Source organism: Vicia villosa, linkage group LG3, assembly GCF_029867415.1.
Source record: "Vicia villosa cultivar HV-30 ecotype Madison, WI linkage group LG3, Vvil1.0, whole genome shotgun sequence".
Lineage (NCBI taxonomy): Eukaryota > Viridiplantae > Streptophyta > Magnoliopsida > Fabales > Fabaceae > Vicia > Vicia villosa.
In genome coordinates, this window is record NC_081182.1 from 27,902,737 (window position 1) to 27,961,563 (window position 58,827).

The 58,827-nt window shown below is 32.7% G+C and overlaps 3 protein-coding genes and 1 pseudogene across 6 annotated transcripts in view; 2 read left to right on the forward strand and 2 right to left on the reverse strand.

Moving 5' to 3' along the window:
• The window catches only part of LOC131660792 (branched-chain-amino-acid aminotransferase 2, chloroplastic-like), a 49,331-nt gene extending 23,207 nt beyond the window's left edge, over positions 1–26,124 (forward strand). Inside the window, exons 1-10 of one of the 3 annotated variants that reach the window (XM_058930112.1) lie at positions 21,993–22,282; positions 22,379–22,401; positions 22,483–22,657; positions 24,400–24,576; positions 24,644–24,775; positions 24,863–24,961; positions 25,119–25,235; positions 25,348–25,443; positions 25,532–25,644; positions 25,842–26,122. In XM_058930112.1, coding sequence (XP_058786095.1) covers positions 22,208–22,282; positions 22,379–22,401; positions 22,483–22,657; positions 24,400–24,576; positions 24,644–24,775; positions 24,863–24,961; positions 25,119–25,235; positions 25,348–25,443; positions 25,532–25,644; positions 25,842–25,956 — 1,122 coding nt within the window. In that variant the 5' untranslated portion in view covers positions 21,993–22,207 and the 3' untranslated portion in view covers positions 25,957–26,122. Of the gene's footprint in view, positions 1–21,989; positions 22,283–22,378; positions 22,402–22,482; positions 22,658–24,399; positions 24,577–24,643; positions 24,776–24,862; positions 24,962–25,118; positions 25,236–25,347; positions 25,444–25,531; positions 25,645–25,841 lie in introns of those variants that run through there. The other 2 variants (XM_058930114.1, XM_058930113.1) reach the window with 2 other exon arrangements.
• Positions 5,516–8,380, forward strand: LOC131660790 (branched-chain-amino-acid aminotransferase 2, chloroplastic-like). The gene is made up of 9 exons (XM_058930107.1): positions 5,516–5,712; positions 5,809–5,861; positions 6,048–6,222; positions 6,808–6,984; positions 7,067–7,198; positions 7,289–7,387; positions 7,497–7,709; positions 7,796–7,908; positions 8,109–8,380. Exons 1-9 carry the CDS (start codon positions 5,635–5,637, stop codon positions 8,221–8,223), a joined length of 1,155 nt encoding a protein of 384 aa, XP_058786090.1. The 5' UTR covers positions 5,516–5,634; the 3' UTR covers positions 8,224–8,380.
• An 8,518-nt stretch (positions 26,125–34,642) lies between the features above and the next one.
• LOC131655258 (CSC1-like protein RXW8) lies at positions 34,643–39,965 on the reverse strand. Of its 2 annotated transcripts, XM_058925153.1 has the most exons (12): positions 39,749–39,965; positions 39,253–39,617; positions 38,187–38,333; positions 37,958–38,021; positions 37,646–37,855; positions 37,021–37,200; positions 36,449–36,747; positions 36,023–36,299; positions 35,619–35,897; positions 35,269–35,502; positions 35,008–35,185; positions 34,643–34,912 (listed from the first exon to the last, which is right to left on the reverse strand). In XM_058925153.1, exons 2-12 carry the CDS (start codon positions 39,531–39,533, stop codon positions 34,866–34,868), a joined length of 2,196 nt encoding a protein of 731 aa, XP_058781136.1. In that variant the 5' UTR covers positions 39,534–39,617; positions 39,749–39,965; the 3' UTR covers positions 34,643–34,865. The 2 variants fall into 2 exon arrangements, with proteins under 2 accessions (XP_058781136.1, XP_058781137.1); XM_058925154.1 differs by lacking the exon at positions 37,021–37,200.
• Positions 39,966–50,256: 10,291 nt separating this feature from the next.
• Positions 50,257–53,180, reverse strand: LOC131655259 (1-aminocyclopropane-1-carboxylate synthase 3-like; annotated as a pseudogene).
• Positions 53,181–58,827: the final 5,647 nt, after the last annotated feature.

Sequence of the window (58,827 nt, forward strand, 5' to 3'; positions counted from 1 at the left end):
ATCCAAAGCTTTATTAATTTCTTATTGCTGATTAAATTAAAGGAAAATGTTTGGATTCTATCCATATGGAAGAGAACTAAGAAAATTTGGCATGAAGAAAAACTAGATCATTAACTTCATAACAATAAAATAAAATAGGCAATGTAAATTAATGTTATTGGAATAAATAATTTTAAATATTAGTATGAAGGTTTTGAAAATTAGTTTCACTTTTGATTTATAATATTAATCTAATTCTTGTAAAACAAAAATTTACTTTCTTTTTTTTTTCCATAATCTTTAATTTATTCAATCATAATCATATAATATTAAAAGTTATATAGAAATAGAAGATAGATAGAGAAAAAATTACGTTGTTATTCTTTTTTCATAACAATTTATAATATAAGAAAATTAATGATTATGAAAAAGTCCAAAATATTTTTATTTGATTTTTTGCCACTATATTAAAATTGTGGTTTCTTGGTCTTTCTACCATAAAGTTCTTAATTTTATTATTAAAATAATACAACTCTTATATTTTATCAAACTTATCAAATCTCTCTCTATTCTCTATTTTTTTCTCTTTCATCACTTTCTCACTTCTTTTTTCAAAAAAAAAAGCTATCAATCTATAATATAAAAAAAATAATGGTTGTGAAAAAGTCCAAAATACCTTTATTTGATTTTTTGCCACCACATTAAAATTGTGGTTTTTTGGTCTTTGTACCATAAAGTTCTTAATTTTATTATTAAAATAATACAACTCTTATATTTTATCAAACTTATCAAATCTCTCTCTATTCTCTATTTTTTTTCTCTTTCATCATTTTCTCACTTCTTTCTTCCAAAAAAAAAACTATCAATCTATAGTATTAGAAAATTAATGGTTGTGGAAAAGTTCAAAATACTCATATTTGATTTTTTGTCACCACATTAAAATTGTGGTTTTTTGGTCTTTGTACCTTAAAGTTCTTAACTTTATTATTAAAATAATACAACTCTTATATTTTATCAAACTTATCAAATCTCTCTTTATTCTCTATTTTTTTCTCTTTCATCACTTTCTCACTTCTTTCTTCCAAAAAAAATATATATTATTGATATATATTTTTTTATATACGAAAAATGGTATTTATGATCGAAATATTTTTTAGCCAAAAATGATATACGGGAAAAATTTATTCAAAAAATCAATTATTGATCTAAATATTTTTATATACGAAAATTTAATATTGATCTAAATATTTTTGTAAATGATGCCTAAATAAAAATAATATTTATATACGGAAAAAATCTATTATTTACGAAAAATGGTATTTATGATCCAAGTATTTTTTATTCAAAAATGATATAGGGAAAAAAAATCTATTATTGATCTAAATATTTTTATATACGGAATTTACTATTGATCCAAATATTTTTGTAAATGATACCTAAACAAAAATGAAGTTTGTATACAAGAAAAAATCTATTATTAATCTAAATATTTTTATATACAAGAAATGATATTCATGATCAAATATTTTTGATCCAAAAATGGTATATGGTAAAAAATCTATTATTGATCTAAATATTTTTTTATACGAAAAATTTAATATTGATCGAAATATTTTTGTTAATGATACCCAAATAAAAATAATATTTGTATTATTGTTTACGAAAAATGTTATTTATGATCCAAATATTTTTTATTCAATAATGATATATGGGAATAAATCTACTATTGATGTAAATATTTTTATATACGAAATTTACTATTGAACCAAATATTTTTGTAAATGATACCTAAACAAAAATGAAGTCTGTATACGGAAAAAAATATCTATTATTGACCTAATATATTTATATACGAGAAATTGTATTTATGATTGCCATACCCCAAAATTTGCCCACCTCATTTCATCTTCAATGACTCAAGGCTCAAGGGTTTACTCAAGGCATTCTCCTAAGAAAATGGATAAGTCAAAGTCTCCAATGGATTCCATATGGCTCATTATGTTCCAAAATATCTCCATGTTAAAAGTCAAGCTTCAACTCCAAGGATTTCTCATTCAATGGCTCAGATGAACCACAGTCGACTAGTTTGACTTAAAAGTCAACTATGGTCAAAGTACAGTCAAAACTCCTGATTTTTTGGTTAACAATAATATTATGAAGTATCATTCATCATTTGATCAAAGGTTGATCATGATTCATCAAGGAAAAGCTTCAAAATCAACAAAGAGCATAGTTACTAAATTAGGGTTTTGGTCTAAAAGGTCAACTATACTTTGACCAGGCATAACTTTCACATGGAACATCAGAAATTTCTCACTTAAAGCCTATTTAGAAGGAAATTGGATTCTCTACAACTTTGTCTCTCCACATAGCACAATTCTATGAGCACAATTCTCACTTAAGCTTGAACTCAAATTCAATCTTTTACGTATCATACACATAATTTGATTGTATATTTATGTTTGCCATGATGCTATTGATGATTTCAGATAAGTTAATTGTGGTTTGATTGCTTGTGTGAGGGATTGCCATTGTTAGGGTTTAGAGCTTCCAAATTGGGGCTTTAGGGTTTAGGCAAAAATTAGACAAAATCAGGGGCTCCATCGTGTTTAGGGGACCACCACGCATCGATTCATGGTTTTACTTTTGATTTGTATTGCTTGTGTAGAGTTTTGTGGGTTCACAAGTGCTATAGTGACGGATAAAACCGTCGCTATAAGTTGTTGCTACGAACTTTGGGCTGTATGTATAGCCCTGGTTTGAATATGGGGTTCAGCGAAGGAGAAAGGTGCGTGTCTCCATATGATTGGTCAGTTTGAATTCACGCGCGTGTTTTCCAAGTATGCATTGTTTTTCATATATTATCATACAGTTGCGTTTAATTTGCAAATTGGGCAAGTCGTTCAGATGGCAAACGCGTCTTCTTGCAACCAAAGGGTCCAGGGTTCGATCCCTGGCCCTTGCCATATCATTTTTTACCAAGTCTTGCTTCATAATTCCATGCGTATCAATTGGTTACGATGATTAGCATACTTTTTTATCAATTCGTTATTATTTTTAATCAAATTTATTGATTACGAGGAGTAACGATAATTAATAATTTAATTTTAAAATATATTTATTTGCTACTAGTGATAATCGAATCTATCGATTAGAATTATTAGCAATCCTTCATTAAATCTGTTAATTATGGTGATCAAACCTATTGATCATTGCGATTAATAGAGCATATTTAAATCAGTGTTGTACGCTATATTTAAAACACCTTTTCATCTTCAAACTACGGATTTTCAAAACTACGATAAGGTAACTCAAAATACCTTCATACACTCATATCAATTCTAAGGCGTACAACCCTTCCCCGAACTACGTTGACTCTGATCCTCCCTAAGGAGGTACGTAGGCACTTGGCAACAAGGCGAGTCCCCTTCCCCAAAATCTCACTTTTCACCCTATTCATTTCCTTAGCTATAAACCCTAAACCTTAACATCTTTAGCCACAAACCTTTGCCTTAAACTTAAAACCTTAGGAAAGGGTTAAGGGTGCCTAACACCTTCCCTTGACCCGAATATAATAACTTACCCCAAATCTCTTAACTGCGTAGGGTTTCCTATTCGCCCTGGTAGAATATGTGGCAACTCTAAATCTTAATTTTTAGGGCAGGTTGCTACAATGATCAAATATTTTTGATCAAAAAATGGTATACAGGAAAAAATATATTATTGATCTAAATATTTAAATATACGAAAATTTAATATTGATCTAAATATTTTTGTAAATGATACCTGAATAAAAATAATATTTGTATACGGAAAAAAAACTATTATTTACGAAAAATGGTATTTATGACCCAATTTTTTTTATTTGAAAATGGTATATGGGAAAAAATTTATTATTGATCTAAATATTTTTATATACGAAATTTACTATTGATTCAAATATTTTTGTAAATGATACCTAAACAAAAATGAAGTCGGTATACGGAAAAAAATCTATTATTGATTTAAATATTTTTATATACGAGAAATGGTATTTATGATTAAATATTTTTAATCCAAAAATGGTATACGGGAAAAAATTTATTATTGATCTAAATATTTTTATATATGAAATAATCAATTATTTATCTAAATTTTTTTCTTCTTTTTTAACATTTTTATTTAAAATAAATGATGTAGTCAAATTCGCGTAACCGAACAGAACTCGTGCGTATGCACGGGTTTGTTGCTAGTTTTTTTTTTTTAAATTACATACATTAACTTAGAAGACACAACATTGTTAGGTATTATTAGTCTTTGGATTCTATGTAAAACACCAACTACCTCTAGTGCTAGGAAATAAAAAATGTTTAAGTCAAATATGAAAACATATTAACTTTTTTAGGGTTAATACCTCTTATGCCCTTTTCCATTTTGGTGAAATTTGAAAAATGCCAATATAAAAAATATTTGGATTCCATCCATGACTTTTGAAGATTCCTCTGTATTGTAAGATAAAATGTGTCACTCTATATACATTCTTTTGTTCATGATCAATGTGAAACTTAATATTTTCCTAATACACCTACCTCATCACTTCTAACACTATTAAACTTAATGCATAAATATAAACGGTCAATACCATGTGACCCGATTGATAAACTTTAATATAATATAAAATAAAAAATTGACATAATTCATCTTTCTAAAAGTGAGAGGTGTTACTCTATATAAAAAAAAATTATATTATCAGTCAACAATTAATGTGAGATTTGAGGTTTTTCAATAAAACCCAAAAAAATAAAATTATGTCATTTTTCAAACTCAACAAACTTCACATAAGCATCTAAGCATCTAATATCTGTGATCCACGCACATCACTCTCTCACTACTAGAACAAACATAATCAAAATTCCCTTAAACACACCCACTCATTACTCTAAAAAGACTTTATACATTAATTTCTAATGTTTATTATTATGTTTAGTAAAATAATAGATACGGTAAAAAATCCTCAAAATCTATTATTACTAATGTTTTGTAATATAATAATGCCATATTTTCCATATTGAATAATCTAAAAAGCACCAATAAATTTGAGAAACGCAAGTCAGGATAATATTTTTTTAATTTAAAAAAGGATGTGGATTGACGTGGATTAGGTAATGTTTCATTTAGGATAGAGACAACCAACTATGATCAAGATCAGATTCTATCATTTTCGTCTATCTCATAGGCGACACATTCTCATTTTTAAATCAAACATCCTTATCTTCTACTATTATTGTTATATTTTTAGAAAAAAATGAAATTATTTAACAAATAGAATTACAAAAATCATTTAATATATATCTTAAAATCAAAAAGATTATCCTAATATATTTTTAATTACCATGTGTTAGGTACACGTTTTGAACAAATCTGAATATATTTCAAATATTCAACTATTTTGGAGTATTACCATAATGGGTAAGTATTCAATATTCATGGATTTCACATGATGACGTGTCGCAAAAAAAACATCTGTTGTATAAAATGGCTACGTAGTTTGCTATCAAAATGCATATTGCATAGTTGGCATTGTCTTCTTATCATTGTTATCTCTTTCTCAATATTCATTGTTTTGTGTGCATCCTCACTTTCAAAGCACACAATATTCACATTGGATCCACCAAAATGATTCATAGAACTCTCAATTTTCCAAGTTTAAGAAAATTGCTTCTTCAACGTGGTTATTATCTCTCTTCTTCCAAGGTGATTGATCAATGTCTTTTTGTTCTTTTTCATGTTTTAGTTATATCATTTTAACATGCATATGAATGAAATCATGTTTTTTTCTCCATAATATAGATAGGAGCTTACAATGGGTATACATCTCAGCCCTCACCTCTTCCAATTCCAAGGTAACTCAATATTAATATTGCTCATACACAACCCTGAACACCAGAGTTTGAATTCTGATGATACTGTCCAAGCTAATAATATCGGTTTCTATCAATTGAACTAGGATTTACGGACATCTTATAGTTTTTTGTAAGGATCAATAATGTCGATAAATTAACTCATTGTTCTTGTTGAATTTTTTTTAGTGATGAAGAAGAGTATGCTAATGTGGATTGGGACAGTCTTGGATTTGGATTGATGCCAACTGATTTCATGTATGTAACAAAATGTGATGCTGGCCAAAGTTTTGGAGATGGGCAGCTCAATCGGTATGGAAACATTGAACTTAGTCCATCAGCAGGGGTTCTAAATTATGGCCAGGTATGTATGGTGGTCACAACTTTTTACTAGTATTTTAATTTTATTTTTGTTATCTTTTATAAAGTTGCAAATATCATCTTGTATGCTACTACAGCTGTAGATGAATACAAATATAAGTCAATTTAATATAAAACTCCAAACAAAAGATAAAGATAATGAAATTCTTCATAAGGGAAAATTACAAAACTTTCGTTTTGTCAATGATCAACATGTGTACACATGATGAATACATAAATTACGTGATGCATACTAAAATTATTACTGAAAAATGATAAAGAATGTTCTAATTAGAGCATTATTGATTGAAAAACAAATATAAAATGTTTTTGTTGGGTTGAAAAACAATAATGTACTAGTAAAATGTTTCAGTATCTAATTCAACTAGAGTATTAAATTTTTCACATATATTAAAAAAAATTTGTTATATGAAAATGAGAAATTACAGAAATTTTTATAAAATTGTTCTTTATTAATTATACGTGGAAGATAAATTTATATAATTGAAAGAAGAGAGAATAATAAATATTTAAATATATAAGATAAAGTGAAGTTTATAAAAAATTTATTTGTTTTATATGCAAACAGGGATTATTCGAAGGCACAAAAGCATACAGAACAGAAAATGGGAAGCTGCTGCTATTCCGTCCAGAAGAAAATGCAATTCGTATGAAGATGGGCGCAGAAAGAATGTGCATGATACCCCCTTCCATTGATCAATTTGTTGATGCTTTGAAACAAACTGTGCTAGCAAATAAGCGTTGGGTAAGTAAGACTATAAGAGTATATCCCTCAAAAGTATGCTACATTAGTTTGAACTTTTTCCCTAATGATTGAAACCAAACAGGTTCCTCCATCGGGCAAAGGATCATTGTACCTTAGGCCTCTGCTCTTAGGAAGTGGCCCTGTTCTTGGTTTGGCACCAGCACCTGAATACACATTCCTCATATATGCTTCCCCGGTTCGCAACTATTTCAAGGTCAGTGAAGCTTTATTTAAATTATTTTGTACATTACAATCGAAAGATTTGTTTACACTGATTGAAATGAATGGTTTATTAACTTCGCAGGAAGGTTCAGCACCTCTCAACTTATATGTAGAAGAAGATTTTGACCGCGCCTCTCGTCGTGGAACTGGAAGTGTTAAAACCATTTCCAATTATGCTCCTGTATGTTCTCTCTTATGTATAAAACATTGGTTAACGATTTTATCTGGTGTGTGTTTGAATCTGCGGTGAATTTAACAAAATCATAACACTACTTGTCTTTGTCATGTAGGTTTTGATGGCACAAAATAGAGCCAAGAGCCGAGGATTTTCGGATGTGTTATACCTTGATTCAGACAGCAAGAAAAATCTGGAGGAAGTCTCTTCTTGTAACATTTTTATTGCCAAGGGAAAAAAGATTTCAACACCTGCTATCAGTGGAACTATTCTTCCAGGAATCACCAGAAAAAGTGTCATTGAAATTGCTAGTGATTTGGGTTATCAGGTAAAATTACTGTTATATCATTGCGACAGCTACATACATGATTTTAAGACATCATGGACCGAAAACTTGCTTACACTGTTGCTTAGGTGGAAGAGCGCGTTGTTGCTGTCGAAGAATTGGCTGAGGCCGATGAAGTTTTCTGTACAGGAACTGCAGTTGGTGTTGCTCCTGTAGGGAGTATCACATACAGGAATACAAGGTAAAATAATGAAAAGCATGTAAATTTCACATACACAAGTTTTTTATACTCAGAACATATATATACTAACTAGATTTTTTATTTATACATTATCAATCTTAATTAATTATTATATAATTTTTTAGTTACTTTTATGGAAGAGGAGTAAGAATATCTTATGAGTCCAAATATTCATGAAATTGTTGTTCTTGCATATGCAGGATGGACTATAAAACAGGTTCTGGGTCCATTTGTGAAGAGTTGTGCAAAACCATTTTAGGAATACAAACTGGAAGTATTGAAGATAAGAAGGGATGGATCGTTGAATTTGATTAAGTGTGCACATAGATTAAATAATTTGTTTCTAACATTCTACCCCACGTGAAAAATATCAATATAACCTTGTTATTTATCTCTAAACATGTATAATGTTATGCAAAAGGTAAATAGCTTGGAAATAAAACTCTGAAATAAGTGTGGTTGTTCTTAGAAATTCTTTTTGGGCTACAATTGTAAATTTGTGAGTTTTGTTTTTACAAAATGGATTGATGTTATTAATGTGATGATTCAAACGAAGATGATTACGTCTGACAACATATAAATAATTACGGGTTTTGAACACTAATTTTACTTAGGGCAGAATAAATTATATATAGGTCCAACCTCTAGGGTCTATGATGGGTGATACTAGGTTGTTATCTTATAAATAGAAAAGTAAAGTCATGTTTTCCGTTAGACTTAAATCGCTTGTTTGAGGTTTCCCTATTGAGAACCTATACTAAAGCAAGTGATCAAACAAAGGAAGACTTTGTCTAATACTTCGATCAATTTGATTAATTAATTATAACGACTTCCACAAGTAAGTGATTTCTAATATCATATAATATTGATTCTAATTTTAACATGGGTTATCAGAGTTTATATTATATGATTTAGAACCGTTTTTAAGAGTTTTGCTTTCTTTTATGATTTTATAAGATGTGTATTTTTCGTATCACTGATACATAGAAAATCGAAACACCAAACATTATTATTATTTGTATAAAACCATGAGAACCTCGGGGTTCATTCTAAATTTAGGATTCACGATTTGAAGCCAAATTAATTAGGAATTTTATTGTCAAGGAATTCTATTTATCTTGGGAATACAGTTTAGGGCTAGAGTTCACACAAAAGCAGTATTAGGATTGCCCAACGCTTCACAACATAATAATTAATGGATAATTAAATACTTAGTTCATTAACTAAATTATATTTACCCAATACTAATGACTCATGAGGGAATAATTTACAAAAGCCATCACATGTTAACGGGTCTGATTAGGAATTTAATTATGTCGAAACTCATACCGGCATTCAGACCTAGTTCAGAACATGGGACAACCGTCCTGAGGTCGAAGATAGTATTCTAGTTGTTCATAATGTATACTCTTGGGCTAAAGAGAGCGAGAGCGCTAGATGGTCCGACTATAATTCTATTTTTTGCGTTGATTTTGCATTTACTTTTCTAATAAATTGAGTTATGATTCAACTAGCATGGATTCTTCAATTAGGTCACCATCTTATCTGATGTCTTCATCAGGAAATCTTTCATAATCATTCAATCTTACTAATTGAGTTATGACTCTTGCTGATCTCATTACTTCTTCAAGTTATGCAAACCCAATTTCTATTTCTTGGTTATCAACATGTATGATGTTTCTAATGTGGCTTGAACCTTCACATTATTGCGCTAGATATCTTGGAATTTTCAACCAATTCCATTATTTGCTCTCATAAGATTCCACATCTATACTAATCACCACCTTATTCTCATTTGGTGAGAATAACTTGTAGGCAGATGTGGAATGGTAATCTACCAAGATCATGGTTTGGTCTCTATCATTAAGCTTCCTTTTGAGTTTCTCAAGTACACGCCTATAGTATAGTGAGCCAAAAGCCTTGAAGTGTCCAAAAATTGGTTTCAATCTTGACTAAGCTTCACGAGGCATCTTGTTGTTCAACTTCTTTATTGGAGATCTATTGGTGATGTAGATTGCATTTGTGATAGTCTCACCTTAGAAATGGTTTCGAATTTGCTTTTCCTTGAGCATGTTTCTAGCCATGTTCACATTGCTCCTATTATTTCTATCAGCAACTCCATTGTGCTTATGTGTGTAAGAGCATCTCCAATGGAGGTTGCTTAATGTACATTATGAATCATAAGTTCTGGAACTTAGCATTTTTACCATTGGAGTAGATACATGTGGCGTTCCCGTTGCTTAAATTTTTGTGTAAGTTACATCATGAAGCAATCCAAAAAGTAGGTTGCTTAGCATTAAATAATATTAATCTTGATAATTGGTGGGGTCAAACATAAATTGATTGGACCACATATAGATTGCTTATTCAAATTGCCATTAGAGTGAAATTGGTTTAAATTGCTTAGATGTTGCTTAAATACAATGAGGCAATTGGTCCCATAAAAAATAGCTCAAGCAACCAAAAATAAGTTCTCCCACTGGAGATGCTCTAAGGTGCTATAATTTCATGCTCAATTTCTTATTTCTCACATAGCAAATTTAGTTGAGGTGTACTCACCACCACTATCAGTTCTCAACTTCTTGATGACACATTTAATTTGCTTTTCAACTAGCAGCTTAAATCTCTTGAATTTTATGAACACTTAAATTTTCTTCTCCAACAAGTAAACCTACATATACCTAGTAAAATCATCTATGAAGGTTAAAAAGTAGAAAGTATCAACTAGTAACTTTATTCCAAAGGAGTCACAAACATATGAGTTCATAATCTCTAATTTTTGTTGTGACTTCATTAGCTAGTCATGTTTAAATGATTTTCTTGATTTCAGTGCATCATTCCTCACATAGATGCTTTTGTGTTGTGATTTTGGGAAGTGCATACACCATCTTCTTCATGTGAACCAAGTAGAGACTCCTAAGATTGAGATGGTCATACCTCTGATGCCAAATTCAATTTGGATCTTTAAATGTTGTTGACACAAGATATTGATGGTCTAACATATTGATCATAATATTTAATATTTTTTTGGTTGATAGTAGCGCTTAAAATATTAGCATGGAACTTACATCAAATACTATGAGCTATTTATCTTCTAGCCTCATTATGTAGTTTATTTAAGCAATTGACCAATGCCTTTTCAGGTTGCTAACCATTGAAGAGACACATTATTGTATAACATGATTAAGTATGTTTGTAACGTCTTCACTGGGACTTGTTATGTTTTAAAGTCCATTCAATATTTTCTATAACATTAAGAACGGTTTATCAAATGTTTGATTGTTTATGAATATGAAAAGTAAAAGAAAGTAAAATAAACTTTGGTGTTTAACAATTAATAAAACCAGTTAGGGTAATATTTCATCGACCTATTATCATGTAATATCATTGATCATTAATATAAAATTCCAATAAGTTATTAATAGTACGACCCGTCGCTTTCATTGCAGCTCGTGTCAGAGTCAACAACGTGAGATCAATTATATTACTTAATAGACGATATCTTAGCCTATTAACAAATACGATAGCATTAAGCTTCAATAGTTATATAGAAATTGAACCTAAATCTCTCTCTAGACTTTAGCATATTTAATTGATGAAGGGCTTAAATCTAGTAATAAACTGAACCTTTTGCATATCAAGTCTTACCATGAAAATATGTTTCAGGTAACTAATCCAAAACAAGAATTACGAACAAAGAATTCATCAATGTTAAAACATAAGAAGAATTAAAAAAATACCATTATCTTGATCAATACATGAGAATTAGGGAGACTACATATAACCCCAACAAAAAAGAAATTAGCTACGCTTACTCATCGTAGCTTTAAAATGGAGCCCCTTGAAGAAAGATTCCTCTGACATCGATTTCTTCCTCAGTCTTCCTCTTTTTTCCCTCCTGTTGTTTTTCTGATATACAATGGACTTCTCTCACCCCCTACTAGGAAATTACTGAATTACACCAAGTTATTTTTAAATAAACTGCCTGAACCCCTATTTATAGGGTGTTGATATTTTATTCTCGCTAAGCAATGCTTGGAGATTGCTTAACATGCCTAATTTTTTTAATGTAATATCATTAATATCATTGATCAGATTTCCCTGGCCTATTATCATGTAATATCATTCATAAGTATTAAGAAATTAACAAGAATTTGATGAGTTATGGCGTCGACGAAGAAACTGATGAAGCTGAAGTCAAGCAGTTGCTGACATTCCCGACACAGTCGAATTCGAAGAGGACATAGTTGAAATCAAATAGAGTGTGTCTAGTACAAGCCAAAGACATCAAAGAGTTATATTTCTTCACGAAAGACTTCAAGACTATGAAGTGACTGATGATGATGAAGTCCCACCAAATGTAGAATTAGTTTATTTCGCTTTACTTGTAGGTGTTGAACCAATCAACTATAGCAAGAATTCAAAGAATAAATAGTGGGAGTTAGCTATGGTCGAAGACTTACAAGAAATTGAAAGAAACAACACATGGGAGTTAGTCAAAATTCCAGCACACATAAAAGTTATCAAAGTGAAGCGGGTGTTCAAGTTGAAACACTATGCTGATGGGTCGATAGAGAGACATAAGGCAAGTTTCGTAGCTCGAGAATTTCTTTAGAGAGCAGGAATCGACTAATATGAAGCATATGCACCAATAACAAGATTGGAGACTGTCAGATTGGTGGTAGCCTTGGCATCTAAGAAAGGCTGTTCGACATTTCACTTAGATGTGAAATTAGCTTTTTTGAATGGTCCTTTAGATGAAGAGGTATATGTCACACAACTTCTTGGGTTTGTGATACATGAGGAAGCAAAGAAAGTAAACAAGTTTCACAAAATGCTCTATGGTCTCAAACAGACACCTATAGCATTGAATAAGAAAATTGACTCATGCTTAGTCAAATTTGGATTCGTCAAATGCAAGTTTGAGTATGGTTTTTATGTTCAGGTTGTGGCACAAGATATAACAACCATCTGCTTATATATCAATGACTTGCTGGTAACTAGAAATATCATGGAGAATTTGTCGAAGTTTAAATAGATGATGATGAGGGAATTCAAAACGTCGGATCTGGGAAAATCATCTTATTTTCTAGGTATGGAATTTAAAATGATCAAGCAAGGTATGGTGCTGCATCAAAGGAAGTATGGAAAAAAGATACTCAAGAGATTCAGGATGAATGATTTGAATCATGCATCTTTGCTTGTCGATCCAAATTTGAAACTGGAGAAGCATGAAGTGGAGGACAAAGTCAATGTAACTTTGTTCAAACAAATTTTCTGGTCTTTGAGATATATGTGCAATATTCGACCTGATATAGGTTTCTCAGTTGCATTGGTGAGCATATACATGAGTAAACCAATAGTGTCACATTGAAGGCTGCAAGAAGAATCTTGAGATACTTAAAAGGATTAATGAACTGTGAAATTTTGTTTCCATGAGATTCTGAAAGCAAAGAACCTACAATTACTTGTTATTCTGATGCTGGTTGGTGTGGAGATAAGGAAGATCGAAGAAGCACAACTGATTACTTCTTTCAAGAATTTGGTTCCCCGATCTCATGCTGCTCGAGAAAGCAACATGTAATGACATTGTCAACATGTGATACTGAATATATAGCATAATAATATGTCGCGTCTCAAGCAATTTGGCTCAAATCTGTGCTGAAATAAATGATGGTCGAAGTGAAGAAACCTTTGGCGCAACAGATCAATAACAAGTCAGCCATAAATCTTGGAAAGAATTCAGTTCTCCATGGAAGGAGTGAGCACAAGCTAGATTTTGTAGCGCTAAAAAATACTCGAGGTGTCTACACGCTCGAAAAAGAACAGAGTCGCCACCGATCTTTATTAATTCCAAAATGGAAAGGGAAAATATCGAATCAAACCCATGAATAAAAACAAATGGATAAGATGGTCATCGTAACCAAATTAGGGTTCGGGAGTCGGTTAAGCAAGGGGAAGGTATTAGCACCCCTCACCTCCATCGTACTCGATGGGACCCATTTAGTTAGTTTTATGAATGAGTGTTTGCGTGATGTTTGCGTTCTTTTGCTTATTGATCGAGAAAAGATAAAATAAAAGGTTTTTAGGGTTTTTTTATTATTGTGAGGAAAAATAAAATATTTTTTATTATTGTGCTCGCCAAGACGTTTGTATCTTGTGCCTACGTATTCCCTAGTGCAATGGGAAAGTCAGAGCAATCGTAGTTCGAGTAAAAACTACGAGTTTGTTGGTTAATTATGAAGGATGTTTAGTGTTTGGTTCAAAGGATCAAAGGTATTCAAGAGGTGTGCACCCCTTGTCACTTAATCACTTTGATTTAATTAAGAAAGATTTTTATTCAAAGGATCAAAGGTATTCAAGAGGTGTGCACCCCTTGTCACTTAATCACTTTGATTTAATTAAGAAAGATTTTTATTCAAAGGATCAAAGGTATTCAAGAGGTGTGCACCCCTTGTCACTTAATCACTTTGATTTAATTAAGAAAGATTTTTATTCAAAGGATCAAAGGTATTCAAGAGGTGTGCGCCCCTTGTCACTTAATCACTTTGATTTAATTAAGAAAGATTTTTATTCAAAGGATCAAAGGTATTCAAGAGGTGTGCACCCATTGTCACTTAATCACTTCGATTTAATTAAGAAAGGTTTTTAATATTTGATTCAAAGGATCAAAGGTATTCAAGAGGTGTGCACCCCTTGTCACTCGATCACTTCGATTTAATTAAGAAAGAATTTTAATATTTGATTCAAAGGATCAAAGGTATTCAAGAGGTGTGCACCCCTTGTCACTCGATCACTTCGATTTAATTAAGAAAGAATATTTTTGTGATAAGATTTAAGATGGACTCGACATTGGATCGAGTAAATTTTATTTAAACGAAGACTCATTCTTTTTGGGTTTTTAAATAATAAAGATGAGATCTAAACATAAAAACATATTTTTTTGTATTTTTAGTTAACATTGGAAATTAAAACAAACATTATAATAAAATCTAAGATTAAAAATAAGGATTAAATAAGAAAGAAAATAAAACATGGAGGGTGTGCATTTGAAAAACGGTGGTGGTGATGGTTAAAAAAAACGCATGGGGTTCAATGGTTTGAGCCCAAAAGCTGGAAGCTGGCCCTAAGACCAAGAGCTATTGGGTCGGGTCTGACCCGAAACCCTTAACCAAAACCGGGTTTTGCCAAAGAGAAACCCTAAATCTCAAGAAAACGCTCCTCTTTTCTCTCTCGTTACTCCCTCTCATCTTACACCTCTGTTATTCTTTACGATGAACAAACGACCACAGCGACAGAAGCGATGGCTTCTTCATCTTTCTCGCTCCAATCGCCAAACAAGAACAACAAAAGGAAATTAAATCTCCTCTCTATTCTCTCAATCAGTTCATGACACAACACACAAACAGCAAACAAGATAGCAAGACCCTAAGCATTCAAATTCAAATTAAATGGCACACATGGAAGGTTTACAACAATTAACAAAGGGGGTTTGAATCAGTATGGTGTAAGGAACACATTGGTATCAAGTAATCGTGCAAAGATGGAGAAGATAAAAATACCAAAACGGAGGAGTTCTCCGACGAAAGCTCCGGCGAAGATAGCTCGGGTAACGTTTTTAGCTTTACTCCATTCTCTTCTCCTTCTTCGACTATTCCTTCTTCGATTGTTATTTCCTTCTGTTCTCTGTTTCTGAGTTTTGTGTTATTTGCTGTGATTTGAGTGTGGTGAATATTGAAGGTCGTGTGTGGTTTTTTGTTGTGTGATTGTGAGCAGAGTATAGGCAAAGAGTTTTTGTGTATTCTTGGTGTATTTTTGTGTCTTTGGGCAGAAATTGTGGAGAGAAATCTTGAGGGAGTTTTGATGAGGCTGAACTAGGTTTTTTTTTGTCTTTTCTTCTTTTGATAATGATCTTCTGATCTCTTTTATTTTGACTTTTGTATCCCTAAATTTTTTTTGCCTAAGTCTCCTTTTTAGGTTTTGACTTAGCGGACTTTTCTTTTGAATAATTTTTTTTGAACAACTTGTGTGACAATTGTTCAATGATTAGAGAGGAGTATGACTGCCCCACTGATGGTTCAGGAAAGACAACCGTTATGAGTTTTGAATATTCATTTTTTCATTTTTCTTAGGAAACAAAATAAAATAAAAGGAAGAACGAGTGAATACGAATGGACCAATTCAAAACTTGCATGCTCATTTCATTAATATTACCATTAAAGTTAACAATGTTCAAAAGCAAATAAACACTTAGCAAACAAGCGAAGAAACGTAAATGCAAGTGATAAAAAGTGGCTCAATGATCTGCTTTGACCCATTGGTTTTAGGAATGTTCTTGGTGTCTCAGCACTGATCATGGCATAGGACCAATATCCTTGAAAGAGAGTATCTTTTTGTCAACCAGATCTTGAACTTTTTCCTTCAGGACATTGCAATCTTCAATGGAGTGACCTGATATCCCATCGTGAAAATCACACTTGACATTTGGATTGTATTCCTTGGGAAATGGAAACTTTGCAGGTCGGGTTGGTCTGGGAGCTATTGCTTTACTCTCGATTAGATATGGCCATAGTTGAGCGTAGGTCATTGGAATTGGGTCAATGCGGCGATCCTCCTTCTGATGGTTCCTTTGAGGTTTATTCTGATTCCGTTGACGATTCTGATTCTGAGCTGCATTCTGAGGAGCATTTTGTGAAGAATTATGAGGAGGAGATGCCCAAGGCTGTCGGTATGGTTGCTTGAATTGTGCGGCCGCAACATATGGATACTTATCGTATGATATGAATGGTGCTTGCTGATAAGCTAAGGGTCGGTAGGAACGTGAGTTATGAGACTCTCCACCATCAATTGCAAAAGCAATAGTTTCATCTTCCCACTTCTTCTGAAAGTTGTTTCCATATTTCTTGGTTCCAATCGACGATCCAGATTCCATAATCAATCGTCCTTCTCGTACGCCTTCCTCTAGTCGCATTCCCATATTCACCATTTCAGTGAAGTCGGTTGAAGCACTTGCAACCATTTTTTCATAGTAAAATGAGCTTAGGGTCTTTAAAAACATTTTGGTCATCTCTTTTTCTTCCATAGGAGGAGAGATTTGGGCGGCAACCTCACGCCATCTTTGTGCATACTCTTTGAAAGACTCTTTCTCCTTTTGCGCCATGGCTCGGAGTTGATCTCTATCAGGAGCCATGTCGACATTATACTTGTATTGTCGAATGAACGCTTCTACAAGGTCATCAAAAGAACTGATATGAGTACTATCCAATCCCATGTACCATTTCAAAGCAGCACCAGTTAGACTATCTTGAAAATAGTGGATCAATAACTTATCATCATCAGTATGAGTGGCCATCTTTCTGCAGTACATGGTCAAATGGCTCTGAGGACACGAACTCCCTTTATACTTTTCAAAATCAGGCACTTTAAACTTGGCAGGTATTTTCACATTTGGCACAAGACACATATCATAAGCATTCTTTCCAAATGAATTCTTCCCTTTGAGGGCCTTAATCTCCTTTCGCATCTCTTGGAATTGATCTTGGAAATCATCATAAACTTCACCTCTTTCATTGGGCTCAACTTGGTAAATGGGTTCCTCAGCTTGTGGCACGGTATGTACCGGGGGTGGAATCACGGTCATTATAGGAGTAGTTTGAGCAGCTCCAGTAACAGGATGGTATCCCTCTGGCACAAAGTTGTAAGACATGCCCCCAGGGTAGCCATTAGGCATCTGATAGTGAGAGAGACCAGTGATAGGAGCCATAGAAACAGTAGCAGTAGAAACTTTGCAGATCGTAGTAGTCTGGACTTTAGTTTGTGTTTGAGTGGCACGAGGAGATGAAGGAGGTGATGGTTGATTCCGAGCAGCCACTAAGCTTTCCACCAAAGCAGTCAATTTTTCCACCCCAACTCGAAGAGTAGTTACTTCATCACGGAATTCATGATTCTCTTGTTCAAGGTCTTCCATCTTTATGTCGAGTAAGACTTCGCGTCTGATAAGGATGCCTGGGAATCAGCTTGGCGATTGATGGTGACTGGATGAAAGAGACAGTTGGAATGAGGTACAAGGACAACATGGATGTATGCATGATGCAAATGATATGTCATGCAATGTTGGATGCAAAGCAAGGTAATAGAACAACCTATCGGAAGGCTCCTTAAGTTAGGATAGTTCTAAGTTCTTTACCCAAAAATCCCCTCACTGGGTTAGTTCTAAAGGTTTTGGATATAATGGTTCCTAGAGGCACCCAAGCATAATCAGAATATTGTTATGCGACAGGTGAACCATCTTATGACAAATTCATGAATACGCATCCTCTAGGCGAGGTTATTGTACCAATCATACAAGGAGTGCACCTTGGGGATCGATACATAACCTCTATAGATGAAACGGGTTCTAAAGGTCCTTGGAGTTAACGGCCAAATCAGATTTTCGTCATGCGATGGGCAAACCGTCTTTATGACAAATCTCATGAATAGGCCTCCTCCAAGTGGGGTTTTCGTATTAGCCATTCAAGGTGTTCACCCTGGGGACTAGCACTACACAACCACCTCCTAACTTATGTTTTTTCTCTTGTTTTTCAAAGCTCGGGTTGAGAGCTTCACTCAAATATCATTCCCATACCCACAATTGAGTATATACAGAAATAAAATAAAAGCGATAAAGCAAGAGTAAAGAAACATAAATAGCACAGGAGTAAACATAAAGAACATAAGAATAGGCATAAAGAACACAAGAATGAACAAACAAAAGCAAACACTTAAACATAGAACAAACTAAACTAGGGTTGACTCTCTTAGGATAGTCCCCAGCAGAGTCGCCAATTCTGTAGCGCTAAAAAATACTCGAGGTGTCTACACGCTCGAAAAAGAACAGAGTCGCCACCGATCTTTATTAATTCCAAAATGGAAAGGGAAAATATCGAATAAAACCCATGAATAAAAACAAATGGATAAGATGGTCATCGTAACCAAATTAGGGTTCGGGAGTCGATTAAGCAAGGGGAAGGTATTAGCACTCCTCACCTCCATCGTACTCGATGGGACCCATTTAGTTAGTTTTATGAATGAGTGTTTGCGTGATGTTTGCGTTCTTTTGCTTATTGATCGAGAAAAGATAAAATAAAAGGTTTTTAGGGTTTTTTTATTATTGTGAGGAAAAATAAAATATTTTTTATTATTGTGCTCGCCAAGACGTTTGTATCTTGTGCCTACGTATTCCCTAGTGCAATGGGAAAGTCAGAGCAATCGTAGTTTGAGTAAAAACTACGAGTTTGTTGGTTAATTATGAAGGATGTTTAGTGTTTGGTTCAAAGGATCAAAGGTATTCAAGAGGTGTGCACCCCTTGTCACTTAATCACTTTGATTTAATTAAGAAAGATTTTTATTCAAAGGATCAAAGGTATTCAAGAGGTGTGCACCCCTTGTCACTTAATCACTTTGATTTAATTAAGAAAGATTTTTATTCAAAGGATCAAAGGTATTCAAGAGGTGTGCACCCCTTGTCACTTAATCACTTCGATTTAATTAAGAAAGGTTTTTAATATTTGATTCAAAGGATCAAAGGTATTCAAGAGGTGTGCACCCCTTGTCACTCGATCACTTCGATTTAATTAAGAAATAATTTTAATATTTGATTCAAAGGATCAAAGGTATTCAAGAGGTGTGCACCCCTTGTCACTCGATCACTTCGATTTAATTAAGAAAGAATATTTTTGTGATAAGATTTAAGATGGACTCGACATTGGATCGAGTAATTTTTATTTAAACGAAGACTCGTTCTTTTTGGGTTTTTAAATAATAAAGATGAGATATAAACATAAAAACATATTTTTTTGTATTTTTAGTTAACATTGGAAATTAAAACAAACATTATAATAAAATCGAAGATTAAAAATAAGGATTAAATAAGAAAGAAAATAAAACATGGAGGGTGTGCATTTGAAATCGGTGGTGGTGATGGTTAAAAAAAACGCATGGGGTTCAATGGTTTGAGCCCAAAAGCTGGAAGCTGGCCCTAAGACCAAGAGCTATTGGGTCGGGTCTGACCCGAATCCCTTAACCAAAACCGGGTTTTGCCAAAGAGAAACCCTAAATCTCAAGAAAACGCTCCTCTTTTCTCTCTCGTTACTCCCTCTCATCTTACACCTCTGTTATTCTTTACGATGAACAAACGACCACAGCGACAGAAGCGATGGCTTCTTCATCTTTCTCGCTCCAATCGCCAAACAAGAACAACAAAAGGAAATTAAATCTCCTCTCTATTCTCTCAATCAGTTCATGACACAACACACAAACAGCAAACAAGATAGCAAGACCCTAAGCATTCAAATTCAAATTAAATGGCACACATGGAAGGTTTACAACAATTAACAAAGGGGGTTTGAATCAGTATGGTGTAAGGAACACATTGGTATCAAGTAATCATGCAAAGATGGAGAAGATAAAAATACCAAAACGGAGGAGTTCTCCGACGAAAGCTCCGGCGAAGATAGCTCGGGTAACGTTTTTTGCTTTACTCCATTCTCTTCTCCTTCTTCGACTATTCCTTCTTCGATTGTTATTTCCTTCTGTTCTCTGTTTCTGAGTTTTGTGTTATTTGCTGTGATTTGAGTGTGGTGAATATTGAAGGTCGTGTGTGGTTTTTTGTTGTGTGATTGTGAGCAGAGTATAGGCAAAGAGTTTTTGTGTATTCTTGGTGTATTTTTGTGTCTTTGGGCAGAAATTGTGGAGAGAAATCTTGAGGGAGTTTTGATGAGGCTGAACTAGGTTTTTTTTTGTCTTTCTAGGGTGGCTGCCGATTCTCCTCACTTTTATAGTAGAAGATTAGGGTTTTAATATTATCTTGAAATGAAAATCGGGGGGAAATTGAAAGAAGTTTGAACAATTGTGGTGCTCTGATTCATGGCTTTTTGAGTGCAGGTTTTATGTAACCATTTGAGTGTAAGGTTTGGATGTATATGCAGGGTCTGGCTTTTGGACAGAAAGTGGGTGGAGCAGCAAATTTTGTTGTTTTATGGACAGCTAGGTCATATGTATGGTGCAGGCCTTGGCTTGGTGTAGCAGGGAGTTTTGTTGTTTTGTGGATACAGGTTTTGAGTGTGGGACGTGAAGGTGTGAAAGCTTGTTGAAGAAGAATAGCAATTTTTTTTTTGTTTTTTTCTTGAAGAAATAACAACAACAATTTTTTTGTTCTTTTTATGTATGTAATGGGCCTAATGTATTTTTTAATGAATGGGCCTCTATAAAAAAGAATGATGTATAAAAAACTTACTAATGTTCTATTGATAAAAAAAAAAACATGTATTAAACTTAATTAATACGGTTTTCTTTTAATTCTAAACTTAAATTGAAGATAATAATTAAATAATAATTTAATCATTAATTCAATCTAAAAAATAGAATTTTAAAGAGAAAATGCAAGTTAATTTATTAAAAAGAAATATGAAATGGTGAAATTGAATTCAAGATGCAAAAAATGAACTCAATATGCAAACTACGATTATGAATGATTTTGATGCAAAATAAAAAAATAAATAAAAAAAATAATGATTATTAATTGAAATGATGAGAAATCAACTTCGAATTTCATACTAATTTGAAATGCAACATGTGACAGCGAAACTTATTTTGGACACAAATGAATTGATGCTAATGCAAATGAATCAGATAAAAAACGCTTAGGGCAAAATTAGGGGTATGACAGATTTTACTTCTTAAGGGAGAAGGTAAATCGAGGTGAACTTGAAGTGAGACATTACTCAAGTGAAGCACTGTTGACCGGCATTTTCACCAAAGAATTGAAGATCGACATATTTCAGAATTTAAGAAAGAAATTAGGAATAGTTCAGATCAATTATGATTACTTTGTTCCACAACTTGGATTATAGGGAGTATGTTGTGATATAATCCAAGTTATAGCTCAAACTCAAGTTAGTTAGAGTTTGAGTTTGTTATGGTAGTTACTTACTATGCAAGTCACTTAGTTGTGTATAAACACATATATTGAAATTCAATTTTTAATCACCTTCAATAATAACAATCTTCCCTCTTCATTCTCTCTTTCTCTCCTCAATAAAAGTGTCACACACTAACAAATATATCTTGATTGAGTTAGAGTTTTACCATAATGGACAAGTTTTCATAATTGATAATCAACTATTTTGGAGTATTACCATTAAGGACGAGTTTTCATTGCTTCTCCTATCTCATCTTGCTTATCTCTTCATCAATATTCATTGTTTTGTGTGCATGATCTTTTCAAAACACAATTCACATTAACTCTCAAGCATCCACCAAAATGATTCTAAGAACTCTGAATTTTCCAAGTTTAAGAAAGTTTCTTCTTCAACCTCGTTATCTCTCTTCTTCCAAGGTGATCATCATTTTACTTTCTCATCCATATTATTTTTATTCTAACCCTAAACAATTTAACCTCTTTTTGTTCCTTTTTCCTCTATAAACATGTCAGCCCCCACCTGTTCCAATTCCAAGGTAACTTAATACTAATATCCTATAAATGTTTTTTAAGAATCAATAAATGGACTCATTGTTCTTGTTCTAACTTTTTTTTAGTGATGAAGAAGAGTATGCTAATGTTGATTGGGACAGTCTTGGATTTGGATTGACACCAACTGATTTCATGTATGTAACAAAATGTGATGCTGGCCAAAGTTTTGGAGATGGAGAGATCATTCGGTATGGGAACATTGAACTTGGTCCATCAGCAGGGGTTCTAAATTATGGCCAGGTATGGTCACAACCTTTTACTATTATTATAATTTTATTGTTGTTAAAAAAAATTTTCTAGCACTCTGGTTTCTACGGAGAATAAACTCTAGTAATTCATAGTTCGTGTTGTGAAGTACAGACACTGAACAAATATTATTTTAATCAAAAATCAAATTCAGTATTCTCTGAATCTTTGTTTCTTAGAAAAAAAAAATTTTGTTTATAATTTTTGTTGTTAGCTTTTTTAAAGTTGCAAATCTTGTAGAAGAATACAATTATGACCAATTTAAGATAACACTCCAAACAAAAGGTAATGATTTAAAGAAATCATTCACTAAAGAACTTTCACACGGTTCCAACTTTATGCATAGTGGTAATTAATTGAAGATTTAAGGAATAAAATATGTGACCAACATAAATGCCTAACAGCTAGGCTCTACTTAAAATGCAACATATATAATTAGTGGTTTATAATTTATTATAATTAGTGTCTTTCATATTAATAAAATTATATAGTAATATAGAAGTTTGTGAGTTTTTCATTCACCACAATAACAATTCCAGTGTAACAAAAATTTAGAAAGAAGAAGAGTAAAAAAAAAACTACATGCATATATAGAACAATTTAGGTTCTTATATAAACATTCTTAATGCATCTACAGCATGACATATATCAAGTCTAAAATTACAGCCAAGTTCTATTTTCTTAAAGATCATGTAAGCAATGACAAGATCACTCAAACCAAGTTCTATTTTCTTAAAGATCATGTAAGCAATGACAAGATCATTCAAACATACCGCAAGACAAATGATCAAGTTGTAGATGTTGTAACCATGCCATTCAAGATTGAAAAATTTAGAATGAAAAAAAAAATCAATATAATTTAGCTTGGAGGTTTTAAACTAAAAAGGAGTGTAAAAATGTAATTCACAATAAGTGATCTAGGTGTGTTACTTGGAGTATAAGTAACCAATTAGTTGAATTAGTAAGCAATTTGTATATAGCAAGATTCAAACCAGAGACCTTGAGAGGAACACATTCTCAAAACTCAAGCAGGGGCGGCCCAACCCGTTTAGAGGCCTAAAGCAAATTTTAAAGTGAGGTCTTTAAAATGTATTTGTTAAGAGTTGAACTAAATACCAATAGGAAAAGAGGCCTATATATTAACAATTCAACTACAATAATATATGTAATTCAAATGTTATTATATCTAAAAAAAATTTGAGGTATTTTTTAAGCCCAAACTTGTGAGGCCTAAAGCCCTAGCTTTAGCAGCTTGGCCCTTGGGCTGGCCCTGAACTCAAGCATTTCATTGTTAGACCACACACACGCACACTTTTGAGTCTCATTAGTGTTTTATAAGCCTAATTCAAAGAGTATATAAATATTTACATTGTAATCATGATTGAAAATTGCAATCAACTTAACCAATTGTTTCTTTCTCTCATGTGTCTACTACTAATGGCAATGGGGGCGGGGCAATTTTTCAACATTACTGGCCCCGTCGCCTTCCTATATCACCCATCCCTTAAAACAGGTTGGGGATGGTTATTGAACGCAAGTCTCGCTTTCAATGGGACGAGTTTCTCTGCCTCGTCCCCACAAACTATAATTTTTCATTAAAGTAAAATGTTTTTTCATGTTTTTAAATTTTCATAATTTATTACATTATAGCATACAAAATTTATAATTAAGTTAAATATATCACCATTCAACATAAATTTATCATAGAATTTAACATTGTTGAAATATGCATATAGGGATTATTTGAAGGCACAAAAGTCTACAGAAAAGAAAATGGGAAGCTGTTGCTATTCCGTCCAGAAGAAAACGCAGTTCGCATGAACGTCGGTGCTAAAAGAATGTGCATGGCATCCCCTTCCATCGATCAATTTGTCAATGCTTTGAAACAAACTGTTATAGCAAATAAGCGTTGGGTAAGTAAGAGTATATCCCTATGCTACATTAGTCTGAACTTTGTAACTCATGATTGAAACCAAACAGGTTCCTCCATCAGGTAAAGGATCATTGTACCTTAGACCTCTACTCTTAGGAAGTGGTCCGGTTCTTGGTGTAGCTCCTGCACCTGAATACACATTCCTCGTATATGCTTCTCCGGTTCGCAACTATTTCAAGGTTAATGAAGCTTTATTTACTTATATTACATTACAGCTGGAGGATTTATTAAAACTGGTTGGAATGATTTTTTTATTAACTTTGCAGGAAGGTTCGGCTCCGCTTAACTTGTACGTAGAAGAGGATTTTGACCGTGCTTCTCGCTGCGGCACTGGAAACATTAAAACCATTTGCAATTATGCACCTGTATGTTGTATTTCCAATTTTCACTCAAATTATACTGTTATTTATTTAATTTTGTTTATCTTGTGTATAAAACATTGTTGCACGATTTTATCTGGTGCATGTTTGAATCTGCGGTGAATTTAACAAAATCATAGTACTACTTGTAATTGTCATGAAGGTCTTGATGGCACAAATTAGAGCCAAAATCCGGGGATTTTCGGATGTTTTATACCTCGATTCAGACAGCAAGAAAAACCTAGAGGAGGTCTCTGCTTGTAACATTTTCGTTGCCAAGGTATTACTCAACTGTGCATGTTCTAAGTTCTAGTTAATCTAGTGAAGCTCGATAATTTATCGACTATATTTGCTTGAAGTCGGTCAATCTCACTTAGATTTCAATCTAATAGGGAAAAAATATTTCAACACCTTCTATCAATAGAACTATTCTTCCAGGAATCACTAGAAAAAGTGTCATTGAAATTGCTTGTGATTTTGGTTATCAGGTAAAATTACTGTTACATCTTTGTGATAGTGGCATCTATATGATTATAGGACATCATGACCTAAAACTTGTTTTACATTATTGTTTAGGTGGAAGAGCGGGTTGTTGCTGTCGAAGAATTGGCTGAGGCCGATGAAGTTTTCTGTACAGGAACTGCTGTTGGGGTTGCGCCTGTAGGGAGTGTCACATACAAGAGTACAAGGTAAAATATGAAATGCATGTAAACTTCACATACATAAGTTTTTTTTACTCAAGATCATATATATACTAACTAGTTTTTTTTATCTTGATACAATATCAATCTTAATTACAGTTTTTTTACAGTACTTTTATGGAAGAGGTGTAAGATTATCATATGAGTTCAATTTTTTTCTGAAATTATTATTCTTGCATGTGCAGGTTCAACTATAAAACAGGTTCCGGATCCATTAGTGAAGAGTTGTGCAAAATCATTTTAGGAATACAAACTGGTATAATTGAAGATAAGAAGGGATGGATCATTGAATTTGATTAAGTGTGTACATGTATTAAATAATATGTTCCTTACATTCTATCCCATGTGAAATTGTATGCAAAAGGGCTTGGAAATTAAACTTTTAAATAAATGTGCTTGTTGGTTAGAAATATTAGGTTGATTTACGATGAATTGTAAGTTTTGATTTTACAAAATAGATTGATGTTATAAATGTGATTTATTGAAAGATCCTTAAGCCTCATAAAAATGATTAATAATAATGAGTTTTGAACACTAATTTTATTTTGTGTGGAACAAAAAATGAGCCCAACATATAGGGTCCATGATGAGTGGTATTAGGATTGTTATCTTATAAATAAACGAGGTTGTTGTTCACACCCTTAGCGGTGAAGAGCCACCCTTGTAAAATCCAAAATTTCTCTTTTCAAGTTTGAAAGTATACTTTCATACGCAATTAGAATACACCACATATATTCGTAAGTGAGTCACTCAATTCCATTTTGTCAAAAATTTAGCCGGAAGTGTATATTTCTACTGATGAAAGAGTGGATTCGTATGCGCACTTTCATATTAACCCCTGGATACATTTTGAACTAATGGTAATATGTTTATTTCACAACTCAGGGAATAATTTGGAAGTATACTTTTGTATTAACCCTCAAGACAATTAATTTCCATCATAGGCAGTAAGTTTGTTATAAATTTGACCTTTTTAAGAAACCTTATATTTTAGGCCAATTTATACTTAGGATAAATGATTGTTATTCAATTAAACCATACATTCATGTAACTCAATTAAAAGTCATATATTAATTCAATTAAAACCATAATCAAACATCATTCTTTACAAATTACAAATTATAATACAAATATTATCAAAATACAAGTAAATGTAAACTACTTGGTATATCTGACTCCCAGTTTCCTTCTGTACCTCATGTACTGCAAGGCATTCGTTGCCTTAGCTAGCATGGTGATGACATACGTTATTACTTGATTTTTATGAGATAATTCGAATGAATTTGGAATAATATTGATACAAATGAAGCCAAAGTGTGAAGAAATGAGCAAAAATACAAGGCAAGGAATAAATAAGCACTTAGTGAAAATTGTGTAGAAAAAGAGAAGAAAATGAGCCTTTTGCTACACGAAATTTCCTATTTAAAGGCAATTTTGGCTACTTTTTTAAGGTTATGATTTTAGAGAAAAAGTGACGACTATGGACATTCAAAGAGAGATTTTGGAGCATATTGGAGTCAATGGATAAAAATTCTTCCATATATATATATATATATATATATATATATATATATATATATATATATATATATATATATATATATATTGATGATGTAGACTTATCAACTCTTGGTATTTGTTAATTTATTAATGAGTAGATAAGTTTTTCGATATTAGGTCTTTTAAGATGAATCTTATTATTATTATTATTATTATTATTATTATTATTATTATTATTTTGGATCATATGTGTGTTTGAGATTTATTGAGTACTTTTCTTATTATTATCTTATTTAAATTATTCTTATATTTAATGTTTTTTGTCGCTTACGAATTTACGAATCGATTTAGATACATAGGGGTGTCTGACCGTTAGTCTATTTTTTTATTTTTTTATTATCTATCAATAAACATGATTTTCTGCATAATTCATTTCTTTGTTGTCCGTCACAAAATGTGATGTTGTTTTTTATGATGTATGTTGTTTTTGTTATGAATTTTGTTTTATTAACTTTTTTAAAAATTCGTTATTAAATTTTTTATTAACTTTTGTTATCTTTAAAAGAGTTTTTATTTTTGTTATCAATGCGTTGAAATTTGTTATATCGTTTAATGATGTTGTTACTAAATAAATTTATAGGAAAAGATGATGAAATAAATTTTATAGAGTTAAGATAATTAAAATGATTTTGTTTTATATTAAGTTAAATTTCGTATGAATTGATTGAAAGAAAGTGAAAGTATTATGATATTGTGTAATTTAGTATTGCGTATTGATGTCATTTAAATATTTTTAAAGAAACGAGTTAGAAATGTGAAATAAGGTGTGTGTGGATTTATTCTACCTACCTTGCATACTACTTTGTTAACATACTGTTTGACTTATTGATCAAAAACCAATAGGCTACTACAGGTTCTAGTAGCAGCTGCTACAAGCCGTAGCACCCCATGTGCTTAAGCCTAAAATTAGGCCATACAAAAACTTGTGACCTACTATAGGTGCCCGTAGCAGACCTCGCCCCACTACCTTTTCAAAAAAATTCAAATGTTTCATCTTCTAATGGGTCTCACCCACCTTCATACCTCCACTCACATGAATAAAACCGCTCTAAATGCCTAATAATTAAAAAAATCCATTCATTTCTCAACCAACACTATCTCTCTCATCACTCATCTTCTCCAATCTTCTCTCCACCAAACCACAAAAATCTCTATTGTTACAAAAGTAAAAATTTTAACTTTACCATCATCCAAACCCCAAAACTAAAATCCACACCTCAAAAGCATCACTAAAAGTCATCCCAAACAAAAATTTACCGCCCAAAAACCAAATTCGAAAATTTTCAATTTTTTCAAGTTCTCGTAATGGCTCCAAAGGGAAGTGATGAAGGCAAGCAGATAGAATCATCAAGACCACAAAAGAGAGGGATCTCTAGAACTCCCAATCCTCACAAAATCATTTTTGAAAACAAAGACCAACAAGACATATACAGAGTGTTGGCTCAGGTTAACTCTTACGGTATTTATGTGTTGATACCGATTTTTTTGAAAAAAAATAAAATTTATTTTTTTTGAAAATAAAAATGTCGATTTTTGGCAAAAATAGAAAAAGTCGAATTTTTCAAAAACAACTACTTTTTTTCCTAAAATAAGAAAAGTCCATTTTTTTCGAAAATAAAAAATTCAGTTTTTTCCAAAAATAAAAAGTCAATTTTTTTCGCAAATAACAAAAGTCGATTCTTTTCGAATATCTAAACAACAACACTTTTTCCGAAAATAAAAAATTCGAAAAAACTAATATAAATAGATTTTTTATTAAAAACGATTATGTGAAACAATATATTATAAAAGTTTATTAAAACATGCTAAAAATAAATTTAAAGAGGTTTTTTAATTAAAAATAAATTCAAAATCAAGTATAACAGTTTGGTTTTTTGACAAATGGTTTGGTTTAGAAAATATTGTCTTCTAATAGTTTGGTACGGTTCAAAATTCCAAACCATTATACCAAACCAAAACTTTTGGTTCAATTCAGTTCTAGAAAAATTAAAACAGTTCGGTTCAATTTGAATAACCTTATATAATAGTTCAGTTCAATTCGATTTTCTAATAGAAGTACCATGAACAACTCTAATATCAGAGTACGAGGAAAAACTACGAGAAAGAGAGGTTAGATGGTGGATTTGATATCCTCCTTAAGAAATAATATCCTCTTTAAGAGCATTAATCTTGAGGGTCCAAGATACCAAAAACTTATGTACTCCATACCTTAATAATACCCTTTAGAGATTGAAGTTTCTCTTTAAAGACAAAGGTCTTCCATCTAACGGATATAACATTGATCCAACTGGTTTTGACTTTTGACCACCTCAGACATGTTCCCATGGATAATCTAGTGATTATTTAATGAGAATTTCTTTATGCACCCATACATCTTTTTAGGGACCTCTGGTGAAAACCCCAAAATATCCCTACATTTCAGATATGCATATGCAAAGTCCTCTTTTTTCTATAAAAAAAGGTGACTTCGCATATGCATATACTAAGTCACCATTTTTTTGGAAAAATCGAGTGACTTCGGATAAGCATATGTGAAGTCACATTTTTTTTAAAAAAAATGGGACTTTGCATATGCATATCCGAAGTAATTTGACTTATTCAGAGAGCGCAAACATACATTCCCACTCTTTCCATTCTCTTCAAACACTAAATACATCCCAAATCACAAAAACTCAATTTTTCCTAACACTACATTAAAGTTGGAAGGCTCCATTGAAGATTCTCAAGCATCAAAAGTTCCATAGAAGCATTCACATTTATTTCATCTTCAACTTAAAGCTCAAAAAATTGTGTAAGTGTTATATACTCAAACCTCATCCTTAAAGTTGTTATTAGGCTTGTTACAATCTAGGACAATGTGTAGGTTGATGTTATTGTAGTTCAATGTTAGTGTTTGGATGTTAAAAATTGAATTTTGGATGAATTAGGGCAAGAAGTGAAAGCTTTGAAAAAATGGTTGTTCGCAGGTTATTTCGCAAGTACATATCTGAAATACTCTCTAACCAGTTTTGGATATGCACTTGCGAAATATTCCCTGATTTGATTTTTTTTAATTTTCAAATATGTTTCATTAAATGGATGTTAAATAATTCCCTTACATTACCTCTTATTAACTAGTCACATTTTTTCAGGAAAATGGCTGATAACTAGACACCGACCGATCGACTAAGAGAAGGGAGGCCAACCCAGACAACCTCAGCTCGGCGGGAGAGATTCGCACAGCAAGGAATGACTCGGGGACGGGGTCGAGTCCGCATGGAGGAAGCGCCTGCAGGATCCTCATCTGCATCAAGGAGTCACCTGTCTCGGGCGTCTTCCTCTCAAGAGGTTACTCGAGAGGAGGAGGTTGGCCCTGAGAATGACGATGTTGCTCAGGAGGATGTACATGATGCACTGGAGGGGAGAAATCAGCTACCCAGGAGGGTCTTCTGACACGTCCCTCTTGATATACTATCATGACCATGTCGCTCGACATATTTGAGATGACAGGGTTGTTTTCTTATTGCACTTTTTAATTTAAACGGTTTACTTACAAATGTTTGGGATGGATTTAAACGGTTTATTCTGACATTGTTATTTTTTTGGGACAGGAACGGATGCCCATAAAATCCGTGAACTATTCGCGAAAAATCTTCTACCTCTTTAAACTGCAGGCTGAGTGGTTTAAAGATGTTGTTGTTGGATCCGGACTTGGCGGATTATGTTGTACCAGATATGTTACCATAAGCCACGACGTGCGGGGGGGGGTTCCAAAAGGTGGCACAAGGAGACGTTGTCTTCCGCTTTCGTGTTGGGGAGTTGAAGATCACCTTCATGATGTGGCTTATCTACTCCACCTACCTATCAGAGGGAGGTTACTGGTCCATTCCCGATAGAGAAAGTTGAGGCCATATAGTGGAAGTGGATTATCTGGCTATGGACCCATATATGGCTGATTATGAGTTTAGAACAACGAATGGTGCGCATGTCAGGTTCTACACCCTAAAAGAGCTTTATGGGCACCACTTGGCGGTGGCAGCTGGGGCCGAGGATGATGCGGTTTTTATTGAGTACCACTGCGGTTGTGATTTGTGGTGTTGGTTCATGTTCTTGGTTGTCATGTTCCTCTTTGTGGACAAAAGTGCAACCTACGTGGACGTGACATACCTCCGGTATTTTATGGATTTGAGTACAACTCATGAGTGAAGCTAGGGGGCCACCATTATGGTATACCTATATCAGAAGCTGAATGAAGCATGCAACTGGAGGACCAGACAGTTTACTGTCTCTTGCACACTCCTCACGGTACTTTTCTTTTCAATTATATGACATTTAATCAGTTATTTATTAACTTGTACAATCATATTTTGCTATTTGGGTTTCATAGTTTCATCATCTCTTACTTCCACCGCATTCATGGCTACGATCATGATCTAATGACATGCCTAGGGCTGCACGATATGTCTTCCAAAGGGGGAATCATAAAGTGGCGCCATATCGGGTATACCTTGATCGTACTGCTCACGATGAGATAAATTGGACGCCCTTCTATGATTACTAGCATGTTGTCCCCTTTGACCGCATCTCTTTATATTCTGGTTGGTTAGCATGTGGGACTAACACCATGGTTAGGTATCTGCTAGAACGGTGCATCAGACAGTTTGGACGCGTGTAGCTGATATCTAGTCTCCCTTTAAGGTTGTTCTCGACACCTTTACCCGTTGAGCTCTCGCTGATATCTTTCAGGATTGGGAGCATCATTTACTGCCAAAGAATTATCGAGGTATGCGGGCATCCCAAAGCTGGCACTTTGTTAATGGATATGTGACGTGGTTTTTTAAAGTGTCACATCCTATCATGACACCCGATGCTCCAGGACGTCCACCTAGGCCAACGCATGAGGAGCTATTGGAGAATCAGCAGGCCGAGGATGACCATACCATTGATCTCCTGCAGATATGTCAGCGAATACAGTTGATTGGGCAAGAGAAATTGGACAGAGGGATCATTCAGCAAGGCGGTGCAAAGGCTGTTTCCATAGTTGAGAGGATGGTCGTTGAGGCGTCCAGTGTGGCGGCCTATAGGAGGAAGAGGAGGTCGCAGAGGATTAGGATTAGGCATACTCAATAGTAGCAGTACCCTATGTCTTATGACTTTTATTTTGTGTTGTAATATTTGTACGTTTTGCACTTTCAGAACAACAGTTGTACCGTATTTTTTTTATTTTACGTATTTGTTATTTCCAAATCATTTTATCGGATAAAAGATTTGGCCTATAGGAGGAAGAGAAGGTCGCAGGGGATTGGGATTAGACATACTCAGTAGTAGCAGTACCCTATGTTTTATGACTTTTATTTCGTGTTGTAATAATTGTAAGTTTTGCACTTTCAGAACAACAGTTGTACCATTTTTTATTTTATTTTACGTAGTTATTTCCAAATCATTTTATCGGATAAAAGATATCAAATTTAATTATTCTGTTTCTCCGATTGTATCAATATAATGATGAAGTGTATTATAAAAATGACTGATTCAGAGCAAAATTCGCATGTGCATATCTGAAATATCCCTTTATGTGATTTCGGATATGCACATGCAAAAAAAAAAAAAACTCTGATGTTTTATTCCAACTATTAAATCATAAATCATAGTAAAAAAGGTCATTCTGGATATGCATATCCGAAACGTTTTAAAATGTGAAAAAATATGCTCTCAAATATAGACAGGGGCGACGCTTGGGCCCGGCCAGGGTGGGCACTTGCCCAGGCTCGGGCCCAATAGTTTTTTTAGCCCATATGTTTAAAAGAAAAAAAAAAAAGAGGAAAAGGGTTTCAGCTTGCAGAAAGAAAGACATCATCGCTTACTTACTCCCTCCATCTCTTTCTCTTACTCTCTTCGTCGGCGACATCCCGAGGCGATCAGCGCTTACTCCCTCCGTTTCTTTCTCTTACTCCCTCCGCCGGCAACATCTCGAGCAACACCACTGTAACACCGTCTTTGCCGCCAATACACACAAAGAGCGAAGATCAAACGAAAAAAGTGCGAAAAATTCTGGTACAATTGCTTTTGATTCTCAACTTCTTTCTTCCTTTGTTTCATCTCTTTCTCTTGCTCTGTTCTCTTTTGTCATTTTTTTATTCTCAATTTCTTTTTGAGTTTTTGTTTCAATATTTATTTTAGGTTAATGAGGAGATTTTATGTTAATGTTTTTGCTTATGATAAATTGATAATAAAGAGTGTAGTGAGAATGCTCTTGGAATACTTTCTATTGTTTGTAGTGATTTTGGGAGTGCTAGAGAGATAGCTATTGAAGCTGGACAGTTGGTGTTTTGAGTCGGTTCTTGTTTCTTCTGCAGAGTTAGGGCGGTACTAAAACTAAGGCAAGAATGTTGTTTAAGTTATTGAGATCCAAGTGGCAAGAATGTTGTTTAAGTTATTGAGATCCAAGTAGACTGAGGAAGCAATCCATTAGTGTGTGTTTGTGAATAATAATTTTATTACTAGTACATTATTATTAATTAATATTTATCAACTAATACACATTCAAATGTTAATTTAAGCAATTTTAACTCCTCTAACTTGGCTTAATAAATTAGTTTAATTAACAATAACAGCTAGTTTAATTTAATTTGACAAAATCAATTATCAAATTTTCTATCAAGTTAGTGTTAGTGGTTGACAGGTAATTAACTTGAACAAGGCTACTCAAAATAATTGTTTTTTTCAAAATCACTTCCATGAATTAACAACTTAACTTTAGCTTCTACTTTCTTTTTGTCTTTTTCGTATCAGTCACTTTAGATCATAATTTATATTAGGTGAAGTTTCAATAGCTAATAACATTGTCTTATACCATGGTTTTATAACTTTTGATCATAATTCGTATTAGTCTTAATTTTTGCCTAGATTTTATAATTTTTCTGACTTCGCCACTGAATATAGAGGATGAGTTTTGAGACCCAAAGCTGACTAGAATATCAACAAGAATCATATCTATCGTGTTCCTAGCCCCCATTGGATTGAAACCAATAAAATTTTCTACTCAAAAGAGGTAGGTCAATGAGACCCATCTGTGCGTTGAAGTCTCGGAAAAAAAAGATAACGAAAAACCACATATGTGCGATGGGAACTATCAGCATCATACATATCTAACTCTAAAAGAAATGCATGCACATCATAAACAAAGTAGATAATAGAGTTATTTAACCAAAAATAGATTCCTTTATTTAGTTTCAACTTAGTCATCTGATTTGGCGTATGTTTTTATAATATATCCCACTTATCGCAACTTAGTCTCGAGTTCAAACCTGAGTGATGGTGTTCAGTCTAACAATATCGCACTTATCGGCCGAGTTAGAACTTCTAGACTACAAGACATAATTAACAATCATGGTAGAAAGAAATAGTTTTATTTTTATGAATAACTGAAAAAATATTATACATGTAATTATTTGATCATGAATATATACAATTATATAGAAAATGTGATGATTACAAATATATTCACTATGTTGCTCAAACTACACATTATGGAAAGAGTCTTTTTCCTATATTTTGTGCAGGTATTTTTATCAGGATAATCTTAATTTACATGCGCACAACTTCCAGTTATAGCAATCACCATGTTTCACATAATATCTACACGCCTAAGACTGATTTTTACAAAATTGCTATCGATGAATTGCCCATGACATATCTTGTTTGATGGATTCTTTGCCTAAAACATAATAAAAACCAAACATGTTCAAATTTTCAGTCATATTTTTAATTTAAATATAAAAGTAAAATCTCCATCATTGAATAGATGCAAACCTCTCTCCATATCAATGGGAATCGGACGACTCTGGGCACGTTCTCTGTCCCCTGGATAACCGAAGCATCCAGATTGAGTAGAGTTAGTACTGAATTGGGAGTATGCTGAGTGCAATTGATCATAAATCTCATCCATCCTTCTACAATTTGCATCTCTGTGATCCATGTCAATAAAAACCTAGAGCTAAAAGTGTTAATTTTATATAGGATAATGATAAACAATGGAGTGAAGGGTGATATAGTGAGGGTGAGAGACTGCACCTGTGCTGCATTGTTCTTGAATACTGGAAGAAATCGTTGCCTACAATATTGGTTAAATAGAACAGTACCAATCAACAACGGAATGGTAAATGCAGATGCAATTGATGATTGTTTTAGTCCAAACACCCCTAGTGCAATAATTTGTGCCACAAGTAATGAAAAGATTGTCGTGTTGAAGGCAATAGGCCATAATTGTCCGCCACCATCGTATTTTGTAATATAAACATTGAGAATCTGCAATTGATGATATTAAATGGATGTCAAATGATCAACTACTAGACATGCTCCTAAGTAAAAGATTGAACATAATTAACTTCACGGAGAACAAAAGACATGGTGAAAATACTAACCTGGTTACGGTATACAATGTACGCGAGGAAAAAGTAGAACAGTAAAAATGGCAGTATCAGGGGTGCAAGAATAGAACATGTGAACCCTAGAAAACCAAATAGCAATATTCTTGGAACTTCTGTATGGTAAGGAAAAGTTAGGGTGCCATTATATGAATCTTGCCCAGAGCAGAGTACTAGCCTTTGGAATATGTTACAGAAAAGAGGAAACGGTTGTATAATCTCAAAAGCTAGACTTGCCCACCCTGATGATAGAACATATGTTGTGAAGAACGTAGCCTGTACGCCATGAAAAAAAAGACACAACACTATAGTTAACAGAAAACCACAGAAGATTGAATAATTCTTTATTTTGTTCTTAATAAGAATTTATCACTTGTCATCTTGGAACATGAGTATATCACCTGCGTTGGAACTGCCTTGGCCAGTTGGGCAGGTAGTTCTGTTATACTTGTAAACACCGAGAGTTGACTGATAACAGACCCGGCAAAAACATTGACAAAAAAAACATTCCAAATAGTGAAATACAAAACTTTGTAGCATGCACTTCTCTTCCTACTACTACGAGAAATTGGCCCCTCCACTGCTGAAAGTAACATCATCATTGGTCCAACACCAATTAAAAATAAAACCAAAATCACACTTGGCAAATAACCAGTCACCAATTGAACCGTAAATTTCCTGAAAAAAATATTGTTTACTTTACAATATATTTATATCATTTTAAACTTTCAAAATTCTATATGATATAAATAAACATGAATCATAACTTCAAATAGATCATAAGAGCGAGTCACATGATATATGACCTTGTATGTGCAACATCTTACTTTTGAAGTATATCTGTTAAGAAAGGGAACATTTTCTCAAGCTTGTCTAATTGAGTCAAGCCTTGTGCAAATGTGACAGGAATGAGAAATAGTAACACGAAGGTGAAAGAAGCCACCCATGTAAATATCTTTCGAATCCAAAGTTGCTTGTAAGGTATGCAAAGGTTGGACCAGTAAACATCACGTGGTTCAGGAGCTTGATCTGTGACCCATAACATAGGATTTGTAGCTTGAAGATTTCGAGCAGCCATAAGAGCAGCATACCGAGTCTTAAAGAACACGAAGGCGGCTGCACATTCCTGCAATAGAGACCCAAACATGAGCATAAATTGCTAAATCTGTACTATTGTATTCTATAAATAACTCTAATAGAAACAAATTTTATGTTGCTTACATGGCATAAATTGGGTACATGTCAAAGATGACTAATTAAGTGAATAACTAAAATTTGGATATAATTGAAAGAGGTTCAAGTAACTGTCAAATAATAGCAAATATCTTAAAATGAAATATATTTGCAAATAATGTCATAAATCATATCACATATAAATCAACTAAGCTAGAAAATAGACCTTTTTTCTTGCTATTATATGCACGTCAGTTAAGCCTGTTCTCGAATGTATACTATCCGTTTCATTAGCAATTATCTTAAAACTATTGGTTCCTCCACAAAAGTAACATTGCACCATGCTTGGCTTACAACTGTGTTCCACACCATCACCCAACATCTTACATATATATTCCGCATCATCCTAGAGGAAGATTAAAAGAAACAAAAGTTTAAATAATCGTCATACCAGCAAGGAGAAGATTGCTAAATTTTTATTAAAATAAGGCTTTACAGAACAAAGATCACAGATATCAAAGAGAAAAAAAAATTTCAAAAAATTCTGTGTACTAATGAAATCAATTAATGTTCAAACCTCTGCTAGGGAACATCGCAGATATCAAAGAATTTTATGTATGTAATACACATGAATGTTAATCAATATTCTTGTAAGAGAGAAAGTAAAACAATTGTTTCATAATAAGACCACATATAAGTCAATCTAACTTAAACCAAATAATCTCCTTCAAATATCTATTACATACACACACATATTAATGACAATATATGATATAAAAACATAGAGGGTTTCAAAAATTACATATATAGTTTGAATATACAAAAATGATATTTTGAGATAAGAGGCAGACCTTTATCTTCTCAACAGCACCACACTTGTACACTATTTGGTGTGACAAATATGTTGATGGGTGGTAATATGTGAAAAACTTCTTCACAGCTTCACAGTATGAATCATCGGGGGACCAAGGTATTCCTCGGACAAGAATCGTAAACTGACTTGGTTTTGGAGGCAATCCAGTGATATGTACTAGGCATAAATTAGTAATGGTCTTGTATTCCTGAACATTATTTTTAGTTAATTTGTCAAACAATAAAAGTCATATTTGCAAAGTGGAAAAAAAATTGTTAGGTAACCCAATTAGGTAAGATTAGATCCTTACAAAGTAAAGAAGTGAGCATGTTGTCAACGATATGATGTATAATGCAAGACAATGAGTCCAAAGCCTGTCATCAAGCAAAACTGTCAAAAATGAAACCATTAAACCATTCTTGATGTTTTATCATTTGTTCATTATTTTCTTTAGCCTCTACACATTATTTTCTATTTGAACTACACTCACATGATGAACACTTCCATCCAAAATAAAAAATAAAAGACATTGTGCATACCATCTGGATCCTTCCTGGACATTCTCAATGGTAAAGGCTTCCAGTGACTCAAAAGGTAGGTCTTTACGTATCCTGTCATGACCATAATAGTTCACTGGAAGCACTAAAATTGTGCAGATGATAGCAGCAACAGAAAATACTCGAATACTGAAGCAGGAAATAACAATACCAACAGTTAGTAAAACTACAAAATAGATTATAAAACTCACTTCCACTTAGTTTTTTTATTTGATATGCTATTAAATTTGTAATTAACAATTGGTTTTCATTTCTGTAATATACATGGTGTTGAAAGAAAATATGTAATCCTCACACAAGTAAATAGAATAAACAAAGTAGTCAATCCCGGATAGCGGCGCGGAGCGGCTGACCCTAAAACTAGGATAACGGGATAGCGTATAGCGGGATGACCGCTATTTAATCATTACATATGAAGTGAGAGAGAGGTGAGGGAAGAACTTGCAATTATTCTTTGGAACGGCTGAAGTGCTCAAACGTTGGTGAAAGAAGGTTAGGGGTAACGTTGGTTTTTCAGAGGGGAAAAGAATAGCGGGACAAATACCGTTACGGGCCGGGAAACACTCTATCCGCTATTTACCCGATAGCGGCCGCTATAGTGTTCTACACCACTAAGGCTCTTCCCATAGCGGCTTGCCTCCGCTCTGCTCCACTATTGGCCGCTATTGACTACTGAATAAATTGGACAAATTTGTCATGTTGATTGAAAAGGTACAACACACTTGAGTATAGCATTACCAAAAACCCATTTTAAATACTATGACTTATCCTATTTACCTGTATCAATTAATCATCATATACAGTCGACAAAAATGTCACTTCTAATTATCCAAGCATAAATCAAACTCAAATTCAATTATTAAATAATAAATTACCATATAAGAAAATAGTCTCTTGTGCATGCAACAATATGCATTATGTATGCTATATGTAATATAAGTTCCCACACATTTGCCATCTTTAAACATCAATCTACACAAGTTTTTACATTCTTGCACAAGAATAACTGCATAAATAACAAAGCTCAATTTACGAAGGATTGAACAACCTGAGAACGAGCATCCGACTAAAAACCACGGCATCCAAACCCCCAATATCAAGAAGCTCCTCTTGAGTTGTATCACATGCTTTCATAACCCATGTAGGAGACGGAACAAATCTTTCGAACGAAAGATCAAGGTTTTTCGAACCACCACGATTGGCTAGTTTTCTTCCGAAATACACATTAACATTGCTGGGTTGTTTTCTTAAGATTGAATAAAGTGAAAAGAGCACCACACACACAACGATATTAATTCCAGCAGAAGTTAAAAGAGCAGCAATGTTCATCTCTGCTCAATATATTGGCAGCAAATTTGACACCTCTCATTACCCAATCACAAAAACACAATCAATAAAAATCAAATTCATCCCCTGAAATCACAAAACATCACAATCAATTTCACCATTATTTCATTCAAATTTCAAATATAACATTTTTTTTCTTACGTAAATTTAAAATAGGAAACAAAAAAAAAACTTCAAAATGGAAATTAAAGAAGTACCTGCATGCATATGGGTGAACAAATTTGTCAACGAAGAGAAATTAGGAAAACCGTTGTTGAAAACCGAAATGTTGAAGGAAGAAAGGGAATGAAATGTGGATTGGGAGAAGGTTTTACGCAGAAGAGAGAGAATTTGAAACCCTAAAAGTTTTGTGGTTTTTTGTTTGTTAAAACTGTAAAATTGAAGAGAACGATGAAGGGGTTAGAATTGCATGAAATGAATAACGCATTGTTTCTTTTTTTTGCAGACAATAAAAACAAAAAAAATAGAAAGAGTAACCAATTCTCCACGTGGCTAACCCCCGATGTATTAAACTCACAAGCTTTTTTAAAAGATGAAAATATTATTATTATTATTATTATTATTATTATTATTATTATTATTATTATTATTAATTATTATTAGCCGTCTGTTTACCTTTTTTTAATACACATTACAGAAAGAAAAATAAATATGTGTATATCTTTTAATGAGATTTTTGTTATAGGATAGTACATTTTAAAAATAATATTAGTAGAACTAAAATCAAGATGATAAACATAAATTTTAAAATTGTTTTAGTAAGTTAAAATATATATATATATATATAATAATTTTTTTTATATTAAACGAATAGTGTTCTATTTGGATAGCTTGCTTTTTATATGAAGTTTGTATTATACGTCTCATTAAAAATAATATTATTTAAATATAATTAATATAATAAAAATTAAAATGATAAATGTTTATTTTCAATATGTTTTATTGGACTAACATGTATATGTTTTTTATGAAATTTTTGAAGTATGTCTTGCTAAAAATAATTCTATTTAGATACAATTACTAGAATTAAACAAAATTAAGATTAAAATAGATGTATGTTGTCTAAACATGCTAATAATATTATTACACTTAAAAAATGATAAACAAAAATATTCAAAATTATATTTTAAAAAAATCCTTAAGTATCATCCATTACCGTATAACGCCCTTTAAGAGGAAGGTCAAACATGAAATTCTTATAAATTTCATTACATAGATGTTCTTTCAAGGAAACTAAACTAATCGATTAGTGTATTCTTTTACTCTGGTTTTTAGGGGAAAGGGACCCTAGTAATCCAAGGGGCCCTAGTAATCCTCGAACTCGGTATTCTCCGAACTTCGTCTTTAGCAGGAGCTCGTTTACCACTCGAGCTCGATTACTTGGTTAATTATATTAATAATAATTAGTTCTAAATAATAGTATTTTTATTTTTAATTAAAATAAATATATTAATAATTTATTTTAATATTATGGTATTTAAGAAAAATATGAACTCAAAAAAAGTTCTTTTGTTAGATCAATTTACAATATTTAATTGACCATATATGTCAATTTAGTATTAAATTTTAGCTATGAAACGTTAAAACATATTGTTAATATTTCATCTCAAATGCTAATTGTAAAATAGTTATTAGTACATTAATATTAAAAAAAAAAATTTTTTAGAATTTTGGAATTTTAGTTTGAAGACCAATTTATTTTAGTTTGATTTAATTTTTAAAAAAGAGAAATATTAAATTTAAAGCTAATCATTCTAAAATACAATCTATTATATAATATTAACTTATTTTTAAATATAATAAATAGATTAATGATTTATTTTAGAATTTAATTGAAATACACAGTGTAAAGAAATTTTACAACTTCAATGCATAGCAATTACTCCCTCCGTTTTTTATTATAAGTCGTTTTGGAAAAAAAATTTGTATTTAAATATAAGTCGCTTTACAATTCCAATGAATAATTAATGTTATTTTTCCTATTATATCCTTAAATATTTATTATTTTCTCTCCTTTCAATTATATAAATTTATCTTCCACATGTCATTAATGAAGGATAATTTTGTAAAAACCTTCATAATTTCTCATTTTCATACAACAATTATTATTTTTCTTAAACTGTGTGAAAAGTCTAAAACGACTTATAATAAAAAACGGAGGGAGTAAACTCTTATTTTAACTAGCGTTCAAACGGGCACTCCCGTGCCCGTTTGTCCGCTTTTTTAATCTGCACAGCGTGAAAACACAAACATATTTTTTTCTTTTATGTTGATTTTAATTTAAAATATTTATTAAATAAATTCTATGATAGAAATTAAAAATAAAATAGATGAATTGTACTAAATAAATAGGTGTTAAAGAGGAGTTAATTACATGTATTTATTTGTAATTATCAAATGTGTTTAAGCTAAGATATATTCGTCTAAACTCACTTAATTGTATGTCCGCTTTTTTTATTTCACAAATGTGTGTATGCATTTTATTATGTTTTCGCATATGTTTCTTTAAAAAAATATTATTATTTGAACACAGTTACTAAAAATAAAAATAAGATGGTAATATTCACTTTTAACATATCTTAATTTCTAATTCATTTCTCTCTTCCTCTACCTCTCTATCCCTCTCTCTCACCCTCTCCCTCTCACTCTCACTCTCACTCACTCCCCATCTCTCTCTCTCTCTCTCTCTCTCTCTCTCTCTCTCTCTCTCTCTCTCTCTCTCTCTCTCTCTCTCTCTCTCTCTCTCTCTCTCTCTCTCTCTCCCTCTCTCTCTCTCTACTAAAAATATTCTCTCTCTTTATCTCCATCCAACTTCATACTAAAAATACTATCTCTTGCTCTCTACTAAAAATATTTTCTCTCTTTCTTCCCATTCCTATAAAAAATACACTCTCTCTATGAAAAATTCCCTCTCTCTCTCTCTCTCTCTCTCTCTCTCTCTCTCTCTCTCTCCCTCCTCACTACTACAAAAGATACCCTCTTTCTACGAAAATATTCTCTCTCTATTAAAAATATAATTATAGATTTCTTTTTTTTTCTCTTTGTCTAACTTCCAATCTTTTAACTTGCAGGTAGTAGTTATTATACATGGAAGTTATTTAAATTAATGTCTTGAGTTGTAAAATATAGAGTTAAGTGAAAGATATAATTGTGGAATATAAAATAGGTCAGACCAAAAGTGTGTGTTTCTTTTATAAATAGTTATAGAAGTTATAGATATCACTTGTTTTATTATACAAAAAGAAAATAGTGAAGTATTAAAAACAAATGAAATTGTGCTGCAGAACCAGAACCGTACATGAATAATTTCTTTCACATCATACAATTATGAGGTTGTTGTTTTTTATATGCTTGCCTTCCTTTCCACCTTCTAATATTATAGGTTGTTTATATTTAGAAGGTATACTGGAATTGATATTTTACCTTGGTAGAAATGAATGGTACGTCATTATGAAATATAAAATAGAACACCATTTTCTATGGTTCAATGATTCTTTCACCAATTTATAAAAATAAATTATTGATGGAAGAAAAATTGATTATCAACCGTGCCATCGCCATCTTTTAAATTGAAAATATATATCAAGCATGATTTGGTTGGTAATTGAAGCGAAGAGTAATAATAAATATCATATCTTATAAGGCAGTAGAATGAAACATATAATACACATTAAAAAAAAGTAACATAAGGAACAAAGTGTTGATAGTATCATAATTGTAGAGGAACAAAGTGTTATGGTACTATAAGTGTTGGATTTGATACTCTAAATGCAATTGGTTTTCTTTTTCTCATGTCTATAATTTAATAGAAAGAATAAGAAGAAGTAGGAGAGAAATATGTAAACAACAAACACTGAAAAAATAAAAGAAAATGTTACAACACTAATATAATGAATTTTGGAAGAGACATTCTCTACGTAATTCTTTTGAATGCCCAAGAAATAATTGTTGTTGCTTCTTTTTTCTTTCTTTCTCCACTTTTATTTTTGTTTCTTCACATGATTATGTGGTTATATACTGTTTTATAGGCTTTGGCTAATATGCATAAAGATTTTACTTATGCACCATGTATAAGCCTACATAAGCCATTGGATCATGTTTTTAATCCAGTATTGAGTATTGAGTATTGAGTGGTGAGTATTAAGTATTGAGTAATAACAATTGATGTCTAGAATTTGATCCAATGATCCAATGGTCCATAATAATCTATGCATGGTGCATAGATTTTTATCTATGCACGGTAACTGCACCCCTGTTTTATATGTTTAACCGCTCTATGTTAACTTCCCACGTAAAATTTACAGTTTTTTTTAAGTAGTTATTTTTAAAGTTTTATAATTTATAATTAAAAGTAAAAATTATTTTAAATATTAAAATAGAAAAGAGTAGTTATGCAAAGGGCAATAATGGAATAAAAATGGGCCAGACCAAAATGGTGTATCCCCTTTATATATATATATATATATATATATATATATATATATATATATATATATATATATATATATATATATATATATATATATATATATATATATATATATATATATATATATATATATATATATATATATATATATATATTAAAGAGTGTGCGTCCATGCATGTGTTTTTTTAGATTTAAATATATATGAAATTCTGGTATCAGATATAAGATGTCAAACGAGATATCACGACATAATATCTGAGCATTGTAACAGTTATGAATAAGTATATGACAACAGATAAAATAGTGCAGAAAGTAAAGAACACAGCGATATGTTGACCCAGTTCGGAAACAACCTTCCTACTCTGGGGGCTACCAAGCCAAAGATGAAATCAATATTCGGTAGTATCGATTCGAAGTCAAACTCCCCGCTCACACTTCTCACTTAATCACTACCCTTCCTATGATTTTACCTAAGACTCCCCTAGGTATGAAGCCCTCCTCAAATCCCTTTAATCACATAACCCCTGTGACAAACTGCACAATAAACTAAACACGGAAGACATTCTTCCAAGACACACAATTCTCAATACTTCACAGCTTATGAGAATTGACACATACTCCCATTGCTTAAAAGCTTCGGAGATCAAAACATTCAACACCTACAAGTTTATGAATGAAAAACGGAACTTACAACCAAATAAGGATTCCTAGAACCCTAAAAATACAAACCCAGGTTCCAAATAAAACTAGGTTACAGCCTTTCTCTTTATAGGATAAATCTCGACTAGACTGGGCTTCAAAAACACAGCAAAGAGGCTGCCCAAAATCTGCTACTTGTTCTCCAAGAAACTAGGTCTTCGATCCAAACTTTCCTAAATTATCTCCAATTATAGAAAGTGTGGAAATCTCTTGATTTGAATCAATATTGGATAACACATCAGCTAATTGATTATTCCAGAATATTCTGTAGTTGAACATAAGATACTGTAGCAATTAAAACACGATCCACTTGAAATATTAGGTCCTGCAGCCAAGATGTCAAACCAGACATGCTGAGACATCTTGTTCGACATGTTGAAATCTGCAAACTACAATTTCTTCAACATGATCCTGTTGAGTTTATTTTAACAAAATGCATGCCAACCTTAGAGAAACAACAATCTTTCCATTTGGCACATTTTGGCTAAAACAACCAATAAACCTATCATCAAAAATACAGCAGCGAAAAAACCAAGCAGTAGGGGTTAGCATAATATAGAACTTTCAGATCAGCTCCCCCTCAAAAGTTACCAACACACACACACATCAGAAAGAGATAACATCTCCCTCTCAATACGACACACAAGGACATAGAAGAGAGAACAACAAGGACTTCTCCCTCTTGACACGACACGCAGTTAAAAAAACTAACTACCCAACCCAGAAAAAAATAACTCTAACCCAAAACTAGACACCTAAGGAGTTAACCCAACCAAAAGCAAACTAAACCAAAACTAAAAAACTAAACACTACTACTAAATTACTCCCCCTTTTTAGCCACAAAGTGACAAAGTCGGAAAGGAATAGGAACCTAAGACCCAAAGAATAAAAAGTAAAATGTCTCGGGCATTTAACCCTTATAAAATCGTAAACCAGAATAAAAAGGATCATAGAGCCGATCAAATAGGAGTTTTAGGATCTGAACAATTTTAGGATCTCCAGGACTTTCTTCGAGGTAGAGAATGTTGTTTGATTCACTCTCTCTATGTACATGACTGACTTGCAGTTCAGTCAATATTACATCCCATGCCATCAGACCTTGGTTCTCACCAAAATCATGTGCTTCTTCAGAAGAATTATCCACTGCAACAAGACTTCCCTTATCCTTGGATGCAGAGTCTTGATTGCTTATGACATGCATCTTATCATGTTCTGGAGTCAGATTCCAAGCCTCAACCCTCTCGTGCTGACTAAATTCAGCTTCCAGATCATTAACCCTGAGTTCACCAGTCACAACTTCATCCACATAATTTGTAACATAGCTTATGTTTGACAAATTTTTCCTTAATTTGGTGAAAACTTCTTGACTAAGATCTTCTATCCTTTCTTCTAGAGAGTTATCATCTTCCATTCCTAAAGCTGGTTTTTTGACAACCGACTGAGTTTCCTCAACTTCAGCATTTGCACTTGAATCTTTGATGTCAGGTTCAGATGCTGAAGACTCTTCAGCATTATTCACTGCAACTGGGGTTGCAGTTGTCTTAAGGGTGTTCTCTTCTTTGACAAAGTTACTGAAGACCAAATTTGTAGAGTTTATTAACCCTTTAGACCTGGTTGAACCATAGATCTCTTCTTTTTGAACTCCACGATAGATAGCTTGAAGATCCTCATGTTTCTTTCTTGCATAGCTTCTAATGCCGACCTTGAAAAGGTTGTCTGACACTGTATCAGTATCACCCTTTCCAATGGACCTTTCATCCTTCATACACATGGATTCTCTCTCATACTTGGTATAGCTCATGTTGCAAAACATAGTTTTCACATATGTTCCACGAGAAGTGGCCTTCTTTTCCTTCATGTTAAAACTATCATGTTTCCCTCGACGGGGCAACACACATTTGGGATATCCAATCAATTTATAACATGAGGTTCTTGAGTGACCAAAACTTCTGCAATGATTACATTGCACAGGCTTATGAAGAGGATTGTTGTACCTTTTTTGTGATGACTTCCGATGTTGAGGCATGTGTCTTGACATCTTCGGATTTGGCCTTGGCCGAAACTCCTTAGTTTCTGAATGTTTGCTCATTATAATTTGTCTCCTAGATTCAAGTTTCTCATTGGAGCCAGTACTTGATCTCTCTATTAATAGAAACATGTCATGAAACTATGAGAAGAAAAAACATGTTTGAAACATGTCTAAAAACTCCTTATTTTTGCTCAAAGTTTGAAACCGTTTTTAATCAACACTGTCTAAAAATATGTTGTTTCTTAGCAATTCATACGGATCATACTACAATACATATGATTGTAGAAGGAACATTCTTTTTCTTTTTTCTATAAGCAAATAGATTTTTTTTAAAACAAAATAAGATTTCATTAATAAAAAGAAAGGATTATAAGGACTTAAAAAAAACAAGGCCCATTAGTTACAAAGTTTAAATCTAGAAATGTCTTGTATGTCAAGCAAAAAATTCTTAAATAAATCTGGATATAAACGATCAAACCAAGTGAAAGCCCTGGTTTTAAACCCTATATTAGCCAATAAATCAGCACAAAAATTGGCTGCACGAAAGGTGTGCGAAATCATAAAATCTATTTGAAGAGTATGCGCACAACAAAATAGCCAACGAGACTTGATGTACCAAGGGACAATATTCGGTTTTAAAAAAGCCTTTACCACTAAAGAGCAGTCAGTTTCAATCCACAATTTAGACCAACCTCTTTCCTTTGCTATTTCAATAGCCTTAACAGCCGCCAAAAATTCCGCAGCAACAGAATTTCCTTCATGGAGATTAGCACAAAAGCTTCCCATATGACCGACTTTGTCGTTTCTGAAAATACCGCCACAAGAACTTGTCATAGGGGAACCTTTTGCGAGGCCGTCAACGTTACACTTTATCCATCCCGGGAGGGGACCAAAACACTTCAAAACACCTTTTTGGAGGCCGAGAGTTCACAGCAATATCCAAAGCTTTAAGGACAAGGAAACTATTCATGTCAGAGTTTGAAACTTTAGATATGTTGCTGCCAGTTAGCTTGACTAGAGACACAATAGGCGGCTTGAGACATTCCCACGAGATTAACTTATCTTCAAATCTAGCCAAATTCCTAGTCTTCAAAATTTGATGAAACATGGTTGTGAAGCAAGATGTAACAGTGAGCTTTACTTGAGGAGACCAATTTGCCTTCAGAATAGAAAAACAGTCCTCAATCGAAGCCAAAGGAGGACAATAAATCTTACTGGATAACCAGTTTCAGAGCAATTTGCCAGAAGAGCACTCAAAGAAAATATGGTGAGCAGTTTATGGTGCCTTCATGCAAATCGAGCACATTGATGGAAGGAAGCAGCCATGAGATTTCAAATTATCATCAGATGGAAGTTTATTATGTAAGTATCTCCGAACTAACATAGAATAAGGTGGAGGAATACAACAGTCCCAAGGAAAGGAGGACCGTGAAGTAGACACCTTATGTTTCAAAATAAAATCATAGGCAACTTTGATCGAGAGCATACCATCAGCAGTACTGGTTCAGACAAGAGAGTCTTCAGAATCCACAAATTGAGGAAAAGTCTTGGTGATAAGCGGCAATAGACTAGGGAAGGCAGATTGAATTTTTGTAGGAATAAGCCATGCACCATCAACCAACCAGTCACAAACTTTAGTGGAGAGATGACTATGATAGATATCAGGGATATTATATTTCTGGACAAGTGATTCTCCCAACCAGTTGTCCATCCAGAAATTGACTTTAGTTCCTTTTCCAATAATCCATTGACAATTATCTTTGACAGTGGTGTACTTGTCCTTAAAACTGCTCCAAAGGGAGGATTTAATAGAGTAGGTAATGAGTCCTTTGTTTCTCTTAACTATGGCAGCAAGGATATGAGCCCAGTTGCAAGCCTCATTCATAAAGTTCCAGCACAGATGCAAGTTTGTTGCTTCATATAAGCAAATAGATTAATTAAGGTACAACATATATTCTTTCCCTTATTAAGGAAATCATTCAAAATTCATTAATCCCTCTGGACTTCTAGTCAAATCATATAAATTTTCAAAACCTCTACATTTGATTCCTATAACATGTCAAAGTCATGATACTAATTTAATGTTTGTTATGATATCATCTAATACAAAAAATTCATCATTAATATTATTATATTCCTCAGATTCCAAAAACACCACACAGTTGGCAACCACATAAGACTCACTTTTTTCCTCTTCGTCCTTTCTTGCATGCCTTTGTAAAATGAGTGTAATGCTTCAAACATTTGGTCTCCATCATAATCTCCATTTCCAACCATTGATTCACCTGGCTTCATACTGTTAATGTTGGATTATTTTATTAATCCATTAAATGTGATTCATGTAATTAAAAATTTGGCTTTAAATAAAAAATACCTTAAATGTTTTAATATTCCGATCGACGATGATAATTCTAGACACTATATGGTTGAGGAAAAAATTTTAGGTAGACACAAACATAAGAAATTCTTATACATACAATCATTTACAAAATTTTAATTAATTAAAAAACAAATATTAATTTTTCTGTCTCCTTCATAATCACAACCACCCCAACACATGTATCCAAATAAAAAAGAAATTAAAATTAAGATAAATTAATTTTTTTCGGCTTTTTATTGGTTGTTCCTAAGGATATGGATTTATGGTCGTTTCCATGCAATAATTTCTCTCTGGTTGGGATATTACATTCCTTGTGTATTATCATCTTATAGATAGACGTAGTTTTTGTTGGAGGCTACTCGGGGAGATCACAGCGAGGGAGCATTTTACACTGAGGACACACTTTTGTGAGAGACACACCACTTATCCACCTAAAACCTTAAGGTCATAGGCGAGAACTCCACTTACTCACACTTGTATTATTATTATAACACTCTCTCTCAAGTGTGAGTCCACAATACTCCCCCTCACACTTGTACCGCTGTTGACTCCTTGCAATGGAACATCACTTCTTGGGCATTTCGATACAAGTGAAGCGATCATTTTATCGTATCTCACTTACTCACACTTGTATTATTATTTTAACACTCTCCTTCAAGTGTGAGTCTACAATATTTCCCCTCAACCTTTATGTGTCAATTATTATAACAAAAAATGAGGGGAAACATTGTAGACTCACACTATATTCATTATTCAACCATCAAAACCATCACAAATCTGAAATAGTGTTGCAAATCATTTTTTGTTATAATAATTGACACATAAAGGTCATTTTAAAAGTTTTTGTTCTATGTCTTACCCATAAAGGTTTTTAAGGTATTGGTCACAAAATTCAAAATCTCCAACAAAACACTTAAGTATACATAATTTAGAAGCAAGTTTGGAATTGACAAAGACAACGTTTTATTTGCTTTCTATGTACATTAGATACATCATACATGTAATACAATAAAATTAAAATACATTAATGTACATATACATGTGAAAGTAGTTTTTTCTCTCTACACATTTTTCTTCTAATACACACTCAAAACTAAGAGCATATAATACATAATTCATATGTTTTTAATCTCTACAAATATACTATTTTTTAATTTCCAGATGAGAACTATTTATCAGATTCTAATCGTTCTTATAATGATAATTGAAAAACCTGATTAGTTATTTTTCTCCTAATAGTGTAATAATTGACATTATTAACAAATGGTTGTTTAATAGAATTCATTGTTGAAGTCGAATCTATAAAAACCTTAATCCTTCTCATAGCCACTTTTAAGGTTTCTTGAGACATATTCGCAAAGCAAATCCTAAACCATCCCGGTTCAGAGCAATGACAAGAAGATCCAGGAGATATATTCAGACCAACTCGATAAAGAATCATTTTCCAAAGCTCTTTCTCCGCTTCAAAAGTTGAAAAACTCAACAAATGTTTCATATCAACCCAACAAAACAATCCAGCATTGCTCTTTAGACATTGAATTCCCGCGTTTTTCAAACCACTAACAATTATTTCCTTTTGTTTCTTCAACCTTGTTTTGTTCACTTCCATATAATCAAAAGTAAATTTCTTGTCACCGAGTAATTTTGCTAGCAAATATTGAGTTTGTGACGAAATAAGTCCAAAACTTGACATTTTGGTAGCCGTAGATACAACCTTTTCGTTACTTGAATATATCATTCCTACACGAAAACCAGGTACACCTAAATCTTTGGACAAACTATAAACAACATGAACACGCTTCGAAATTTCATCATTTTGTAAGCTTCTTTCATTTATAACTTCCATGATGCTTACGAATTTGGGTGAATCGAAGACAGTACCCGAGTAGATTTCGTCGCTTATTATGTGGATATTTTTATCTATCGCAAAGTTAAGTAGAAGGTTAAGTTCATTTTTGGTCATGGTGGTGCCTAGTGGGTTTGAAGGGTTAGTTACTAGTACACCCTTGACCTTGAGGTTCAAGTTTTTCGCTTGTTGAAAGGCTTGTTCTAAAGTAGACGAAGTGATTCTGAAATCATTTGAACTCGAACAATTCATTGGAACAATTTCAACTTCAGTGCGCCATTTAAGATCTCTATCGAACCTGAAAAAAATTGAAGTAAAAATTGTAAGGATTAGATAGTTATAATTAGTTAAATTATGTTAAAACATTATTAAGGATATATAATTAGTTAAATTAATACCCTGGATAATAAGGTGTTGGAAGAATGAAAGCTTCTCCCTTATTAGCAAGACAAAACATGAGAATCTCGTTTGCAGAAGTTGCTCCAGCTGTGAGGACAAGATTCTTGGAATCAAATTTAATTCCATTTCCTCTTATTTTCGCCATAAACTCCACCAATTCCTACAACATAAAAAGAAGGAACTACATTAATGTGTACTATAGTGTGTAACCTTTTCAGCCATATATACATTATCTTTTAATGGTTTGTTAAATAATTTTATTAATAATTATACAAAATATATAACTTTTTTAATATATATTTTTATATAATTGTTAATAAAATTATTTAACAATAATACAAAATATACAATTTTCTTATATTTTATTATATTAATTTATATATATATATATTCTTATTAAAAAAATATATAAAAATTAGTATAATAAAATATATACAATAACACAATAAAAAAGAACATAAGGGTCTTGGTAAGTCAACTCTTTTATTAACAATGCAAATATCTCTGATTATAAAAGGGTTAATTTGAATTAACATTCCATTTATCTTTAAAAATGAAATTCTGATCATTAAACTATTAAACCAAAATATTAATTAAAAAAACACATAAACTAGTATTTCCGTAATATCAAATTAAATATTTAAAAAATAAAGCTTAAGGATTTATATAAGAATCTGTTTTGCATGCATGCAACTCATGCCAAGTAACATAACTACAAATTTTTTTAATTATTCATGTGTGTTCAAGTAAGTAAAATGACAACACATACATGCAACTAGAAAAATGTGTGTGTTTATTGTTAAGTACATATATGTCTTACATTTTTGAAAGCAGGTAAGCCATGATAATCCTGAAATAGAGCAAGTTCTCTAAATATAGATGTTCCATCTTGTTTCATCTCCATTGAATCAGAATTTCTTTCAAGCCATGATTCAACTACGTCAAATGAAAGCTGCAAATTCAAAAAATAACTTATGCTTTTCAAAGAAATATATATAAGAAAAACATATTAATATATATAAATTCTTGTTCCTTTTTTACTCTTACTTTTTATCAAATTTCTTTATGAGAATGTCATTTTTACGTGAGAACATGAGAATAAATCTGAACCATTAGATTTTAAAATAAATGGTGTAGATTATGTGTCAATATTTTTTTCTCTCTCCTCCATCATTTATTTTAATAATGAAAGAAAGAAAAAAAATATATTGATACAATTTGTAGAATTTATTTTAAAATCTAATGGTTCAGATTCATTCTCATATTTTCATATAAAAATGTCATTCTCATATGATACGTGTATATATATATATATATATATATATATATATATATATATATATATATATATATATATATATATATATATATATAATTTGCTTTAATAAAATATCAAATTTTATAGTTTATATAATATAGAATTTTATTTTTTATTTTTATTTTTTTAAAAGGTAAATTAAAAAATATATATAATTAAAATATGAGAAAAAAAGGTAATACACTGATTTTACACTGTCAACCAATCACCACCATGTATTCAATTAAAATATAATTTTATTTTTAAAATACTGAAATGACATGACATATATTAGAATTTTGATTGGTTGTATATGTAATATTGATTTACACTGACAGTACACTACCATTACACTCTTAAAATATATTTGATTTTTAATCTCCAAAAATCAAAAAAGAAAATAACAAACCTGATTTTCCGCAAGTCCCATCTGAATGATTCCACTAGGATTATGAATGGGATGATATGGATTCTTCTCATACTCTTGCCATCCTAAAAAGTAACTAGAGTCTTGCCCATGAGAATCCTCACTAGCCTTCCTAGACAACATGTTTTCTTAACAAACACAACAGTATATGCACAATTACTAAATCAATTTGTGTAATCAATAGAAATCAAAGAGAGTAAAATCAAAACCCCAAGAGAAATTAGAGCAATCGTATTGAAGAAGTGGTGTGGTGAAAATAATACATTTGCATATTTATACACCACACAAGCCCGACAATGTGAATGACATGCCACACTTATCAAGACAGAAGAATGTCTGCACTCATGCCAAATTGCCAATATAGTCAAATAAGAATAATTGTAACTTTATAAATGTCTATCAAAGTTTTTTTTTTTTTTTTATGTTAGTAACTTTTATTTAAACTTGAATAAATTGTTTACAATTTTTTTAAAGATTGCTTTATACACAAAAGAGCGGTTTTATTTTCTGACGTAGTAATAAATGTAAAACCTCTATTAAAGATTTTTTTTATATAATATATTAAAAAAATTACGTAAATAACCACGTTTCGAAGAAAATTACGTAAATAATCATGTTTTTGAAATTTCTAACAAGGAGGCGCCATTTGAAATGGCTTATTCTGGGAATTTTTGCCTTAGGCGCCACCTGACATGGCTTCTGCAATACAAATAAGTCATGTCAAATGGTGCCTCCACTACCTTTCTAGGAGGAGGAGTCATCACATATGGGTCCTCCTTGTATATGTGTTTTCAATAAATAATACCCCTTTCTCCACCATTCTTCACACTATACCTTCACATTTTCTCCCTTTTTTTTTTCTTCATAATGGGCTCTTTTTTTCATAATGGGCTCTGAGATTTTCACAAGATGTGACTATGTATTCTTCTCTCCCCTGAAATCGGCGATAAAAATGAAATTTGGGCACATCCATTCCATGGAGCGTCTTAACATAGAGTTGAACCGCCAGCTCACTTGGAATTGGAACGTCTCGCACTTGGTTGGAGGAAGTTGAAAGAAACAGAGACGTAATGATGATGATGCACGGTTCTGATGACATTATTTTGGTGCTTGTAATTTTTTAGATATTTTGTCGTGTTGTTGACGTTTTTTATCCTCTGTATGTGTTTTGTTTTTTTAGTCTTATGTCATTTTATTTTTAGCAAGCGTGTGTGTTGTAACAAATGTTCTTAATGAAGAAAAAAAATCATGTTTAGATCTTAAAGGAAGTGTGCATACAAATTTCAATTGGTTGAGTCACTAGCACGTGTGGGACAATTTTTTATTTTGTCCGACTTGACGGCATAAACCACACTTTCTTTCTAGCTTGTCAAGCTCGTCCATTTCAGTTATGATACGCTTGCTTTGGAGACGACCCTTTTTATTTCTTTGCATTTGGTCGTTGTGCCAAACAATTCCCCCCCTCGTACACATGCTAATAATTCTCTTTTGCTACCACTACAAAGCCATTGTTGTAGACGTATAGCAAGGTCTCGGACATGTAAATGGGAGATAGAAGTACTAATGCATCTATGTGAGAATAGACACATGTTGCAATGACATGGGAGCAAGGCATACAAAATGCTAGAAACTTTCTGCAATTGCACCAACGTTCTTCTAGTAGAACCCTATACTCTTGTCTTGGTAGCCCTTCGTTATGGTCGATTGTCTCTTTGACCGTGAACTTCTAGTTATGTCGGTCAAACCTTGTAACCATATGTGTGTTGGCTTTGGTACCTTCTGCCTTGATAAATCTTGTGCGACATTCACTCCACAATTGTTCAGATCGTAACACTGCATCCCACCTTTCACCTATTTGTGCAAACAACGAAGCCATCCTAAAATATGTTGATTTTCTCCCTTTTTTTTTTCTTCATAATGGGCTCTTTTTTTCATAATGGGCTCTGAGATTTTCACAAGATGTGACTATGTATTCTTCTCTCCCCTGAAATCGGCGATAAAAATGAAATTTGGGCACATCCATTCCATGGAGCGTCTTAACATAGAGTTGAACCGCCAGCTCACTTGGAATTGGAACGTCTCGCACTTGGTTGGAGGAAGTTGAAAGAAACAGAGACGTAATGATGATGATGCACGGTTCTGATGACATTATTTTGGTGCTTGTAATTTTTTAGATATTTTGTCGTGTTGTTGACGTTTTTTATCCTCTGTATGTGTTTTGTTTTTTTAGTCTTATGTCATTTTATTTTTAGCAAGCGTGTGTGTTGTAACAAATGTTCTTAATGAAGAAAAAAAATCATGTTTAGATCTTAAAGGAAGTGTGCATACAAATTTCAATTGGTTGAGTCACTAGCACGTGTGGGACAATTTTTTATTTTGTCCGACTTGACGGCATAAACCACACTTTCTTTCTAGCTTGTCAAGCTCGTCCATTTCAGTTATGATACGCTTGCTTTGGAGACGACCCTTTTTATTTCTTTGCATTTGGTCGTTGTGCCAAACAATTCCCCCCTCGTACACATGCTAATAATTCTCTTTTGCTACCACTACAAAGCCATTGTTGTAGACGTATAGCAAGGTCTCGGACATGTAAATGGGAGATAGAAGTACTAATGCATCTATGTGAGAATAGACACATGTTGCAATGACATGGGAGCAAGGCATACAAAATGCTAGAAACTTTCTGCAATTGCACCAACGTTCTTCTAGTAGAACCCTATACTCTTGTCTTGGTAGCCCTTCGTTATGGTCGATTGTCTCTTTGACCGTGAACTTCTAGTTATGTCGGTCAAACCTTGTAACCATATGTGTGTTGGCTTTGGTACCTTCTGCCTTGATAAATCTTGTGCGACATTCACTCCACAATTGTTCAGATCGTAACACTGCATCCCACCTTTCACCTATTTGTGCAAACAACGAAGCCATCCTAAAATATGTTGATTTTCTCCCTTTTTTTTTTCTTCATAATGGGCTCTTTTTTTCATAATGGGCTCTGAGATTTTCACAAGATGTGACTATGTATTCTTCTCTCCCCTGAAATCGGCGATAAAAATGAAATTTGGGCACATCCATTCCATGGAGCGTCTTAACATAGAGTTGAACCGCCAGCTCACTTGGAATTGGAACGTCTCGCACTTGGTTGGAGGAAGTTGAAAGAAACAGAGACGTAATGATGATGATGCACGGTTCTGATGACATTATTTTGGTGCTTGTAATTTTTTAGATATTTTGTCGTGTTGTTGACGTTTTTTATCCTCTGTATGTGTTTTGTTTTTTTAGTCTAATGCAGAAGACATGCGTAAAAGGGGGTTCATGTCAACCATTAGTCGGGTTATTGTATGCACTCATAGTAGAAGCATGCCTATCAGAGATTAAACAAAGACCAGGTTGCGAAACCACGTGTGTTCTGAGGCTTTTGCGAAAGAAACTCCAACCACACATGTCTCTCCCTCGACTAGAGCGAAGGCAATTGGGACGACATTACTGTAGCCATCTTGTGCAACTGCCATCAGTAGGGTGTCTTTGTATTTCCCGTACAACCACGTTTCATCTATTTGAATAATAGGTTTGCAGACTTCAAACCCTCTGATGCATGGTTGGAATGCCCAGAACAAACGATGGAATATTCCATTTCTGCTAACAAGAGTACCATCTGGGGCATACGCTGGCAATGTTTCCATCACACAAAAAAGTACCAGGCACGTATGTGCAAAGTGCATGTAGGTAGCGGGGTAACTCTTTGTATGATTCCTCCCAGTTACCGTATACTTGTTCAATCGCCTTGGTTTTTGCTAACCATGCTTTCGTGTATGAGGGCGTATAATTGTAGACTTTAGTGATGTGGAAAATTATTGTTCTCACCTTCAACGATGGATCATTGTTGATGAGAGGTAAGATTTATTGACATATAAGATCAAAATTTAGTTTACGATGATCTTGCGAGCTAGTAGAGTTGATGCAAGTGTGGGGTTGAGAAATAGAGCCTATCACCCATGAATCACTTATTATCCTGTATGAATTTGTAAGCTTGAACATACAGTTAGAATTGGTACATTTGATTTTGTACCATTTTGCATTTGTTCGATCCACTTTAAAATCCACAGAGTTTAACATGTGGAACTTTTTTATAGCTCAAATGCATTCATCCTTTGAACGAAAGCTGTCTTTCTCTTTTAAAGTTGCATTTGACTGCATGCACGGGTTGTGGAATATGTCTGATGACGGTTCATCTCCGCCCATGTCAACATTTGCATGGACCCCACCCCCACCGATGCGGCCTAACTTTGACAACATGGGTCAACGATTGTTTGAAAGCGGGACTTTGGCAAATTTTGATCTGACATATTACATAGATGATGAACACATTGACTTCAAGAAACCCTAGACCCAACTAGAACAACAAGGTCCTACAATGCAACAACGACGTAGGCAATAACGCTCTAGTCTTTATCAAAATCAAGGCGACCCGTAAATTTTATGTAACTTTTTCCCCTATGATGTAATCGTTTCGTATCAGTGAAAATCGAAGTCTCATTTCTCCAAAGAATTGTCATTTATTTTTATAAAAAAATATTTAAAAATGCCATAGAATGCACTTCGGCGCCATCTGAGATGGCTTAGTGCAAAATAGATGCACATAGGTGCCATCTCAGATGGCTCTTCCTCTAAAAAGTTCAGTGGAGGCACCAACTCACTTTAATCATTTTTAAAACATGATTATTTGTGTAATTTTCTCTAAAACGCCGTTGTTTGCGTAATTTTTTTAATACATGGTTATTTAAAAAAAATCCCATTAAAGTTATAGGATTGACTCAAATTCCATTAATATTAACTTTATTAAATTATGTATATTTTTCTGATTTTTAAGCAGCAAAACCTCAACGGTGATTGTATATTTAAAAGAAATACTCCAAAATTACAAATTATGGGAGGAAAGTAAAACGGGTTAAATTGTTTCATTATTTACTAATTAAATTAGATCACATATATTATAAATTTAAAAACATAAATTTTTATTTATGATAATGATTAAAAGGAAATTATGTATAAAGTGGGGGTGGAAGTAAAATATTATGAGTTAGTTTGTTTTAATTTAAAAACAATAATTTTTATAAAAATGTTTTTAAAATATTATAGATTTTTTATATTTATTTTTTTAAAAATTGAAAGATTAATTTGGATATTCTATAACATAACTATACATTATTGAAGATTATAATATAATCGAAATTGTAATTTTTTTAAAAAATTATATCTCAAAAATAATTTTTATAAAAAAAATATTTGAAATAATTTTAAAATTAAGGGATTTTTGGAAATTTTAATATAAAAAACTTGTAATAAAATAATTAAAAATTCAAAATAACATTTTTATAATAATTATTCAAACCAAAATGTTATTTAAAACTTTTATAAAAAAAATTGTAAATTTTTGTTTACACCAGAATATATAACACTATAAAAATTATTTTTAAAAAAGTCAAAACAAATCAGCCGTATATGTCAAGTTACATAATCGTATTGAAATTTCCATCTAACTTCTAGTTATTGGATTATTGAGGGAAAGGATTCTCTATTGTCACATAATGTTCAATGCTGCTCTTACACAAGAAAAAAATAGGAAATTTCTTATCTCATTCCATAAAGTGGAAAAAAATATTATGAAATTTAAAATTATCTTTTAATTTTTAGAAATACATCTATGGACATATTTCACACATACAATTCATTCATTTTAAGCTACACTTCAATTTTCTAAATTTATTTTAAA

Bases quoted from the DNA above. Each gene is read 5' to 3' on its own strand.
- LOC131660790 (XM_058930107.1), top strand. From the start codon at position 5,635: ATGATTCATAGAACTCTCAATTTTCCAAGTTTAAGAAAATTGCTTCTT. The intron at 6,985-7,066 runs GTAAGTAAGACT...GAAACCAAACAG, and splicing joins TGCTAGCAAATAAGCGTTGG to GTTCCTCCATCGGGCAAAGG. The intron at 7,199-7,288 runs GTCAGTGAAGCT...TTAACTTCGCAG, and splicing joins CGGTTCGCAACTATTTCAAG to GAAGGTTCAGCACCTCTCAA.
- LOC131655258 (XM_058925153.1), bottom strand. From the start codon at position 39,533: ATGAACATTGCTGCTCTTTTAACTTCTGCTGGAATTAATATCGTTGTG. The intron at 37,856-37,957 runs GTAAGGATCTAA...AATAATGTTCAG, and splicing joins CATGCTCACTTCTTTACTTT to GAATACAAGACCATTACTAA. The intron at 35,186-35,268 runs GTGCAGTCTCTC...TTTTAGCTCTAG, and splicing joins TCAAGAACAATGCAGCACAG to GTTTTTATTGACATGGATCA.